Source organism: Mustela nivalis (genome assembly GCF_964662115.1).
Source record: "Mustela nivalis genome assembly, chromosome: 4".
In the NCBI taxonomy this organism is placed as follows: Eukaryota; Metazoa; Chordata; class Mammalia; order Carnivora; family Mustelidae; genus Mustela; species Mustela nivalis.
The window spans coordinates 54863723-54935811 of NC_139023.1; positions in this window are offsets into that span (position 1 = coordinate 54863723).

Here is a 72089-nt window from a genome sequence, read left to right on the forward strand (position 1 = left end):
GGTGCCTCTCTTCTCCCACTCTCTCCTCTTCGTCTTTCTTTCTTGCTCCAGTGTTTGAAATAATGGTGCCTGGAGCCTGTTATTGTATTGAAAACATGCCCTTCACATCTCACTGTTTTATTGCCACCTTAGAAAATCCAGTAGGTGCCAGAGGGAGGCCCCAGAGACAGAAACTCATGAAAGCCTGTTTAAGGAATGTTCATTCACCAGGAAGAGAGGCTCCACATGGGATTTGCATACTGTGGCAGAGACTCTTGGTGGTCTCCTGGCATCTGTTCTCTCCTCCTCCTTTTTTTTTTTTTTCTTTTTCTTCCTTTCTTTTTTTTTATAATAAGAGATTGCCAACTGTGAGCTGGGCTCATTGCTACGCTAAGGATTTTATTTACAACCTTCCATGTAGCAGGAAGGAGGGACGGGGTGTAATATGAATGAGTTCTGGCAATGTAAGTAGAAGTAATATATACCAATTCTTGGGAGGTGCCTGCTGATCCTCCTCCCTACAGCTGCCTGGACTTGGAACATGTTGACTGAGCTTGAGCAACCATTTTTAGTTCATGAGGAAGGAACCAGTGCCCAAGGTCACTGTGGAGCTGCCATACCAGACTTGGATTCCTTAATTATGAAATTCATTGATGGGAGAGGGAAAGTAAGATCTGTCTTACTGAAGCACATTTTGGGAGGCAGTTTCTAGTGCTCACAGCTGAGCTGGGATCACCAAACTCTCAGCTGGTAATGGGCCTCCTTCTCTCTAAGACTGCCTTTCTCTTGGAGGTTTATGGTAGGTGATAGTGGCAGGATAGCATGGGGAGATTGGGGCTCCCACATTCCTACTGCAAAAGGAAAGCTTTTCACTCCCTTTGAATGACCCCATGGTGGGCTTTGACCAGCTCTGACTCCATATTGCTCAACCTATTTTTCACTATTGAATCTTAAGGATCTTTTTGAGGTATTTGGACACAGATACACTGTACATTTTTATATGTATTGCATATATATTTGTGCTTCCTAAATAGAAAATGTCAGGTTTTTTGTACTCCCACCAGGAACCAATTTATTCTTCCAAGGGGGCATTATTAGCCTGTTAAGACTACATTGGCTGAAGACATTTCGCTGACCAAAGAACATTGAGACTTGTTTTAAACCAACCTGTGCAGACCTATGGACTTGTAATGTCTCAGTCTCTCATTCATAACAAAACACTGGGATGGATGGCCTAAATAATGGAATTTGTATTTTCCCTCATTCTGGAGGCTTGGAAGTCTAAGATCAAGGTACCAGCATGGTTGGGCACTGGTGAGGAAGATCTTGTCTTGTAGATGACAGCCGTTCTCACTGAGTCCCCACATGGCAGAGAGAGGAAGCTCTGGTGTCTCTTCTCTTTGGATAATTTCAAACATCTACCAAAGTAGAGAGAATGGTGTAGGTAAACTGCCATATTACCCCTTAACCTCCATGAATTATCAATGCACAGTGATTCTTTTCTTAGTTTTAGGCATACAACGCAGTGATTCAATATATGTGTGTGTTGCAAAATGATCATCACAGTAAGTCTACTTAATGACATCTCTTCTTATAAAAGCACAAATACCATTCAGGAGTCTCCATCTTCCCAAAGGCCCTCCCTCCTAATGCCATCACCTTGGGGGTTAGGTTTTCAACATAACAGTGGGAGGTGAGGCACAAATAGTCAGTTTATAGCACCTTCCAAGTTTGTTCCTTCATCCTGCCCTTGCTGTTCCTTCTGCCTGGGGTACTTTGTCCTCTGTGTTCAGGTGGCTTGCTCCTTTGAAACTTTCAGACCTCACAAAAGTTACCTTCTGGAGACTCTGTGTTCACATTACAGGAAAAAATCAATATCCCTTACTCCTGTACTCTCTGTCCTAGCATCCCACTTTATTTTTTTCTTGTTACCCACTTTATTTTCTCTTTTGTTTACTTATTTGTTTACTGTGCTGTGTGTGTCCACCAACTAGGATGTAAAGTTCCATGAAAGGTCTTCTCTCTCCGGTTCACTGCTGTATCCCAAGAACTTAAAACAGGACCTTGCACATAGCAGGTGCTCAGAAAATGTGGAATCAGTGAAGAAACACCCATCAGACATTACGTGTGGTGAGCAAGCTTGCTGTCATTTTCTTAGTCTTTTCAAGCATAGACAGTCTTAATGCTTCACAGAGACACAGCACTCTGGAGTTTACAAAGGATTTTCATATCCTTTTCTCATTGAAGGCTCTTAGCCTTCCAGGCAGACAAATATTATTAGCCCCATTTTGTTGGGAAGATCTTCTCACAGTCACATATCTGGCTGGTGGAACTGAGACCTTCTGACACAAGGCCGGCCTCCCTGCATTACAGGCCCTACTTCTCCAGGGAAGGACCCTCCCTGTCCATTGCAGTTTCCACTTTTTGGACGTGGACATGAGGGAATGACTCAACTCCTCAGTCACTCAGGTTCTAGGTCAGATATTGATTCAACTGATGACTGCTAAGCCTTAAGTTGCACTTAGAAGTAACTGGAAAGATTTTTATCCTGCTCTTATTTCTTAGCTTTTCTCTAGCTGGCCTGGTCCCAGCTCCTCCTGGGTTTTGGAAGCTCTCTGTTTCCATTGCACTTTAAAGATGGGAGCTTGGGCAGAAAGTGCTACTCCCAAGGATCTCATAGTAAGGGGTAATTCTGGTGAGAGGCAATCAGGAGCCCAGGTGATGGCTTTCTTGTGATTAGCTGTCCCTTACACATGCTTTTGGAAGAGTCCTTCCTTAGATGATGACATGGGTTCTCTTCTGGGAATTTCTCCTAAGGAAACCATCCCAAATACATAGCAATGCAGAATCTGTTTTTGGAAAATTAGCCTAAATGTCCAACAATATGGGAATGGTTAAATAAAGTACAGTAAATCAATAGGATGGTACAAAACCATTATGAGCTTTGGGGGAAATATCTAGTAATAATCTGGTAAAACACAAAACACCCACAAAATATTAAGTGATTAAAAACAGGATGCAAAGTGGTACATATACTTTAATAGCTATAATACAAAGGAAAAACTATGGCTAGAAAAATCCTGCAAAGAAAAATACCCAGTTCCTTGAGAATGAGAATGATTGTATTGCAGTGTTGGGTTTATTAATGGGGTCAGTCTTTTTGTTTTTCTAATTTTTCTGTAATGTAATTTCTAAGTTACCTTTCATTAAAGAGCTTTGTTTAAATGTTATTTTTGTAGCTCATAATAATTAAACATGTTTTTTAAAGGGAAATATCAGAAAAGAAGAATGTTAAAAATTTACTGATATTCTCATCACTGGTAATGTATTAGAGTATAGCCTCCCTGTTCTTCCATATGCATATAAACCCACAATTTTATAAGCAAAAATAAAATTATATTGTACTTATAATTTATAGTGTGTATTTTACTCACTGATATGAACATTTTAACATGTTAATATTCTACAATATTATTTTAAACTCTGCTTAGTTTGTGTTGTATAGTTATATCATTATTTGTCATAACATCTTCAATTTGTCTCTTTCCAACTAACTTGTCTCACATATTCTTGATAATTTATGTAAGATAACATTTTTTAAAGGTTTTATTTATATATGAGAGAGAGAGAGCATGCATGTGAGTGGGGTAAGGAGCAAAGAGAAAGGGAAAAACGGACTCCATACCAAGCGTGGACCCTGATGCAGGACTTCCATCTCATGGGAGATCACAACCTGAGCCAAAATTAAGAGTCAGACACTTGGGGCGCGTGGGTGGCTCAGTCAGTTAAGTCTCTGCCTTTGGCTCAGGTCATGATTCTGAAGTCCTGGGATTGAGTCCCACATCAGGCTCCCTGCTCAGTGGGGAGTCTGCTTCTCCCTCTGCCCTTTACCCCACCCTTGGGCTGTCTCTTTCTTACAAATAAATAAATAAAATCTTAAAAAAAAAAAAAAGAGTCAGACTCTTAAGCAACTGCACCACACAGGTGTCCCAGATGACATTTTTAAAGTGAAATTGTTGAGTGCTAGGTATGGTTCATATGTATGTGTGTCAATTTATATTTATGTAAATTGTGTAAGAAAGAGCCTATTTCTCACACTCTTACCAATTTTTTGTCATTATTATTATTTTTTTAAAGATGTATTTATTTATTTATTGGACAGAGAGATCACAAGTAGGCAGAGAGGCAGGCAGAGAGAGAGGAGGAAGCAGGCTCCCCCCTGAGCAGAGAGCTGGATGCAGGGCTTGATCCAAGACCCTGGGACCATGACCTGAGCTGAAGGCAGAGGCTTTAACCCACTGAGCCACCCAGGTGCCCCTAGGTTTGACTTTAAGGCTTGATTTTAGCTCAAAAACATTGCTGAGGGCACCTGGGTGGCTCAGTGGGTTAAGCCGCTGCCTTCGGCTCAGGTCATGATCTCGGGGTCCTGGGATCGAGTCCCGCATCGGGCTCTCTGCTCAGCAGGGAGCCTGCTTCCCTCTCTCTCTCTCTCTGCCTGCCTCTCTGTCTACTTGTGATCTCTCTCTGTCAAATAAATAAATAAAATCTTAAAAACAAACAAACAAACAAACATTGCTGAGACTCATTTCTGGACTTGACTCCTTCTAAAGATGGGTAATTTTCTGCTCTGTGTGTTGTCAAATCAACATCTATACCAGAGAAAGGGAGAGTCCGAAAAAATGGCAGTCAAGTAAAACCTTGAGAATGGGGTCTTGTTGGCCTTGGCCCTGACTGGGTCGACTTAGGACATGTGGCCCGCAGTGAGCCGACCAAGGGCCAGGACATGGATCCTGGCACATCTTCCTCCCTAGAATCTTCCAGGCTACAAATAGGGAAGAGGTCGCTTCCTCAAAGCCAAAGAAGAAGGAGTGGATGTTAAGTGGCTAAATGTGAAAGAATACTATTAAGGTAACCTGAAACTACATCAGATTGTATCTGCACATTCTTAAAATACATCTACAGTTTCAAACTGCTCCTTGATCTTCAAGAACCATCTCTCCTCTCCTCCCCCAGCTCTTTCTTTCCAGCTTCACCTTAACAGTGCTGCCCTTTGATCTAAAGCAAGCCTTAATTTCTCTGAGCCTCAATTCTCTCATCTCTAAAATGGGGTCATTAACCTCTACTTTATTCTAGCAGGATAGCAGTATGCCATACAAAATGAACCCATGTGTGATAAGACCTTTAACATCTCATATTTGAGTAGATGTTTCCTACCAACTTAGAAAGTAGACTCCTACAAAAAGCTCTTGACCATGATTTTTGGACTACTTCTGAAGAAACATGCTGTGTGCCCTTGGGAAAGAGACCTAATTATTTGATTTCTGTTTTCCCTATCTATTAAAAAAAAAATAAGCTAGGTATTCCTGTCTTCAAATACGTAATAGTAATGTAAAGAATAAAACCCTGTATGAATGCAAGATAGATCAGACTACCCAATAAATGACACTATTATTTGTGCGAACACTCTTGTTGGTATGTTATGTCCATTCTCCAGGGGCTGCTGTTCCCCCAGTCCCAGGCCCAAGTCATGATTTTCACCAAGTGCCATTCATGGAGAAAAAGCCTACAAATGTGCATATACTGTCTTGTATCTGTGGCCCTAAGGGCTCTGTGCTCTCTCAGCAGCCTCCATTCAGGAGCTGTTCCAGCTGAATGCTTCCTCCTGGTGTCCTGCTGCATCTGTCCCAGGTGAGCATCTGCTCTGGACAAGCAAGTGCTCAGGTCTTGTCCCCCTTTGCTGGTGACTGTGTCTTCTGAATGTGGGCTAGTCCATTGCCCTGGGACCTCAGGTCTTAGACTACAGAAGATTCATGAGGCTGCACTTTGTTCTGCTTCTGTTGTAAGATCAGGAGCAATGCTTGTTCTAACACTACATGCCTGAGAAGAAACTGGAAGTTCTGCTCTAAGAGTTAAACTGAATCCTTGCACTGATTATAGGAGATAGGCAGTGTTAGTATCTTTTGAAAAATGAGAGCCTCGCTCAGAGTTAACCTCAAGGTCCCATGCAGTTGGAGAAAGTGGAGCTGAGGCTTGAACTCCAAGCCTTATAAGCACTATGCAAACTCAACTTCCTAAATATATCTTTCAGGAGGTGTGTTCTTTGTGTGGCTAGACTGTAGCTTAGATTGGGATGAGGCTGAGTGGGAAAATTGGAGGCAGTTTATAGAAGGCTTTGAATGACAGGTGAAGAAGTGTGAATTTTGAGCTACAGTCAGTCACAGATTTCAGGCCCAAGTGGGACTTCACACATAGGAAGAAGAATAATTGCCCTTTGAAATTAATAGTCTGGCATCAGTGCGGAGGTTGCATCGAAAGGCTGAGTGCAAGGACTTGAATGGAGACAGTTGGAATTAAATTCTTGAATAATTAGGAACGGGGAAATCAATGGGACATGATGGACATGATGTAAGGTTAGAGATCAGGTGTTGGAGAATCTGATTTGTGGTTTTGAGGAGGGGAGGGTAAAATGAAATGAATGTATTCAGGATCAGGTGGAGCACCTGGTTTGACAAGGAAGTTGGATAATGAGCAGCAGGTATCCAACCCATGGAGAGAAGTTGGACAGGTCCCTGGGAAAAGGAATCCAGAACACTGGAAGGTCATAGTCGTTGGCTAACCAGGATGGATCTCTGAAACAGGGTCTTTCTCATCTGTGTACCTGAGTATCATCAAGCAGGGGCTCCAGTTTTTGGAAAGCTTAAGTAAAATCAACAACTTGAATGGGAATTTTTCAGGAGTTTTAGTGAAGCTTGCATAAAAAACAAGCGGCCCTTCTTCCTCTCATGCAGGAGCTCATCATGCAGTGACAATTTGAAATTTACAACTCAGACATTTAACATGTTTCAAGAAGAACATTATCATTTGAAAACCTTGTAAAGAGAAATGTGTCTGTACTAAGAAGCGACACTATCTTCCTTTTGTAAAGAGACCCCAATCATTTACATTTTCACTTTTGCTTCTCATCTTGTGTTAAATAATTCTGACATTTTCTTCAAATGCAAATTATATTTTTGAAAATTTCTCAAATGTGAGGTTTTACTTTTCCAAAAGAGTAGAGGGAGAGAGGGAGAAGGAAAGAGAAAGAGGAGGGAGAGAAGAGTTTTCTTTCATGTGACAACTCTGGCCGTCTTTTGAGTCTCTAACTCCCAACCAGTCTGGTTAAAAAAAAAAAAAAAAAAAAAAAAGAGAGAGAGAAAAGAGAGAAAGTCCTTAATTTCTTCTGTTTTTTTTTTTTTTTTTTTTTTTTTTTTTTTTTCCCTGCCTGGCAATGCAACTTCTATCAGAAAATGACTTCTTGAATTTTAAATGCCTGGGGAGCTAGCTTTTCAGATAAATATTCAAAGTACTTAATATTTTTTTTTTTTTTTTAAAGATTTTATTTATTTATTTGACAGAGAGAGAGATCACAAATAGGCAGAGAGACTGACAGAGAGAGAGATGAGGAGAAGCAGGCTCCCTGCTGAGCAGAGAGCCCAATGTGGGACTCGATCCCAGGCCCCTGGGATCATGACCTGAGCCGAAGGCAGTGGCTTAACCCACTGAGCCACCCAGGTGCCCCCAAAGTACTTAATATTAACATATATAATAAAACTTCAACTTTGGGGTTGGGAGGACCTTCAAGGTCACTGGATGATAGATGGTTCCCTCCACCATTGAATTTCCATTAAACCTCTCTACCAATTGGGTATTTAGCCAGAGTGTACATTTCTTCAATGGCTGGTAGAAAGGATATCCTTAAACTAACATAATTAAATTAAGCTTCAATTACATTTGAAATCTTCTACACATCGGTCCTAGTTAGCCACCATAGTCTGTCCAAGGTAAGCGAGGCAGCATAGGGTAGTTTTTCACACTTGGGCTTGGCAGACAGATACATTTGGTTTCACATTCTTCACCTGATGTGTGAATCTTATTTTGTGCATCATTTATGTCACCTGGGAGCTTGTCAGAAATGCAGAATATTGGGTTCCATCCCAGACTTACTGAATCATGATCTGTATTTTAATAAGATCCCCAGGTGATCCCCATACATGTTAAAGTTTGAGAAGCATAGCTCAGAGGAAAACAAAACAAAACAACAACAAAAAACCTCAGTTAATTGCCCATAGCTCAGTGTCTTGTCTTTGAGACAAGATGGTTGGACTTGATAATCTCTAAAAATTCCTTCACTTAATAAGACAAAATAATAAATACAGAGTTTATAAAAATATATTGGCAGAATATTTTTGCAAAGGGAAAACTGGAAATGATCTAGATATAAAACAATGGGGAAATTTTAAACTGTTGTTTAGCCACTAGATTAGACCATGTTTAAAATTACCTTGAGGAGAGCCTGGGTGGCTCAGTGGGTTAAAGCCTCTGCCTTTGGCTCAGGTCATGATCTCAGGGTCCTGGGATGGAGCCCTGCATCAAGGGGGCCTATGCTCAGCAGGGAGCCTGCTTCCCCCTCTCTCTCTGCCTGCTGTTCTGCCTGCTTGCTATCTTTCTCCCTCTGTCAAATAAATGAATAAAATCTTTAAAAAAATATCTTGACTAAAATTACAGTAAAATAGAAGATCCTAGAGAGAATGTAAAAAAAAAAGATCGGGATATAAAATATAATGATTATTTTTAGTACACAGAAACAACTTAGAAACATGCCAAAATATCTAAAATGGTTAGAAATAGGTAACAATTAGGAATGGTTATTTCTCTGTCATTTAGTCTTTTCTTCCCACCCCATATTTATTAAGTATATGTGATTTTAATAGTAGGGTAGACAAAACAAACAAGCATATTTATTTTTTGATCAACAGGGTCCCCTAGAAGACATGAAAATTTCAAGTTTTACAGAGAAGCACAGAATTCATTTTTATAATGGATGTGTCAACTCCATTCTTCATTCTACAGAATATGTCCTTCAGCTATTGTCTTTCAAGGCTCAACTCAAGTCCCACTTCTTCCAAGTCAGCTTCTCTTTATATACACTCTGAGGTCAGGGATCTTGCCTAAATCCAGTCTTGACAAAGGAATGGACTCTGATTAGGTACAAAGTAAATGTGAATGAAGGGTAGAAGGAGGAAGGGGGAGAGAGAAAAGAGGGGAGAGAGGAAGAACAAAAGGATGAAAGCACACAAATAAGCCCCAGTGCTAGTTAAACTCCAGGCCGTTGGGAATCTTGCAGAATATTTCTGAGCCCGATCAGCTATTAATAATAAATGGCCTTGCGTTGTTTGCTGTAGTGTCATGGTCTTGCTTCTCCAATGGGATTTCAAGGACCACAAGGAGAGAAAAACACACTGCTTTAAAATACTGTGTTAGGGTAATTCTTTTCTGAAACAATTTAGTTTGGAAGATGCATTATTAATTCCAGTCATGGAGGAACAGGGCAAGTCCTCAAGACTGTCAACAACTTGTGAGGGTGCAAGTTGGGGCTACAAGATGTGTTACTTGACTTCTTAAAGTTATGAATATAATGAAGTATCTTGTGCATAACAACAGTGCTTTCAATACATGAGGTGGGAACTGTTAGAACCGAAAGATGAATGAAAGAAATCTGCAAATAAAGAAGATTTCAGCCCTTCACTCTCGCTAATTGATAGGACAACCAGACAGAAAGTAAGCCAGACACAGATGACTTGCATGACTCACAGCCAACTTTACCTAATTGGCCTTTATAAAATACTCTACCCAATAATCGTGAAATTAACATTCTTTTTAAGTGTACATGCACTATTTACCAAAATGGATGATTTTCTGGGCCATAAAAAAAGTCTCAATAATTTGGATTAAATTCACATAAAATATTATATCTACTGTAGATTGGAAATCAGTGATAAAAAGAGATCTGAAAATCCCTAAGTAACTGGATGCTAAGTAGAACACTCAAGGGTCAGAGAAGAAATCAAAAGGCAAATAAGATAGCATTTTGAACTGAATGAAAAGAAAAACACATGCTAAAGTCTGTGGGATGCAGCTAAAGCAGTACTGAAATGAAAATGTGCAGCACTGAATACCTAGATTAGAAGAGAAGACAGTCTGAAACCTAACACCTTAACTAAACTAACAGGAGCAAATGAACTCAAAGTAAAAAGAAAGAAAATAATAGCGTGGGGGTTGGGGGTTGGATGAACCTGGTGGTGGGTATTATGGAGGGCATGTATTGCATGGAGTACTGACTGGGTGTGGTGCATAAACAATGAATCTTGGAACAATGAAAAAAATTACTAAAAAAGAAAAAGAAAATAGTAAAGATTGGAGTGAAAATCAATGAAATAGAAAACAGAAAAACAATTTGTTTTCAAAATGTTTTTGATTGGGGTGCCTGGATGGCTCAGTGGGTTCAACGACTGACTCTTGATTTCAGCTCAGGTTGTGATATTAGGTTTGTGGGACTGAGACCCATGTCAGGTTCCACACTCAGTGCAGAGTCTGCTTATCCCTCTCCTCCATTCCTCCCCCTGCTTATGTGTTCTTTCTCAAGTAAATAAATAAACCTTTAAAAAAAAGTTTTTCTTTCTTTCTTTTCTTTCTTTCTTTCTTTCTTTCTTTCTTTCTTTCTTTCTTTCTTTCTTTCTTTCTTTCTTTTCCCTAGAGGAGGAGTGACTGATCAGAAAAAAAAAAAAAGAGAAAAACAAATGACCAACTACCACTATTAGGAATACAAACTTAACATAGCAATAGATTCTCCAGATATTAAAGTGGTAATAAGGGAAAATGATGATAGCATTATGCCAACTCATCCAATAGCTTAGATGAAGTGGACAAATTCCTTGAAAGATATAAACTACCAAAGCTCACTGGAGGAAAAGTAGACAACTAGAATAGCTTTGGATTTGTTAATGAAATTGAATTTGTAGTTAAAAAAACCTTCCCACAAAGAAAACACCAAGCCCAGATGGCTTCATTAGTGAATTCTACAAAGATTTTAGGGGGAAATAATCCCAATTTTACCCAGTGTCTTCCAGATAATGACCAACTCCAACATGTAGAAAATACAAAGAAATCTACAGAAAATATACCTGATCCAAAAAGATAGTTTAACAAGTTACTGGACATAAGATCAATATACAAAAACTAATTGTGTTTCTATATTATAAGCAATGAACAACTGGAAATTGAAATTGGGAGAAAAATTTAGCAAGTCACCTGACTGACTTCTTCAGTAGAGCATATGACTCTCCTTCTCAGGAGGGTGAGTTTGAGCCCCATGTTTGGGTGTAGAGATTATTTAAAAATAAAACTTAAAAAAAAAAAGCCTTAATAAATATGAAACACTCAGACACAGCTGGGATTAAGGTGAGCTACAAGAAGCACTCACCTCAATCCCAAAATCTAAGGGGGCACCCAAAACTCAGAAATCAAGATAAGCAGTATTATAATGTGATCTTTTAAAGTACAAAATTTAATGCAAAATGATGAGGAAAATATCCATATTTTACATAATGAGAGGATGTTATTTATTTTGTTTTCTTGCATTATTATGTAAGAGGAGCATTTGTTCCCCACCAGCCACTGAAGGCAAGTCAAGACCTGTATACTGAAAATTACAAACCTGAGAGAAAGGAAAGAACACCTAACCCAAAACTTGAAAGCTATATCGTGTCATGGGTCAGAGGACTCTGTGTTATAAAGATGTCATTTTTTTCCCAAATTCATCTATAGAGTCAATAATTCCAATCAAAATCCCAGCTGAAAAAAACCCACCATGATTTTTTTGGTAGAAATTGATAAATTGACTCTAAAATTCAAATGGAGATGGAAAAGACATGGAATAGGTGAAAAGAATTCTGACAAAAAAATTGGAGGACTTTAAGTACTCAAGTTCAAGACTTATAAATCCCTGGTAATAAAGGCAGCATGGTACTGGCTTCAAGATAGACAAATAGATTAATGAGGCAGAGTAGGAATCCAGAAACTGACCTGCACATATGGGGCAATTAATTTTCAACAAAGTTGCAAAGACAGTTCAGTGGAGAAAGGATAGTTGTTTTGTTTTGTTTTATATAAAGATTTTTATTTATTTATTTCACAGAGAGCATAAAGCAAGGGGAGCAGTAGGGAGAAGGAGAGAGAGAACCAGGCTCCCCATCAAGCAAGGAGTCCAATATGAGGCTCAATCCCAGGACCCTGGGATCATAACCTGAACTGAAGGCAGATGCTTAACCAATGAGGCACCCAGGCTCCCCAGGATAGTTTTTAAATAAATGATTCTGGGATAATTGGATAGCCTATATAAAAAAATTTTTTTTAATTAATTTTGAACATTTCTTAATAGTTCTCAAATAGTTTTGAGTAAAACTCCAAACTATAAAATTCACAGAAGAAATTCTTATGATCTTGGAGAAGGCAAAGATTTCTTAAACATAATACCTAAAGAATGATACATAAAGTGAAAATTATAAATGTGCTTCATCAATATTAAAAACTTGAGCTCTGTGAAAGATACTGTTAAGATAATGAAAAGACAAGACACAGACTGGAAAGAAATAATAGCAAGTCACATATCTGATACATAACTGTATCCCAGAAAATATAATGAACTCTTGAAATTCGATAATAAGAAAACAGTTCCTCCCTCTCTGAAATAGCAAAAATATTTGAAACACAGACTTCACAAAAAAAAAAAAAGATACAGAAACAAAAAATATGCCCATTAAAAAAGAGGTTCAATACCATTGTCATCAGAGAAATGCAAACTAAAAATCACAATGAGAAATGGCTGCACATCTATTAGAATGGCCAACATTAAAGACAATGAGCATATTAAGTTTTGGCAAGGATACAGAGCAACTAGAACGCTCACACCCTGCTGGTGGAAATGTGAAATGGTACAACCACTTTGGAAAACAGCTTTGCCATTTCCATGAAAAGCTGAAAACGTACTTTTTGTTCAGTCACTCTGTAAATGTATGCAAGAACAGGTGTTTGGAAAATGTACAGTAAATATTTTAGGCTCTGCTAGCCAAGATGCTACATACTCTGCTATTGTAATGCAAAAATAACTTATAGACAATAAACAAATAAATAAATGCATGAATGCACCTGTGTTTGTGGGAAGTACAAAATAAGCCAGAGTCTGCTGACCCCTGCAGATGTCCACATAATAATGTGTACATGAATCCTCAGAGCAGCCACAGACTGGAAACCACCTGATTTCCATCAGCAGATAAATAAAAAAAAAAAAAAAAAACGACTGTAGCATATTCATATAATGGAATAATACTCAGGAATAAAAAATTAGTGAATTATCGTTATATAAAACTGTTGCAAGATTTCTGTTGCTGACGGTTTTTGTCATGCTGCTTCAAAGAATGAAGAGGTAGATTGGATGAAGAATGGTGGGCAGCAAGCAAAGGTTATTGAATGATAGTAAAATGAAGTTTATTGAGCGATAATACAAAGCTCTCAAAGAGGGAGGGGACCCAAGAGGGTTGTCATGGGGTTTCTAAGTCTAGGGGTTTTTATGGACTTGTCGGTGGGCTTTTTTAATCTGATTAACCCTCCATGTGCCTGTCACCCCATCAGGTTTTTGTCCTCCTCCTATCATGTGGGAAAGGGTGGAGGCCTCCTTCCAGGGTGGTGTAAAATCCTTTTTGGTATGGTTTCCTCTTGGGGTGTGGGGGTACATTTGTTCCTGCTGGCCTTTCTTATGAATATCCTTCATTAGAACAACATGATAAATCTCATAATTAGCTGTATGAAAAGAGCCAGACCCTCCTTCCCCCCTAAAGAGTATGTACTGTATGATTCCATTTATGTATAAGATTCCAGAAAATGCAAATTAATTGATAGTAACTGAAAGCAGATCAGTGGTGGCTGGCACAAGGGAGTAGACATGGGAAAGGTGAAAAGTGTTATAGAAGTACATGGGGAAGCTTTTGAGAATGAGGATATATTTATTATCTTGATTGTGATATTGATGTGATATTGATGTGTATATATTAAAACTTATCAAACTGCACACTTTAAATATGTTCATTTCATTTTGCGTCAACCATATTCAATAAAAAGGGTAAAAAACCAAAATAAAACATGCACCTGGCAGTGGAGGACAGGGTCATATTGGTCTCAGAAAGGACCAAAGTTGGACACCTGGATGGCTCAGTTGGTTAAGTGTCTGCCCTCAGCTCAGCTCATGGTCCTGGGGTCCTGGGATGGAGCCTGTGTGGGTTCCCGGCTCGGCTCCCTGCTCCTCTCCCTCTGCCCCTTACGCTGGCTCTCTCTCTCAAATAAATAAAATTTAAAAAGAAGAAAAAAGTAAAGGACCAAAGCCAAGGGCTCAGATGCCATTAGAACTTTCTCTCTCTGACCTTGATTTCTCTCTACAGACGGTACTCTGTCTGAGACAAGCTTGTCTGTGTGGAGGGCCTTGCTCTGCTTTCTGGACTAACACAGAATAAACCTTGTAGGGAGGCAGGACATGTCCTGGAAGGAACATGGCATAAGAGACAGGCAGACATGAGTGAATGTGACATCGACCACTTACATCCTTTGTGATTCTGGGAAAGATCAAAACCTCAGTTTTCTCAACAGGAAAATGGAACAATTGCTTTATTTTACATGATTGTCTCTAGGATTACAGAGACAGGTAGAAAATCAAAAGAAAGGCTCAGTGCACCATTAAACATGAGTTCTCTTTGTTGGTTCATTTGTTTTTCACATACTGACTATATTAGCCCAGGTTCTCCAGAGAAACGGAACCAACAGGATGCATTATACATCAGGGTATATTTCTAGAGAGAGAGGTTCACTTTATGGAACTGGCCTGTGTGATTGTGGAGGCCGGAAAGTCTGAATTCTGCGGGGCAGGCCATAGACCGGAGACCCGGGGAAGAGTTGATGTTGTGTGACCTGGAGTTTGGAGGCCTTCTGCAGGCAGAATTCCTTTTTCCTCAGAGGATCTTGCTCTTTCCTCTAAGGCCTTCAACTGATTGGGCGAGGCCCATCCCATTATAAAGCATAATGCGATTTACTCAAAGTCGACTGTCTTAAATGTTAATCACATCTAGGGGCACCTGGGTAGTACAGTTGGGTAAGCATCCAACTCTTGGCTTCAGCTCAGGTTGTGATCTCTGGGTTCTCCATGCTCAGTGCAGATTCTGTTTGAGATTCTTCCTCCTCTCCCTCTGCCCCTCCCCACCCTGTCTCTCTCTGTGTCTCTCAAATAAATAAATCTTAAAAAATAAAATGTTAATCATTTTAAGGTTACCTCACAGCAACATGTAGGCTGGTGTTTTTTTAATAATGGGATACCATCACCTAACCAAGTTGACACATAAAATTAGCTCACATGAACCCTTCAACTATTTGAAGAGGAATATTTTGATGAATGGCACTCTTGTCTCTCAAAGCTAGTAGCTTTGACTAGTCCTCAGCTCTCTCAGATCTTTTTGTCCAGGACCAGAGAAACTCTCCCCTCCCCCGCCCTGTGATATTAGATCCATTCTTTCACATTTATGGACTTCATTTCCTTTGCATCTCGAAATGGCCTTGGTCTTGGACAACTGGCTGCCCTGTTTAAAGAGCCTGAGTTGGTAATGAAGTCCCCACACGTTTTTAAGATGCAAAACTCTTTCCCTCCATTAGCGTTCAGCAATTTTATGAGATCTCCGAAAACGCAAGATGAGCCCTAGGGCTTCAGCTACAGGCCATATGCTCAAAGCCGGACTGCATCAGAGCAAAAGAATTTTAATTCCTTCACAATAAGGTTTAGTCTTAGCTGGTGAGGCTGTGCCTGGGCTGGGAATTTAAATGTCGAAGAAGTAAACAGGTTGCAATTTCATTGCTTCTGAACATGCGACTGCCTCGGGGGTTTCTGATTTATTTATTTTTTTAATGGAGTGCGAGGCCATAAACCCTTCCTGCTGGCAGGCTGGCGGGCCGTGCACATTTTTAGAGGTACACGAGGCTGCAGCAGAGTGGTATCTGGAAACTGCCTGAGCCCCCGTAATTAAAACCATGCTCAGCAAATGCTCCTGATTCCAGGGGTCACATCTGATTTCATCTAAAACATTCTTTTTGGTTCCCTCTTAACCCAGTCTTGACTTTTTGCGCATTCACATCATTGCCGCAGTGGAGAGCGGGAGGATGTGGGGGGCTGGGTGGCGGAGGGCAGAATGTAAATTATAGGGGGACGGTTCAGAATAGGGTTTTGTTTGTCCTGTGATACCAGCAGGACACTGGCAGGACAGTACTGGTGAGCAGCTAGCATTGTATTATTTCTCTGTATCACTAACAGGTTTTTTTTTTTTTTCAGGGTATTTTGAGAAAGGTAAGGCTAAAAATGAGCTATTTAATGGGGGGGGGTACCTCTTATCATTTGAGCCTCATATCCAATTTCTATCTTTTTCTAATGGAAAACATACTTCGTTATTACTCACTGTGGCTAACACACATTTCCAAATGTCAGCAGGTTGTTTTTTTAACTTGCAGGTATCATCTGTTGAAATTGGGCTTGGCCTTTACCTAAATATTTGGCTGTACAGAACATCAGTTTCACTTTGGATTAATGTTTCGTTCAGGGCCTGAAAACTCTGTGCAGTGAATGAAATCTTTTACTATTCAAAATGGGGAAACTTAGTCCAAAATCGCTTTGCAGCTTTGAGCCACAACTTTGGAGATCTAAAAAGGATCCTGTTCAAATATCTAACTTGAATAAGGAAAAGGGTGCTCAGGGGGCTTGGGTGGCACAGTCAGTGGAACATCCCACTCTTGGTTTTGGCTTAGGTCATGATCTCAGGGTCCTGAGATGGAGCCCCAGGTAGGCTCTGCACTCAGCGGGGAGTCTGCTTGAGATTTTCTCTCTCTCTTTCTTCCCCTCCCTGCCCCCTCTCCTGTGCTCTTTCTGTCTCTTTAAAACAATAAATAAGTAAATCTTAAAAAAAAAAAAAAAAAGGGTGCTCACCACTTGCTATAGTGAAATATGTTAGCAAGTTCTTTTCTCTGTGATACTAAATGTTTTCTCAGATTTGGTACCTGCGACTCTATTTTCATTTAGTATAATTGCATTGTGTTTTACACTTTCAGACAGTTTACTTACAACCTGGGGAGGCAGAGAAACATTTTAGTGCATTAATAAACATTTGTGGAGTACCTTTGGTGTGCCAAACACTTTGCTGGCCCTGAAGAAAACCAAGGAAAAGGTACCCTTCCTCTCTCTGCCTGAGTTTCTCATCTGAAAAATGAAATCTGACTGGTGTGGTTTAGGTCCACTGGCTCTCCAAAAGGGTGGGATCAAGGTGTTTGCCCCATCATTGGTGTCAGGAGTCCACAACGGCCGATTTCAAACTACAAACAAAAGGACATCGAAAGCAGACCTGGAAAGAGATGTGCCTGCTCGCACTGCACCGGGAGAGCCGTGTCCAGTGCCCCAAACCATGGAGTTCAGTTTCTGTGCTGCCTTCCTCCCAGAGCCACCTCTGAGCTTTGCCTACTCCCTACCATCTCCCCTCTGCATACACATCAGAGTATCTGGCACCCGCAGGGCAACTCTTGTCTTTTTGTGAATAAATGAATATTAAGTAGGAAATGAACACCCTGAGTTTTGAGCATTAGCTAAAGGCTATATGCAAGCACACCCCTATCTATCAACTCACGGGATCTCCTGTAAAGGGAGTAGCTGTCCCCCTCCCTTTGTGGTTCCTGTACTTCGGAAAAAATGGCAGCTCCATAATCATGTTCTCTTCCTGGAGTGCCCCTAAGCAGCGGACATATTGCCATTGGTGGAAGCATGGCCTTTGGCTTTAAGTCTTGCCTTGCGGTTTCCCTAACTTAAAACCTTAAACCAACCTCCTGAAAGAAGCTACACGAAAAGTAATGATCCTCAAAAATAAATGCGTTGTAACGGCAAAGAGGAAATTTAATTAGCCACCATAATAGCGTTAGGCTTCTTTTTTCTTTTCTTCCTTTTAAAAATAAGTGCAGTGACTAGAAATCATGGGCACCACAGCCTTAGTCCCCTCAACTCAATGACTACGAGAGCATTAGGGTGGGGGAGTGTCTATTCTGCATGTTCTAGCTTTACAAATAGACTCATCTAATTAAAAAAAAAATAGTAATAACAGTTGTAATTTTTTTAATGGCCCCTTAAGCAGAGCAGGGAGGGTTGTCAAGACACAGTGAAATAGTGTAAACCTGCAGGAGCTGGCCTAAGACCCGGGCTATTTACAGCCAGCGTTTTGGTACCTTTGGGTTGAGTTTTCCCTCTATGTAACGGGACTTTCAGTGCCATGAAGGGGGCAGGGGTGAGTCAGGACAATGGTGACCAGAAATTCTGTATTTGAAAGATTTAGGAGGAAGTTATGACCAAGGGTTGTGTCTTTCCATTGGAACCTGTGTGATTTAGGGTGGTCTGCGGAGGGGCTAATGGGCCTACATAGACGCAACCTGGGTCCCCACAGGGCCAGAGCTGCCATTTTGATCTGTTCCTCTCTCCTTCCGCTGCCCCTCCTCACACTGTCCTGTTGAGACTTTTTTCCCCTTTGAGCTTGGCCTTCCACTGGCCATAGATAGTGTTGCTGGTATCTGGGAACATGTTGTTATTAGCAGTGTAACCCTGGCTAAGTTATTTAACCTAATCCACACTGAGATTCCTCACCTGTTAAATGGGGGCAGGATAGTTCTGACCTCAGAGGTTGTCTGGACTATCACATGAGATAATGAATGTGAAGTGCTTAGAGCAGAGGTGAACTCACATGGTTTTTTACTGAGCAATAGTGACAAAAACTGTAGGTAAGAGTTCAGGGCAGGATACTGAAATCAGTAGGACACTGACGACCCTATTTGGAAGGTGTTTAAGGGAGCGGGTGTGGAGGAGAGCAGGGAGATCTGGGAAACTTGAGGGTGTTGTGGGAGCTGTGGTGACAAGTCTCCAGGATTTGTTTATGCCTCAAATTTATGCCCTCAGCTTCCAGAACGTTGCCATAGCTCTCAACTATCCCCAGGGAGATCCCCTTCCTTGGGGTGCAGTTTCACTAACTAAAGTGGAGACAAAGGCCTGGCCCCTTATTCCAATTTGGAACAACTCTGTGAAGGGCTATCACAGCTTCAGAGTTCCTGTTGGGTTGAATCTCTGTCCCCTCCCCCCACCCCGTCTATCCTAGCACACAGCACCTAAAACCCTTGGAATCTCTGTAGAGATCATGTCCTTTGGTATGCTAATTAGATGCCTGGTGGCTGGGGTCTCCTGGATAGCCCTGGGGAAGGTGCTGGTTGCCAGGGGAACAAGACTGGCGAGTAAAGAGCTGGAAATTTCAGTCCCATCCCCCAACCTCCAGGGAGGGAAGAGGGACCAGAGGTTGAATTAATCACCAATGGTCCATGACTTAACCAATTGTGCCTATGTCATGAAGCCTCCATAAAAGCCATAAATGACAGGGTTTAGAGAACTTGCAGATTGGTGAACTCTCAGAGGTGCTGGGAGGGTGGTGCCCCAAGAGAGGGCGTGGAAGCTCTGAGCCCCTTCCCACATACCTAGCCCCAATACATCAATTCCATCTGTCTGTTCCTGAGTTCATTCTTATAATGTTCATTCTTATAATGAACCAGAATCTAGTAAGTAAACTGTTTTCCTGAGTTTGTCAACAGCTCTAGCAAATTATCAAAACTGAGGAGGGGTTTGGAGGAACCTCTGACTTATAGCTGGTAGGCCAGAAGCCCAGGTGTCCACCTGGACTTGAAGTTGGCTTCGGAAGGGGGCCGAAGGGGCAGTCTTATAGGACTGAGCCCTTAACCTTAACAGGTAGATAGTATCAGAAATTGAGTCACATTGTAGAACCCCTAGATGATGTCAAAGATTGGCTTGGTGTAGAAACCACACACATTCGGTGACCAGAGTGAGGTGGTATGAGTAGGAGAATAGAAGAAAAGCATTTTCCTTAGAATGTGGAGAAACAGACTCACAGCCCAAGCTTCTCTCTGCCTTCTGCAAAGGTTCTCCTTCCTGAACGTTATGAACTTCTTGGAAACCCAGCCTGCAGTGGCCCTCAAGGCCCAGGGAGCAACAAACTCTGGGACAGGGAAGGATAACGAAGTCAGGCAAGTTTTCTTGTGATGACTAATGGCGTTTGATGTGAGGAAGAACATTATAAGAGCTTTTGCTATTGTTGTCTGCTCAGAAGTTGTTGCCACTGAAGAGGCTGATGTAAGTAACAAATGGTTCCTGATTTTCCGGTGGCTTCTCCACAGACACAGAATGCCAAGGTTCTTCCACTGTATAAAGCCAGGGCAACTCAAGAACATGTCTCTTCCTTTAACAGCACCCAGATTTTTTAGAGACAGCTTAACTGCAGGAGATTAACCAAACCTCAGACAGTCTTCAGCATCCACTACATCATAAGCCTAAAGCCAGCTGCCTTTTCTTCAATGACACTTGAAGAAGAGGGAGGGACGATCTGAAAGCACTTTCTGCCCCCAGTCCCGTTGGTGACTATGTGACCCAGAGAAGGGCTTCTTCCCTTCCCTCCTCTTCCCTTTCTTTTGCCTGTGCAGTCATTAAACAGATCATAATTCCTTTGTGGAGATACTTCTTTGTGAGTAGAATTAATGATTATATTTCAAAAGAATTATTAAACCAATATATGCAATTGATTAAACAAATTCAAATGCAAAATAATAATAATAATAATAACAATAATAATAATAATGAAAAGTCTCCCTCTTGCTGCAGAGCTCCCAAACTTACTCCTCAGAAATAATCAGTGAACAGTTGTGTATCTCCTTCCAAAAATTTTCTATGCATAGTCAAGCACATTTGTATATATGAATTTTTAAAATTTTTGTTTTTTAACACAAATGAGTAATACATTCTACACTTTTTTTTGCTTTGCTCCTTGCTTCCCCCCCCCAACTTAATTTATAGAACATGTTTCACTGCAAGTAACTAAAAATCAAACTCATACTGTTTGAGTAATAAATAGGACTTCTTGACTGGTATAACTGGAAGTTCAGAAAAAGCTTGGTTCAAGGTTGATTTGACTCAGTGGTTTAATTATGTTATCAGAGGTCTGGTTTTTCTCTTTCTGTTCTGCCACTCATAGTGTGATTGCTAAGGCTGGCTTCCCATCTTGGCTGAAATATGACTTGCTAACATCCCCAGGGCTACATACTGATATGTCCATATCTAGGCAAAGAGAGAAGTTATTTCCTGAAGTTCTCTCAGAAGAGCCAGAAAGCTTTAATTTTATTATTGTTTTTCCCTGGAGGCTCAAGTGAACTATTTTCAGACCTCATTGACAAGAGTTGGGTCACATGCTCCTATCAGAACCAATCCCCCTAGAAAAGGACACAGCTACATGAATTAGTTAGACCTGAGCCAAGAACCCACCTAAGAGCCAGAGGTGGAGTTATCGTTTCCCAAGAGTATGGGCTGTGAATGGTAGGTGTGGATATCCAAACAAAAATTAAAATATTTAACAACATTACTTAATATTTTGTTACACACTTCTTTTTGTAATCACATAGCTAGCTCTATTTCCTTACAAAATAAATTGGTGGGGCACCTGGATGGTTAAGAATCCTACTATTGATTTTGGCTCAGGTCATGCTCTAGGTTGGGCTCTGCACTCAGTGAAAAGTCAGCTTAAGATCATCTTCTTCTGGTCTGTCCCCCTACTGGTCTCTCTTGCTTTCTCTCTAAAAGGAATAAAAGTATAAAATTGAATTGTGTGGGTACAACAAAACTTATTGAGTCAATCCTTGTCAATGGGCATGTAAGTTATTTCCTTGATTTGAAGCAATTCTTTGGTGAATGCTCTGTGTGCATTTTTGTACACACATGGTTTATAGGTACATCTATGACTAAATTCCCAGAAGATGAGATCAAGAATATAACCTGCCTATATTTAGTTTCAGAACAACAAATCTACCCCAGGAGATAAGAACTACAGTTGGAACTTTCAGGAATGATTCTTGAAATTATACTGTTGGGCTGATCTGCCAAAGGAGCAGCAGCCTGATTGAGAAGTTATTGCACAGATGTCAGCTACAAGGACCATGCCACTGTGGAGACACAGCAAGAGGTGTCAAGATCAGCACTCAGTAGGGATCAGGAAACCACTGCTGCCACGATTTCAGAACTGACCTGCACCAGTAAATGATGCCCTGACTTTTGACACCCACAATAGTGATGACCATAGATACATACAGTAGTAGCCAAGTGTCTGCCTCGTTTTTGCCATCCACGTCTCATAGGATACTTCTGATTGACAGAATCTAGTTTACATTTGAAACCTTATCTGCAAGGGAGTCTGGGAAATGCCTAACTTTCTAGCCCTTGCTGTCAGGAAGGGGCACAGAAGGACAAAGACACGCATATCAGTCTCTCACATAGAAGGGAGTATGCATTTTTAATTGGACTAAAATCCTGCCAAAATGCTCAGAAGCAATTCTGTTTACTGCTTCTGTAAAACTAAGATCTCTGTGGCCAGTATGGCTCCTGCCCCAATTTCACTGTGACTGTGTGGACCAAAAATAATCCTTCAGGGCCTGCTCTGCAACTTCAACAAAGATGAAAGGGTGGGGGGAAATCTTCTCTACCTGATTGGAAAGCAAAGATAGCATCTTTTCCAAAGGTATGAGGAGACAAAATATGAGCTGTTGACCTGTTTCGCCAATGTGGACCATTGCCATGGGCCGATTCTGTACCTATTAACTCTCACATGTCTCCCATGAAGTGGGTGCTGTAGTCTCCAAGGTGGATATGCAAGTGGCACATACTGGCACATCCCTAGAAGACTGACTTCTCTTTTAATGGGTGGATATGTGTACTCATCAGTTGTTAAATATTTTGAATATTACCCTTGATCATCCCTATTTTATAGATATGAAAACAGAGGTTCTAAAACAGTAGGACATTTCCCTAAGGCCAGGGGGGTGACAAGTACCCAGGACCTGAGCCTCATGGTGCATGGCCCCAAGGGCTGTGTTTTCTACAACGTTCACCACCTTTCTGCTCAATCAAATACTAACATGCTTATATGGTATGGTATAGTTTTAGAAGTTTCTGCCTTTAAGATATATTAGACACATTTTTTAGCATTATTGACCATGCTTTCTGGGAATAAAATTGGGACATTGTGATGATTAATTTTGTGTTGATTAGACCACAGGACGCCCCCTGATATTTAGTTAAACATTATTCTAGGTGTGTCTGTGAGGGTATTTAATGTAGATTAGCATTTGAATCTGTAGACTGAGGAAAGGAGTTCAGACGTACATACTATGGATGGGTCTCATTTAATCCTTTTAAGGCTTGACTAGAGCAAAAAAGCTGAAAAAGTAGAACTCACTTTCTCTATAGGTTTTTGAGCCGGGATATCTGCAGTCTTGTCTTGTGTTCAGACTTAGACTTGATATGCAATATACACTATTGGCTTTCCTGGTTCTCCGGCCTTTACTCTAGGACTGGAACTATACCATTGGCTCTCCTGGGTCTCCACCTTGCTGACTGCAAATGTTGAGACTTACTGGGTTCCACCGGGGGAATTGTTGGAGGTATACACAGAGCCTTTTATTGGCCAGCCTGTAGTAACATCTAAACCCCAGTCCTTAGAATGCTTCCACAGACTCCCCAATGGGAACTGCTAGTGGCAGCTGCAGTTCTTTGTTTAGAATCAGTTTGTAAATCCCTGTTCTTTGGGGTCTGCTGGTTTAGTCCTTTACCCTGTTTTTAGGTCATTGGTTGCTGCTGATATATTAAGGTGCACATGTTTGTTTATCTCACTACGTGTAGAAATTCCCATTACTAATGGGAATCTCAAAAGCAGCTGCCAAACTGGTGGGCACAGATTGAGCATTTAAAAGGTGTTAGAGCACTCACCACCTAACTCAAAGACACCTGTGTTAGGATAATTTGGTCACAAAGCAGGTTGACTGACACCAGGTTATTCATCAACCTCAAGAACATTTCTGTACAGTGAAGTACACTATAAAACACCACACTATCCCTAACCCTGTGGCGCATCTCTGAGGTATTAATCTGGATCAAGAAACCCAAAAGGCTAGCTAAAAATATGGGATCTCTAATTTCTAAAAAGTGAAGCACAATTGTCTATTTTATATCTAAGAACTATGGTCCCAGAAGCTATAGATATCTACAAAGCTGGTGAAATCTCACCAAAAGCAACCTAGAATTACAATGGCCATTATGAGAAACATTTCAATTGCACAAGATAATTTAAGAAGTGTACTTGAAAGCAAAGAGTCTTTGGTCAAACAAATAGAATGGGATACCTATTTTGGGGGAAGATGCCCCCACAAGGTTTCAAAATTCCAAAACAGCTTCATTGAAAATCTTGTTGTAAAAGGTTAGTGAAAAATTAACACTGTTAAAGGTACCCAAAACAAAAGACTGTAAAAATGACATCACTCCTACTGCTCCCTCCATCCTCCTTTATGGCAATATGTATTCTACTAATCCTATGTCTGAATTGTTTTCCACTTTGAAAAGACTACATGACCGTAAACAAAAGTCTGCCAAGTTAATGGCCTTCTAAATACCCCCTTATGTACCTTTAGAAAAGGGCCTCTGCCTGGGCACCTCTCAAAGTTGATGAGGCTCTGAGGAATTTTCTGGAAATTTGCTACAGTATTCCCTTAAATAACCAAGGGAAACTGATGCAGGCTGGGTCCAAGGACCCAGAGAGAGACCCGCAGGACCAGCCAAGAAGGTCCTTGGCTTCTCGCAGGAGAAATCAAATGTGAGCTGAGAGAAGTGAAAGTAGAATTTTTTATCGAATAGTGTGACAGAGTATGGCAGATGGGGTGTCTGGGAGACTCAGAAAGGAAAGGAAATAGTCTCATCTTTGCTTGGACTATGGGGTTTTTACTGAGGCTGGTGGTTTGGTGTATGTGTCTTCTCAGGTATCCAGGACCTGGTCAAAACAAAGACAGTGCTCAGGTGTCCTCCATAAGTCACTTATGTCCTAGAGCCAGGGGTCTTGGGGTCTTGGGGTCAAGACCAGGGTAACTGGTCTTAGGAAATGTGCATGAGGACCCCACCTAGTCACTCTATAGACATTATCTATTGTGCTGAGAGAGTACAAGAAATGATTAACTCCTTCAACTTTACGAGGAGGATATACATCATTGTTACTGAGGCATATAAAAGGGGTGCAGATCCTAGCAAGAAAAGAGGCAGAAAAAAAGAGAAATAAGCAGTTGTGTCCCTCCACCACAGCCATGGGGTCCCTTCAGGTTTTCTCACTCAAAACTTAAAGTTAGTGAAAACATCTTGCCACCTTCTGGCAGACACCAGAGCCTACAGAGGGGGTCCTGGGAAAACTGGCAGAAGCCAGCAAAATGTAAGAATTCTTACCAGAATGAGCTCTCCTGAATCTCAGCCTATAATGCCCAATCAAGAGAAAAAAATAAAATTTCGTGTGTCCCTTCCTGTCCAAATCCAGACAGTTATTGAACCTTTCTTTTCCAGGGATAGCTATTGTTTTCTTCCTTATCTCATTTTGTCCAAAGAACTTGCCTTGGCTTTCTACCTACTTGAGACATGCAGGTTGTTGGTTCTTTTCCTCATCTTTGGGAGTGCTTAGATCTCGTGAAAGCAATATCTTTTGCATCCTCCTTGAAGAACACCCTTTGGGTCTATGGGATTGTTTAATATTGTCAGAAATATTACTGTTGTCCTGGATGAAACCTTATAAGATACTTGAAAGGACTTAACAACTCTATGAACAGAAATTCGGTCAAATTAGAAGTTGATATTCAGACCCTGATAGGAATATTTTTAGCTCCTCTTCCCTCGGCTAAATGTACCAAGAGGGGGAAAAAAAACCCCAAACATTCCAACATAGATGGATGGATATGTCCTAAACTTGCCCATTTTTCTCACAGGCTTGTAAGTATTGAAAAATTCTGACCTTAAGGGAACAAAAGTACTTGAGGAAGAGCCTACATTCTTTTCCTGTGCCTTTGAGTTGTAAATGTTTTATCCAGTCTTCTCTGGGAATTCTTATCTAGGCCAGCTCTTTAAAATACCAGTTTTAGGGAGGTAATTCTTATCAGAAGAAAAACAAAAAAGGGAACATTTGAAACTTAAGTGAATAATAATAATGATGATAATAATAAACCCTTATGTGTCTTCTCCACAATACCCATCTCATGATTAAAATTTCTGCCTGCTGCTTTCCTTGCTTGTGCTCACTCTCTTTATTTATTTTTAAATAAATAAAATCTTTAAAAAGATAAATAAATAATTAAAAAAAACCTTTTTCCTTACCTTTTTAGTAATCTTCCTAGAAAACGAAGATTTTGTGTCTTGCCAAAACAATTTCCTGCGTTATCTTTATTAAGTCATTTGATTATTTAAGAAAGCAGAGTCTTCTCTGTTAAAAAAGTGAAGTTTTTCTTTTCTTATTTTTACAACTATTAACTTTTTATATTTGCCTGCAAAGTCTTTAATTGTCACTATAGTTAAGTAGATAAGAAAGCATTGCTTCACTGTGACCTGTGACCCTGCTTGAACAGTGTTTCTAAAACCTCTTGATATATTTTGTTTAAGTATTACTTTCCATATTTATTTGAGAAAGAGAGCACTCACAAGCGGGGGGGGGGGGCAACAGGTAGAGGGAGAAGTGGGCTCCCCGCTGAGCAAGGAGCCTAATGCAGAACTTGATCCTAGAACCTGAGATCATGACCTGAGCTGAAGGCAAACTCTTAATCAACTACACAGGCACCCCTAAAACCTCTTGATATTTTTAATAAAACTTCCCCAAATAAAATTCCAAATAAAGTCTTTTTCACTTGAACAAACTTTAAGAATTTTTAGAAGGTCCTTGGAAACCTTAAAAGTTTTTTTTCCTCTCTTTTTGTAAAGAGAGATATTAAACTAAGACTTATTTGATATCTTAAATTACATGAGGGGCACTTGTCAAATAAGAAGTACTAACCTTCTTTGTGTTGTATTTGTATAGGTATATGGTATAAGTATTCTAGAAATTGTATTAAATTCCTAAAGTCTGATATGTCCTGGTATAATGTTACCATCATAATTCTAGTTATATCTTAAAATGTTGCCTGTTTCAGAAATAATGAAATTTCCTTGTCAGTTTCGGTGTAATGAATTCTCATCAGACATGTAACAATGGGCATTTAAGTCTTGTTATTTACCAGGAGTTATTGTTTTACTCAGATGTTTTTGCAAAAGTGTTTCTGCAAAAGTGCTTCATCTTCAAGGAAATTCATGGAAGGGACTCTGGTAAACACAGATTTTTGATTACTTTGAGATCATAAAATGGAACTGGATTAGAATTTCCAGAACTAATAGTAAAAATAAATGGATTCAAGCAGAACAAGAATTAATAATATAGGAATGAATAAATTTAGGAGGATGATTGTAATTTTTATGACTTTTATCTAAAACATTTCTGATTTTTTTAATGTTTTGTTTTTCTAGATTTAAGGAAACCTTTTCTCTTAAGCCATCTATGGCTTACAGCAATATATAAAGTATACATTGTAAACAAAGATGAAATATTGGTTTACTCTTCCTATCTGATTCGTTCAGAATTTGGAAACTCTTGAGTATTCTTTCCATGGCAATATAGTTAGTCATATATATATATATATATATATAAGTAAAATAAGAATCTATTCTAAACATTGGCTATATTACCAAAGCTTTGAATAGAATGCTATACTTGGGAGAGAAGTACATATATTTATATATGACCAGACAGCTTTTGAGAACTAAGGTTGACTTTATGAAGCCAATAAAGCCCCTCAGAAAAATTGGCCTGTTATCTTGCTTACAGGGTTCCTGACAGTTTTATCAGGTAGGATCTGATGGCAAGTTTTTGCCTTGGCTTCCTGGTCCCAGAGACTCTTACAAGTTCAATCTGAGATTCCTTGTAAAAGATTTCAGCATAGCAGTCTTAAAAATAGCTTACATGGTCAATCACTATTCTTTCTTTACTTACATGAGTGAAGATAAGTTTAATGCAAACAAATTAGTTTTACTGTAATTATCTTTGGTAAAAAAATGGAAGTGACCAAGGAGAGAAAAATTATGTTTGCACTTTTGTCTACATTAGATTTTAATATTGTTATCTTTGAAGTTGTGTATATATTGCTATAAATCAGACTATATCCTGAGTCTTTCTAGTCTCCTTAGGTATCTGTCTACGACTCTCCAAATTCATGGTTCCAGTTTTCTCCCAACCTCTGATTTGGAATCACTAAGAACAAAGACTGCCCCTTGATATCCTTGAAGACACTATACCGACTACTCCTCACTAAACATCAGGAATTTGAGTCTTGAGTAACACATCTTAGAGCTGAAGAAAGCTCCACCTGACATCTGGTTTTGTACAGACACTGGAGACCTCCAAATCAAGTTGACCAAGAGGTTGGATCAAGACTTCATATTTTAACCAAGCATGAAAACTTTTTTTTCTCTTTCTTTCCTGTACTCTGGCTTTGGTCTGGAAAGATAGCATCATCATCTGTATCTCTCAGGCAATTGATGGCAGCAGAGGGGTAATCTCTAGAATTTAGAACAATTTTTTATTTCAACCTTGGCGAAAACCTAATTGATCCTTGGTTGCAACAGGTAAATGCAATAATCCCTACCATTAACAGCACCACCTTAGTGGAAATGATTTGCTCCCAAATATGACTTATCTTTGACTGTGGTGGTTGCATTCTCCTGGTGCCCATGTATGCCTAGATGGCTGGCACATAACTGGGCAATGCCTCTTAGGTTATCTGATTGTACCTCTAACTGTTCACAGACAGATTGAGACACCTCATTGGTCAACCCCCCTGTATTTACATTGTTGAGTTAGAAAGGACCTATTGGGAGACATTCATGATTCAAAATTAACTTCCTTTGGTAGATCCCCACTTCCCTGGTTAGAAGCAAATGCAAATGAGAATATGATCAGGAACCTCTCCTAACTCTTGAAAATTATTGCAGATTGTGCTGCTAGGTCACTAGCAGTCCAAGAAAAACATCTAGACTCTCTGGCCAAAGTTGTTCTTGATAACAGGATAGCCCTTGATTACCTTTTAGCTGAGCAAAAAAACGTGTCTGTGTTATGGCCAAATACCACCTGCTACACCTGGATTAATGCTCCTGGGGAAGTTAAAACTCAATTATGTAAGATTACTGAGCAAACCACTTGGCTTAAAAAGGTGATTCTCTCAACAGAGTGTTTCTCTGACTTAGTTGATTTTGATTGGTTTGGATCTTGGGGACCATGGGTCTGAGGTGCACTCCAGGCATGGGGAATTATCCTGCTTATAGTAGTCATAGCAATTTCCCTGGTGTGCTTTATTTTCTCAAAAGCTCTGAATGCCTGTTTGCAGCTACTAACCACCAAGCAGATGATCTCCCTAAAACTGGAATGCCAGAAAAGGAGTGAAGAAAATGAGCAATGAAAAAAATTGTGAGCCTGAAGTCATGACCTGTGAATATCACATATAGGATCAGTAAAAGCCATAGGAACTATAGAATGGTGGCTGAGTGGTGCAAATGCCTTAAATTTTTTTTATCACATCTCTCAGGCTGAGAGTCTGATCAAAAGGAGGGGGGGATGATTAAAAAAAAGAAGGAAAAAAGGCCCACAATGGAGGTACTTGTCCCCAGGACCACAAACCGAGACTTAATTGCAGTTTCAACCTCTCTCAGGAACATGACCTTTTAACCAGTCAATCTGAAATGTCCTAATCAACACTGGTGAGGTGATCTGCAGGATAGAGGCCCTTCTTCCCCCAAGAAAGGTGCCTTGCCTGAAACAATCTACTCTTTGTTAGAAATGTCCTTTTCTGCCTCTTTCCTTTACAACAACCTTCCATGTTGTGCACCTCCTCAGAGCTCCTTTTTAGAGGTTAGAGGGGATACTGCTAAATTTATGAACCACTGAATAAAGTCAATTAGATCTTCAGATTTATTCAGTTGAATTTTGGTTTTGTACACTCTTAAATAAAGTTATAATTTTCTTGTTCCCCATTAAGAATTCTAAAAACTAGATCTTAATCATTTTTAACATCCTTAATATCTGACATGTAATACATACATTTGGTGGGGTATGTGTATTTGGTTGGTTGTTTTTCCAAATAATGGGCTAAAGTGGTAAGGTTCTCTGTGTTATTCATTTCCTCCACTATAACCAGAATCCTGTATTATGAAAGGCAATATATTGTTAACAATTCTAGAATCACAGGTAGTATCTTTTCATGGAGCAGAGATAGCAGTAAGGAGCAGTGGGATAGAGTGCAGGCTTTGGACTGAGAATTAGCTAGATTTGAATCCTACCTTTATCATTTGCTATGCCCACAACTTGGAGTGACTTCACCTCCTTCAACCCTCATTTCTTCACTGGAAAGTGGGAACGATAAGCATTGTTATCTCATAGGCTATTGTGCAGCTTAATGAGATAATGCAAGTAAGCACCTAGTACAGGGCCTGGCGATCAGCGTCATCTAGCCATGATAGCAAAAATAGAAGAAGAGGAAAATGAATAGTATCTTTGATTTGATCATGGCATTTTCAAACTTCTTCCCCCAAAAAAGAAAGCATTAGGGTTGCTTTCAGATTTTCATTTATGTTATAATAGCAGAATTTGAGAATTTTGTTTAATGCATGCAATACATATGTTTGGAGAAATCATTAGAAATAGCCTTCCCAAGGGGCACCAACCACCATCCATCTGTGTAGAGGAGAGCTATCCTGCCAGATGGTAGGTGAGAATGTTTCCCCTCAACTCCACAGCAGGTTGTTGCTGGGTAGAATCACCCGAGGAGGTTAATATCTTGATTCTTGGGTAAAGTAAAAATATGATTTATAAGAAACAGGACCACAAATGGAACCACAGCTGAGTGAGGAGTAGGGAAGAAAACTTTGCAATGTACAGAGAATTTGTAAAATAGAGATTCAAAAGTTTCATAGAACTGTGTAGGCTCTGAGCCAAGGACCTGGGACAGAGTGCTGGTAACTTCACTAACTAGCTGTTGGCTTTGGGGAAAGCCTTTTTTTTTTTTTTCTTCCAAGCATATTTTCCTCATGCATAGGAGGGACATAAAAATTCTAGTTTTGAAAACAGGGGTTTACAAAGCACCACTCAAATGCAAGAAATCTGATATTAATGAGGTTAAGGTTGACATCAACCAGCCCCTCCCTGCCCCTCTCTGGCACCTTGACCTGAGCATCACCTTCCTGTGGTAGAACCAGAGAGATTATATCTCAACTTGCATGTTCTAGGACAGGAAGTAATTGAAATTGAAAAATAAATGGGAAAACTCATATCTTTTGCTTTCTTCAACCTCTGCACATTTGCTCTGAAGTATTAAAAAAAAAAAAAAGAATGACTTCTAAAATATAAATATATTCCAAAACCTCAAGTTTAAAAATCATTGTATATAATTTTTGATGAAAAGAATCTTTTACTAAATCTCTAGTATTCTTCATTTTAATTCTTTCTCTTCTTCTTCTTCTTTGTAGTTTAATGTGTGTGTGTGTGTGTGTGTGTGTGTGTGGTAATGGGGTAGGAGTGTTGTACCACTGCAAATCATTTATGGAATAAGGCAGCATATTTTTACATATACTTAAATATCTCATTTAATTCTCATCATAGATTTACAAAATGAGCATTGTAGCCCATTTTATAAATGAAATAACTCGGTATCAAAGAGTTTAAGGAAGGTGCCTACATCTCAAAATCAAGGAGATTTCACAGCCAGGATTCAATTGCAAATCCCACCCCACAACTCTCAAGTTCAGGATGGGGCAAAAACTTAACTGAGCGGCACCCTTTCCTTATAGCCTCACTGTGCTTCAGAGAAGGACGGTCCCCAAGGCTGAGCGGGGCAGACATGTGAGCAGGACATTCTTGCTGCTTGATCCTTTCAGTTATACAAAGAGCAGGTATAGCTGGATAGAGCATTTGAATTCAGGTATCTTTCAGCCAGGCAAGAAAGTGATGGGTTAGGGGAAAGGATCCAGGATGCTTGACAAGAGATTCTGGAAGGAGACATGCCCTCCGGGCTGGATATTTCTTATCTGAGTAATTTAGCTACGGACCATGGACGCAAACTCATAAGTTTCTGTTATATCTGAAACAGCTGGGCCTCTCAGCCACTTTTGGACACCTGGTCCCGTAGAGGTGCACATTTGCTCATCAATTGGTGAGAAGTGTGGGGAACCTCTTTTATCCTCGGTTTTAATTCTTAGAATCCTCTCTCAGTCCCCAACTTGCCAATTCCTTCCTCTCCCTCATAACATCACCAGGAAGTGAGGACTCATACCCTTGCAGGTGTCAGTGATGCTGTGCTCCCAGTTCCTATAAACAAACCCTGCCCAGAAGCGTCTTTGAGATTTGGGCTGTTGTCAATACCCCAGGTTTTTGTGTTTAGTTTTTTGGGTTTTTTTTTTTTCCCCAGAAGGAATCCTAGATTTCTGCATTTCAAGGCTAATCATTGAAATGCAAGTGATTGTTTCTGGAGGGCCACTCCCAAGCGGCTTCAAACTCGCCTTTGATCTTTTCCCTCCTCTCCCGGCCTCCTGGAAATGCTCACTTTTTCCTGGAAAGGGAAGCTCTTTTCTGTCCAGATGCCTCGGAACTCTATTCCTTCCAGACTTTCAATAAGGCTGGGAATTAGGTGTTAGGGATGACAGGGTGCCCCATCGTGATTTGTTTAGCTCTGCTGGGGGTACTTGTGGAGGATTTACTTCATGTTGCTGTCGGAGCTGCTGTGAAGTTTTCAGAAAAGTCTTGCCTCCTCACTACACATCCACTCACTAAGAAGACAGGGAGTATATTTCCTGTTTTCCCAAAGATAAGAATATGCCATTAAATGAGCCTAAGAAGAAGAAAAACAAGTCCCTAAGGTCACTGCAACCACAATGCACACTATTTCATGAATGATTTTAAAAAGAAACATATTCATATAACATTTTAGAATATTCTTGATGTCTAATCTGAAAAGGGCAACTGAGCTTCTAAATTTTGCTTTCAAACCAGCTAAACCAAAGTATTCTTGGCAGAATAAATTGTGCCTCCCAAACCTACACATAGCTGATCCTTTCTAAGCTGGCTGCCTCCAGACAAAACCCAAAGCAGAGTTTGAACCTGGGTTTCAGAGGGGGCTCTGGAAAGTCATGCAAACTTTTGCAGTGGTCTGTGTGCACTTAGCATTTTCCTAGGGACAAGGCACAGAACCTCCATTGATTTTTTATAAGGGACTCATGGCCCTAAATGTTTTATCTAAAATGACCTAATGCAACACTGGAAAGAATTTTCTAGCTTGAACTCAGCCTGTGCCCTACTGATTAGACTTGAGACAGTGGGAAGGCAGAGGAAGTGCCTCATTTAATGATCTGCCATCAGCTTGATTCAGTCAGTCAGTCAACAAACATCCAGCCAACACTAGCTTAGTGGAAGGCGTGAGATTTGACTGTCTCTCTTTTAGAAAGTGCAATCATAAATGCAATTGTTAACTGCAAATTGCCCAGCCCCTTTCAAGTCTCTGGCTGTAGGATTGAAGTCTCAAGCCTTCCAGTTCCCAGGGGAGACTGCGTGCTGTGTGATGAAGTGTTCATTAGTTGATTTGTGTAAAGTGCTTTGAAGATCTGAAGAACCAAAGTGGTAGGAAGTATTATCAACCTCCTTAAACTTTCTTTGTCTCTTTTTTTCCTAAAGGCAACTTACAGTATCCAAAATACAGATGTTGCAGCAAAGTCCTCATTCTCCATAAGTAGGCTGCCTGAATAGGGGAATTTCTTTTTTCCTCCTGAAGAAGGGAGAACTTGTCTCTCATGAGACTAGTTTTGAACAGGTGCCTGCCCCCTGTTGAGCACAAAGGCAACTTTATACAGAGATGCTTATAACAAGTTAAAGCCTGGCGTGTTGGTGATAAATTAAATCAGAGGGCCTGCTGGCTGGGTGCCCCTGTACGTTTGGGAGGCCAGCTCCTGGCAGTATGATCTGCATGAAGCCCAGGAAGCCTCCACAAGGGGTAAAAGGATCAGAATTTACAATCTAGTAGGGGCAGTAAGATAAAGAAACACATAGATCACTACAATATGAATTACGATGTATTCAAAGCCATCTGAGAGATTCAAAGAACAGAAATGGGGTTCGAAATTGGAACTATCATACTTCATGGCTGGAAAGAATTTTTGAGTGGCTTTGGAAAGAGTAACACACATTACGAACAATATTCATTGAGCCCCCTCCGTGTGTTCATTGAGCGAGATTCTTTCCATGCATCATCTCATTTAATGGACCTTGACTGATAGGCAGGGTCGTGCCTGATAGTTACGGCTCAGGATGACATCGCTCAAGGGAAAAGCAAGGGCAAGAGTCAGAGTGTCTCAAGCTACAAATCTTCTCTCTGCTTTTCATCACTCCTGATTTCTTATGTACAAATGTGAATTTTTTTTGTTTTGACTGAGTTTCTACTTATCCTACTAACATATGCCAAGAGCATCAAAATCGCTATCTCAATGTTTACTTCTATGTCTTGATTATAAGGATCACGTGGGGTATAACAGCATCTCTAGAGCGTCGATGTGAAATGAGGATGAGGCATCTGTTTAGAAGGACTGTCGGACACTTGTCGGGATGAGGCATTTTCCTGGCAAGCACACCATATTTAATTTATTTGAATTTACCTGGGTTAGATCGCAGATAGGAAAAAGAATATTAGAGGGGCGATTGGTAAAATTTAAATAAGGTCTGTCAAGGGGCATCTGGGTAGCTCAGTGGGTTAAGCCTCTGCCTTTGGCTCAGGTCATGATCCCAGGGTCCTAGGATTGAGCCCCACATCAGGCTCTCCGCTCATCAGGGAGCCTGCTTCCCCCACTCCACACCCCGCCTGCCTCTCTGCCTACTTGTGATCTCTGTCTGTCAAATAAATAAATAAAACCTTAAAAAAAAAATAGGGTGCCTGTGTGGCTCAGTGGGTTAAAGCCTCTGCCTTCAGCTCAGGTCATGGTCCCAGGGTCCTGGGATCGAGCCCCACATCAGGCTCTCTGCTTGCCAGGGAGCCAGCTTTCTCCTCTCTCTCTGCCTGGCTCTCTGCCTACTTGTGATCTTTGTCTGTCAAATAAATAAATAAAATCTTTAAAAAAATAAAAAGTAAAAAAAATAAGGTTTGTCAATTTGTGAATTATATCAGATGGATGTTGATTCCTGATTCTGGTCACTGTGTTATAGTTATGTAAAATGTTAATATTTGGGGTAGCTGAGGCAGCCTATAAGTCAACTCACTGTACTTTCTTTTTCCAACTTCTTTATAAGTCAAAGTGAAGAGTTAAAAATAAGTAAGAATATTTCTGGATATACAGGGACCATGGTGGATGTTTGTTGGTGTGTGTGTTTGGCAGGGTAGGGGTGGGAGGGGTTGAGCCCTGTCCTTGGTTTCCTTGCCACGGGAAAGCCTGTTGTAGGCAGTCTTGGTGTAAGAAGTTCCAGGAAGGGGCTGTCTTTGGACAAGCTTCTCCAGAGAATCTTTCTGAAGAGTTTGGGAAATAGCCTCTCACTTGTGGTTCTGATTCCCCTGGCAGGTGAAAACCCGTTTTCTGCATTGCAGGAGAGAGAAGCTGAGACCCTGGGAAGTTAAACTGCCTTAAGTCATAGGTCTGGTAAATGGCAAAGCTGCAATTCTCCTAACTCTCTAGTAAAGCTTTTCCTAGGATTCTCATCTAACCTTACCCTCTTTGTATCCTTGCCTTTCCCAGAAACTCCTGGCAGCACTCCATCCTGTGCCTCCTATCTTCCCAGCATCCACCTCGATCCCAACACATAATGGGGCTGCTTTATATCCTTATTGGCCTCTAGTCACCATCAAACTGTTGTTATGCTATTGGTTGTCCTGTAAGTGTGTCCCACCTGGGGGCTACAAATTGAAAAAGTATTTTTGGCTGGGAAAGCTCCTGGATTTATAGCCTTTTCACTTCGAGAAATGTTTCTGTTGATTTTCATGTCATTTCAGGTATGCAAAACACACACACACATAAGTGGAATTAAACCATTTCGTCTAGTGTCAAATATTAATTAAAAGGTTAGGAATACAACTTTGATTAAGTGATTTAAAAGCTGGGAGCAGGCTTCCCTTTAAAATTATATCCAACCCCAGAGCCACTTCTGGGCATTCCCTCTCCTGTTGTAGGTTACTGGGAAGCAGGAAGGCGCCACGCTCACTGTATTAGCCACTGAGATGTTGATAATGGAGACCCATGAGCAAAGATCTAACATTCTGGGCCCTTCCCTGCCCAGCACTCCTGCTTTAGTCTTGTTCATTCTTGATACCAGGAGTAGGAGGGAAAAGAGAAGCTGTGTGAGACTCAGTGGAAGGGGGCAAGAAGAAAAAGAAACCATTTCATCCCTGAAAATTATGTTTTATAATTAACTACCTTTTTTTTTTTTCCTTTCTGCCAGAGAGTGCCATGTTATCCTTTCCACAATATTTCAGGATATATTTATAGGCACTACTTTTAAGTCGTATTCTAAGAAGGCTAGGATAATAAAAACATGGGGTTCAGAGACAGGCCTACATTTAGATCTAAGCTCCAGTACTCACTATGGGATCAGAATCACCGTGGCTATGGGATTATAAGGAGCCACATACCATATCATGGCTCAGTGTCCTCACAAGTGAAGCAAGGCCTAGAGCACTGAATGGCAATCTAATGCATGACATGGCACAGCCTGCAGAGAGGTCCCCTCCACGCCCAGAGCCCTTCTCCTTCCCTTCAGCATTCCGATGCCAAGCACCAACATGCTGCCTCTGTCCTCTGGCTGACTATGGATGTCCTGGTTGCTTCTGTTCCCAGTGGCCCAGGAGACCCTCCCATATCACTTACTCCATCATGTCAAAACTTACTAGTCTTGCCCCCTTCCCTCTGGGCACTGCTCTCTGCTCACCCCTAGCTCTGAACAAGTTCTCTGCTAACCTGCTCATATTTAATGACGACTTAATGGGTTATTATGGGACTTGTCCAAAGTCATTCAGTATCATAGTAAGAAAACAGGGGCTATGGCTCAGGACTCCTCACTTCTAAAGCCAGGCTGGGCGGTGTATACTTTCCTTCCCATCCTATCTGTGGCCCTAAAATGCTGTCCTTCAGCCCCTGAATTTTGTTGGGGTTCCGATGGTTCCTTCTCTTGACACTATTTACAGTTTTGAGTGTGCTCTGGATTTGGGATTCAGCTCAGAGACTTCTGGGACTAATAGTGCAGTCTTGGGTTGTGGGGTTTAGTTTGTTTGTTTGTTTGTTTGTTTTGTTTTTTTGCACTTTTGGGTTTCTTTTCCTTAAGTCAGTAGAATGCTTTGAAAGGGAAAGCATGTCAGCAGTAGCCTGAACCTCATACTTTTACATTTATTTTGCTCTTAGCTGTGCTTTGAGGAATTGGAGAAAATGCCAATTCCTGCACTGCATTGCAACATATTGTGATAGATGCTTCTTCTGAGATCCCATATGCTTCATATTGTCATGGAAAAAGCACTGGCATAGCAAGATTTTTTGCTATAAATTTCCCTAGAGATTGAATTGGATTTCTGTTGGTTGCTTTTACAGCAACATTGTCTCAGCAACGAGAGAGAGAGAAAGAATGAGAGGTTGCACATTAACAATTGGAGTAGATTTTAATGCCATTTGCTTTAAGATAGCAGCCTGGAGGACATGGCTCCGGAATGTTTCTGGTTATGATTCTGTGAGCTAATATTAGAAGGGATGTGTCTTGGAATAATGGAGAAATAGTGAATTTAGGAGAAGAAAGCCACAAATCCTGATTTGGCCATTCACCATCTCTGGATCTGAGGCAAATCTATCAATTAGGTTTTGCTGAAGTGATTTAGTGATCCAAACATAATTTTTTGAATTTCTCACCTTCTGGTCTGAGCTGACTCTGATATGGTCTATGAATGGTCTAAGGTAACTGCTCACATGTCTGGTGTTTGGAGTGAGGTCAGCTGGGGAGATGGGGCAATTTGGCCATGTGTCTCTCATCTTCTGGTGGACTAGCCATAGCTTGACCCCATGGAGATGAACATGGTATTGGCAAACCTACCATCCACACCTCTGCTTGCATCAACTTTTCTAATACCCAGCTTGGTCAAAGCAAGTCACATATCTAAGGTTACCTTCAAGGTGGTGGAGAAATAGCCCTCCCCCACCTTAAAGGTCAGTGTCACAACGTCACACTGTGGGGTGGCATAACCAATCTATTGCAGCAAGTAAATTATGCTCTCTGAATGTCCTCAGAGTTATGATGGTCACCACTACATACCTAGCAGTGCATATGCATATTTATCAGATCCAATGTGAACTCTTGACTCTGTGTGCCACTCCACCCCCCTCTTCCCTGTTCTTCCAAGCAACTCCAGCTATTCCTTGAGGAGCTGAAAGCACAAACCTGAGCTTCACTTTTTACTCCTCTTCTTCCTCCTGCTCTCCCTCACACACAATCCATCTGCTGAAAGATCTATGAACTCGAACTCTGAACATAATCTTGAACCTGTCCCCTTTTCTCTCCGCTTCTCCCCAATCTCCCCAGATTAGACTTAATCAAAAACACTGGCCCTTTCTCATTCATCAAGGGTGATCTCTCTTCTTGGAACAATCTTCTTGCAGATATTCACATGGCTACTTCTGGTCTTGGCTCCAGCTCATATTCTGAGCGAGGCCTTCCTTGACCACCAGGTGTTATCGTCAACAGCCCCCCTACCTTATATTTCTTATCCTGTCTTGCTCTATTTTTTCCTGTATACTTATCACCATGTCATTTGTCTTTTAATTGTCTGCCTGCCCCACCAGAAATTCAGTGCCATGGGAGCATGAGGTTATTTGGTTGTTTGGCTTACTATTGAATCTCCTATGCTTATACTAAAACATATTTAGTGATATCAACTTTTTAAAAATAAACAATAAAGGAAGATTTTAAGGAGTGTGTTTAACCCTATTGTCTAAATTAGTATGTTGATACCTAGCCTCATCCCCAATTATAATAACCTTTTTCCTTGTGCAAAGGCCCTGAAGCACCTAACTCAGACCTGAAGAGTCAGAGAAACCTGCCAGAGAAGTGAGATCTGAGACCTAAATTGTGGTCCGCCAACGCTCGCCCGCGAGGAAGGAAGACCACCGACACAGGATTCTTCTCTATCACGCTTTATTGAAGTGCACTTGGTTGAGGTTTGTAGGGTGATGGAAGCAGGAAGCGCCTGGGTAGAGCCAGGGCTGCACATATATACAAGCTAGCTGGGGCGTGTCTCATTCTGGGGTACGTGGCTCACTATGGTAGGTCAGCCTTGTTGCTGGGCAGAATAAGCTTAAGGCCACGCGTCCAACCACTTGTTTACGAGGCTCTCCGGCGCCATCTTGTAATGGCGGCAACGGGTTGCCACATCTCCCCCTTTTTCTTTTATTTTGCAGTCATGGCTAAAATCAGAGGAGTGTCCCCTAGTAAACATGTCCTCCTTTGCCTAGGGACGGGAGAGAAACGGAGGTACCCGTATGCAGACACTCATGACTTTCAGGGTGGCTCACCCTGTGCACTCCTAGGTGCAAACCACCCGCGGAAAATGCAAGGTTGTCTCTATTCGGGTGCAATGGACTACTCAAAGCCCTCCGAGTGCAAGAGCACAACCTATGTTTCATTTAACATGCTGAGCCAAGCTTGGGGAGATGTTCCAGCCTCTATAGCGGCAAAGGCATGCGCTATGGCCACCTTCTCTCTTCTGCGAGCCCTCATTACCCTCAGAATTAAGAACAAAGCCACCAGTAGTCCTGCAAACATTAGCATGCCCATGACTCCTACTCCGAGAGTGGTAAAGCACAAGGTGCCTTGAAGGTTGAAATTTGTAGTGTTATAACGCTGTACCTTATTATTGATTTGTTTACAGGGTAAATCAAAAACACATTCTGGAACATACAGATGGGGTAATGTTTTTGTCGCGTTTGTGACTGGCATGGGGATGGGCCATGTTCTTGAAACGGCCCAAAAGGTAGCTCCCTCAACTCTGGTCAGGCAGATCATCAGCACTATCAGCATCTCCAGGGTTGGAATCCATGTCTGCTTCTTTGGTGTTGTCATCGGTTCTTTTATCCAACTTTCGCGTCAGTCGTGATGGCACCCACACCGGATCCGAGCGGTCCTGTGGAAAAACACAAACAGCTCCCCTGGATCTCCTAATCACGGGATCCGGTCCATACCATTTGTTATCCAGTATATCTTTCCACATTACACGTTCCTTTATGGCCTCAGCCTCTTCTGCATGTCTATCTGCCGCACTTTTGCCATTGGCATCCAGAATTAAAAAATTGATAGTAAAGATTGCTAGGGATAGGCGATCTCGAGGGGTCATAACCGCCTCTATTCCCCCTTTTTGTTTTTGTATTAGTTCTTTAAGCGTGCGGTTAGCGCGCTCAACAATACCTTGTCCTTGAGGATTATATGGCAAGCCTGTAGTATGCTGGACCTGCATCTGGGCACAGAAGGATTTAAAGCCTTTTGCCGTGTAGGCAGGGCCATTATCAGTTTTTAAGTTCATGGGTTTGCCCCAGGCCGCCCAGGCTTGCAAGCAGTGCGTTTTCACATGAGTAACCTTCTCTCCTGTCAGGGCTGATGCAAACACAACACCTGAGTAAGTATCTACAGACACATGGACCCATTTTTGAGTGCCAAACTCAGAGAAATGGGTTACATCCATCTGCCATAATGTAAGAGGTTTTAAACCTCGAGGGTTGACTCCTATATGTGGTGGGTGGAGATAAGTAACACAGGATTTGCAAGACTTAACGATTGTTCGAGCCTGTTCTCGGGTGATTTTGAATTGGAGTTGTAGTGTGTCTGCTGGCACATGAAACTTTGTATGAAAATCTGTGGCTTGAGCCACGGGGTCTAGTGTCACCATTACCATGGATACCCTGGTGAGTTTGTCAACCACTTCATTGGCTGTAGACAACGGGCCCGGTAAGCCTGAGTGGGCTCGTATATGTCCAATGTAAAAGGGCTTATCACGGCCGAATATTAAATTTTGTATTTGAGTAAAGATAGAGGCTACAGTGCTCTGTTCCTTGATGTAAGTGGTCACTTCCAGCTGACGGACAGCATTAACTACATAGGAAGAGTCAGACAGAAGGTTGAAAGGCACTGATGAGAAGGCCTTAAACACCTCGAGAACCACTAGGCACTCGGTTACCTGAGGTGTACCAGGGCGAAATTGAAATCGGACAGGATCATGTCCCATAACTTGGTAAACTCCTATACCTGTTTTTGATCCATCTGTGAAAATCTGAATGGCGCCCTTGATAGGGTTTGAGGAGGTCACCTTAGGAAAATAGGCCACATTTTGACAAAGGAATTGTAATAGCTTGTCTTGAGGATAGTGATTGTCAATTTCCCCAGAGTATGCTGCCATCAAGATAGCCCAATTATTCATCGTGCCCGCTAGGACTTCTACTTGTTCTTTGGTATAAGGTATGATTAACTTATCCGGTGGGTACCCAAAAGTGGTGATGGAGAATTTTAGGCCTACTAGAGCAGTATGGGCAACGGCCTCAGGATAATAGTGCAGGGTACGTTGACCTTGTGAGTGTCCATGTATCCACCATACTGGGGCTGATTGCCAAAACACCCCCGTAGGGCTCCCTACAGTAGGGAGAATGCAATAAGTTAGGGGTACCTGAGGGTCGACACGTTGTACCTGTGCACCCTCCAGCGCCTTTTCTACCAGTTCCAGGGCGCGTAAGCCTTCCTGTGTCAGAGTTCTAGGGGAACTCAGATCAGGATCACCTTCTAGGATCTGGAATAATGGTCTCAACTCATCCCTGGTCACCGGGAGATAGCTTCTTACCCAATTGATATCCCCTAGCAGCTTTTGGAAGTCATTTAATGTCTTAAGGGAAGTCTTGGCAATTTTTATCTTCTGAGGCCTCACATGCTGTGCTGTGATACGTGTCCCTAAGAACTCAGCTATCTCAGTCCTTTGTATCTTTTCTGGGGCAATGAGAAGTCCTGCTTTTCTCAAGGCTAGATCTACCGCTATCAACACTTTATCAAGGGTCTCCTTCCGTGGGTGAGCTAAGAGAATATCATCCATGTAATGTATCACACGGACATCAGGGAAATCACACCTAACTGGATCTAATGCATGGCTAACATATAACTGGCACATAGTAGGGCTGTTGGCCATTCCCTGAGGTAAGACTCGCCATTGGAAACGGCAGTCAGGTTTTTCATGATTTATGGAAGGGACCGTGAAGGCGAAACGCTTCTTATCTTCCGGGTGTAATGGAATAGAGAAGAAGCAATCTTTAATGTCCACAGTGTATACCGGCCAATCTTTAGGCAGGGCAGAAAGAGTTGGGAGACCTCTTTGCACTGGCCCCATTACAGCCATTTGTGCATTGATGGCTCGCAAATCATGTAACAGTCTCCACTTACCTGACTTCTTTTTTATTACAAATATTGGTGCATTCCAAGGGGAAGTGGATGTTTCAATATGCCCTAGTTGCAGTTGCTCTTCAATAATTTGATGTGCCGCATGGAGCTTTTCTATTGAAAGGGGCCACTGATTGACCCACACGGGCTTATCTGTTTTCCATGGAATTTTTAGAAAGTCATCAGTGGCCCCTAGGAAAAACCCAATCCCTTTCTATCATTTTTCAAACTAGGACTGACTAGCTCTGATTCTCCCTGCAAGTATCTACCTAGGCCTTTGCCTGGCATATAGCCTTGTTTCATCATCAAATCTTTGCTCTGTTTGGAAAACGTTCCCTCATTAGTCAGAATTAGATTTAATTGACTCTGGACATCTCTTCCCCAGAGATTGATGGGAAGGTCCAGTACGAACGGCTGAAAAGTCCCTTTGTTCCCTTCCATCCTCCAATGTAGAGTTTTTGCACTAATCTCAGGTGTGTTTTGATAGCCTAGCCCCTGTAATGTTTGAGAGGCCTTTTGCAGCGGCCAATTCCTTGGCCAGAATCGTTGGCTCATGACGCTTCGGTCGGCCCCCGTATCTATTAGACCGGTGAAGGCCTTTTCTTCTATCTCCAAACTACACATGGGGCGACCTGTTAGCTCCAAAGATAAGTAGGCCATATCGACTCCAGAGGATCCAAAGCCCTTATCTCCTCTGACCTTATTTTGGGCGGGGAAACGGTCATGCAAGGATGAGAGAATTACCAGCTGGGCTATTCTGTCCCCAGGGGCAATGGAGACAATGCCAAAAGGTGAGTGACACATAACCCTAATTGTACCCTGATAGTCTGGGTCAATGATCCCGGGGAGGACCAATAAGCCCCTCATGGTGCTGGATGATCGGCCTAAAACCAGCCCAGCCGAGCCTACAGGAAGAGGTCCTGACATGTCAGTAGGAACCGCTTGTATACCCATACGAGGGGTTAAAACCAGTCCGGCGGTGGCGCAGAGGTCCAGCCCCGCGGAGCCTGTCGTGGCTCGTCGGGTGCTCTCGGCGGCTGAAGGATCCCCTCCTGAAACGCCCCATATATTTTCGGGCCCTGAGGGCGTGGGCCCCTCTGCATGTTTTTTGACTCCGGGACATATGGGTTATTTATAGGTTGTCCATTAATGTCTTTTGTGGATCTACACTCATTGGCCCAATGTTTCCCCTTCTTGCATCTTGGGCATGTCCCTGGCTGCTTGGTATTTGGTCCCTTTGCCCTGAAGCCTTCCTTGTTAGGACAGTTTCTCTTTACGTGTCCCGGCTGTCCGCAAATGAAGCAGCCATCACGTCTCCCGTGCTTAGTAGCCGCTATCATAGCTCTGGCCAGTCCTTCATTGGTGAGTGGTCCTCCTATCTCTCTGCAGGCCTTTAGCCACGCATCTAAACCTTTTCCTTTCCATGGTGTGATCGCTCGCTGGCAATCCTTAGTGCATTGCTCATAAACAAGCTGTTGCACTAGAGGCATGGCCTCCTGAGCGTCTCCAAAAATTTTTCCAGCTGCCTCTATCATTCTAGCCACAAAATCTGAAAAAGGCTCATTCGGTCCTTGGATTATCTTAGTCAGGTTTCCTGATACCTCTCCCCGTTTAGGTATCATCCTCCATGCTCTTTTAAATATTTCTACGATCTGCTGATAAACAGGCACCGGGAAGGCCGTCTGGTTATCAGCCCACTGTCCCTGCCCCAGTAGCATATCAGCAGTCCAGGGTGCTGTGTTTGGTGTACGAGCATTCACTCGCGCCTGATTATGCGCGGCTTCTGTAACCACTGCTCTATAGTCTAGATACTGTCCTGTGTTTAGGCACGCTCGAGCTATCTCCCACCAATCATTTGGTGTCAGGGCTGCGGTGGTGATCCTATCCAGTAAAATTAACGTATACTGTGCATTGGGCCCCCAAGTACGGGCGGCCTCTACTAAGTCCTTCAACTGTTTGTAGGGTATGGGCTCATGATATCTTTGCTGGTTTTGGTTTTCAAAGACAGGGAACGCAACAGCGTCCAGCGGGGTGAACTCGGCAAGGCATCTGAGCGTTTTTCGAGAGAGCCTATGGGCCCCTCCGTTCTGCTTGCCTGGATAAGGCGGAGGCGGAGCTCTTGCCGGAGGCGGCAGTCCATATCGCTCCTCCTCATATCTAGCCGCCTCTTCCTCTAACTCCTCCTCCTCGTCCTCCGTTAGTGAGTCATCTCCCGAGTCCCTCTCTTGCTTTACACTGAGAGCGGCAAATTCCTCATAGAACTCATCTAAACTCGGGTAGATGGGTGCACTGGGAGCGGTTACCTTATGTCCTTTGTGCTTACTTTTATCATCTGTTTCCTTTTGTTTTTCACTTCCTCTTTTATATCCCTTTTCTGACTTCTTCATTTGTTTTTTGTTTCCCCCTTCCTTTATACTACTTGATTCCGAAAGGCTGTCCTGATGTTCCGCTAAAGCACGCCTGCCCTTTTTCAGATGCTCTACGTGTTTTCCGTCCCGTAAGCACGCATGTACAACTCTCCATAAGGGTAGGGTGCCTGATTTAAGCTGCTGATTGGCCTTGGCTGCATCCAGATCTCTTCCTAACTTTTCCCAGCAGGGAAGGTTTAAGTCCCCCGACACGGCAAACCACGGGGCACACTCATCTATGTCTTTAAGAACGGATTTGACTGTCCTCTCTGAGATCCTTAACCCCCTCTCTTTTAATAGTGCCTGTATGGGGCTCACGAAGTCTGGATATTTGCACTCACGTATCCAAAAGCAAAAAAGCAAGGCTACAACTGCAAGGACAATTATAGCTATAGCAGCTACCCAAGGCTCAAGTGTCCAAAATAACATACTGGGGAATACTTACCGGCGCCGACCACTTCGCATGTAGAGTTCTGAATCCTTTCTAGGCTCCCCGCGGTGTCCGCCGAACTATCCCGGGTTTCGGCACCAGCTGTGGTCCGCCAACGCTCGCCCGCGAGGAAGGAAGACCACCGACACAGGATTCTTCTCTATCACGCTTTATTGAAGTGCACTTGGTTGAGGTTTGTAGGGTGATGGAAGCAGGAAGCGCCTGGGTAGAGCCAGGGCTGCACATATATACAAGCTAGCTGGGGCGTGTCTCATTCTGGGGTACGTGGCTCACTATGGTAGGTCAGCCTTGTTGCTGGGCAGAATAAGCTTAAGGCCACGCGTCCAACCACTTGTTTACGAGGCTCTCCGGCGCCATCTTGTAATGGCGGCAACGGGTTGCCACACTAAATGATAAGTAGTAATTAAAAAAAAAAAAAACAGGGGAATGAGAAGATAGAACAGGATAACGTAGTGGGCACATCGATGGCCCATTGGGTATAGATAGATCGCCCATTTATGTTTAGTCCTTATAAGAATAAAATAAGCTTTACTCATCTTTTTTTAAAAGATTTTATTTATTTATCGGGGGGGAGAGAGCGAGCACAGGCAGACAGAATGGCAGGCAGAGACAGAGGGAGAAGCAGGCTCCCTGCTGAGCAAGGAGCCCGAAGTGAGATTCAATCCCAGGACGCTGGATCATGACCTGAGCCGAAGGCCACTGCTTAACCAACTGAGCCACCCAGGCATCCCAGCTTTACTCATTTTTAATGCACTGATTAGTACTAAGGTCCTTAGTAAATTCCCATGTGAAATAAGCAGAAGTCTCTAATTGTCTGATGCTAATGAGACTTAATCAAAAATACTGGCCAGACTACTTATAACTAAACTAACCTTCACAAAACAAACAAGCCACTTGGACACATTCCCAGTAAAGAAAACAACTTGTATTGCAGACAGTGCTGTTCAAGCAATCATAATAGAAGACCAAGATGGTAGAGCTCATATTTCATCTGTTTCTAAAAACAATGACAATATGATCAGATTAGACAAGAAGGTCTGGGTGGGGGAAGGTAAAGTTGCCTTGTCAAGGCAATTTGAGAAATGAATTTTTATTAATTATTGTTAATAATTCTGAGCAGATTAAGCTCTTAGCAAACCAGTGGTATGAAATATCATGTTGAAGAAGATATAAAATATTGCTCACTGAAATTTTAATCTTTTCTTAGCTTCTTTTTTATTGAGATATTATTTATGAACAATAAACTGTACAGATGTTAAGTATTTGGTTCAGTTAGTTTTGAATAATTTTGTACAACTATACAATAACCACCTCAAACAAACTTGGGATATTTTGATTAACCTGGACATTTATGTCCCCTCTTTGAATAAATTCCACCCCCTGGACAATTCAACCATTTCCTAAGCTCTGCCACCATGGGTTAATTTTGCATTCTTGTACTTTGGTCATTTGGTATATCTGTGTGTGTGTTTGTAGTTTTTTTGCTCAGTTTAATGTCTACAAAGTTCACCTGTGTTATTTCTATCACTAGTTTGTTCCTTTTTATTATTAAATTATTTCACTGTATAAATTAATCATAAATTTAAAATTCATTCTCCTATTGATGGACATTTGGGTTGTTTCAAATTTCTAGCAATTGTTTGAACATTTATGAACATCTGTAAACTAATTTTAGTGAACATTTGATTTTATTTCTCTTATATAAGCACCCAGGAGAGAAATGGCTGAATCAATGGATAGGTGAATTTTTAACTTTGTAAGTAGTGGTAGCATTCTGCATTGACACCAAGAACGTACAAGTGTTTTCAGTGGCTCTTCATCCTTGCCAATGTTTCATGTTCCTTTTATCTAATTTTAGTCATATTTTTGTGGTGATATCTCATTATAATTTTCATTTTCATTTATGTGCTTCCCAATATCAGTGGAGCAATTTTTCACATGCTTATTTGTTATTCCTATATCTCTTTTTTAGTGAAGTGTTCATGCTTTCAACCCATTTTTTTTAATCTGTTTTTTCATTATTGAGTTTGAATTTTCTGAAAGAACTTACCAGATATATGTATACCAGTAATATTTTTTCCCTATCTGTGTCTTGACTGTTTTCTTATGGATATCTTCTGATTAATCAATGATTTTAATTTTGCTGAAGTATGATCTATTTTTTTTTCTTTTTGATAGTTCATAATTTCTGTATCCTCTCCAGGAATCCTTGCTTATCAAAAGGTTGCAAAGATTCTCTCTCTCTCTTTTACTTTAGAAGACTTACATTTCTGGCTTTTATGATTAGGTCTATGATTCACCTCGAATTAATTTTGTGGGTAGTATGAGGTAAGAATACAATCATTTTTCCCCCCATATGGATATTTTTAGTTTCAGTGCATTTTTTGAGTGGACTTTACTTTCTCCACTGAATTGCTTTGTGCCTTTGACAAAAATCAATTAACCATATGAAAAGATCTATTTTTGAACTACAATTTTTTCCATTAATTGATTTGTTTCTCCTTATGCAAATGTCACTCTTTTGAAGACTTTAGCATTACAGTACATCTTAAATTACTTAGTATAAGTGTTCTTGAAGATTGACTTGCTTATTCTAGATTATTGTATTTCCATATACACTTTAGATACATCTTGCAAATTTATATTTTAAAAAACCTGCTAGCATTATAATTTGGATTGTGTTTAATTATTGGGGAGAATTGACAGCTTAACAATAGTAAGTGTTTTCAGCTGTAAACAGGTCATATCTTCCTATTTATTCAGGTTTTCTGAATTTTCTTTCTGTAGACTTAAAAGTTTTGAGAAGAGAGTTCTTATCTATTTTTGATTAATTTTTTTCCTAAGTGTCTTATGTATTTTGACACTATTATGACTGGAATTTAAAAAAAAAAAAAGTTTTTTCCAATTGTTTGCTGATTATACATAGGAAAAATTAGTGATTCAATGTTGGCCTTGCTTGTTGAATTGTAAGACCTAAATTTACAGGTTTTTTGAGACAGAGAATTGTTCCTTATAAACAATTATAAGTTGCAAACAGAGAAGTTTTACTTTTAAATTTCTAATTTTTTGGCATTTTATTTCTTTTTCTTGCCTTATTGAATTGGCTAGGGCCTCTAGTACAATGCTGAACAGAACAGCAGGTAACCTTACTTTGCCCTTGAAATGATGAGAAGATGGTTTAATATTTCACTTTCAAGTATGACTTTAGCTTTAAATTTTACATAGTTGTCTTTTTTCAGATTGAATAATTTTCCTTCTGACTGTAAATTTCTAAGAGTTATTATTATGAATGAAAGTAGAATTTTATGCATTTATTGAGTTGACCATATAACTGCTCTTTATTCTGTAAATATGGTGAATTACTTTGATTGATTTTTAAATGTTAAACCAAACTTGCTTATATCCCATTTAGTCATAATGTATTATCCTTTTAATGTACTGCTGTATTATATTTTCTAAGCATGTTTGCATCTAAACTCATGAGGGATGTAGATATATATATATTGTTTTCTTGTAGTCTTTGTTGGGTTTTGGTATCAAAATAATTTATTATCATAAGATAAGTAGGTAAGTGCCCCATCCTCTTTTTTTTGGGTGGAATTGCTATTCAGTCTTTAAAGAATAGTACTTTATTTTGTTTGATAGAATTCACCCACTCCTAGATATTTCTTTCCTTCTTTTTTTAAAAATATATATTTTTTAAGATTTATTTATTTATTTGCCAGAGAGAGAGAGAGAGAGAGCCTGAATAGGGGGAGCAGCCGGCAGAGGGAGAAGCAGGTTCTGTTATGAGCAAAGAGCCCCATGCAGGACTCAATCCTGGGATCCTGGTATCATGACCTGAGCTGAAGGCAGATCCTTAAATGACTGAACCATCCAGGTATCCCTACCCCTAGACATTTCTGTGTGAAATGGTTTTTCATAACAAATTCAATTTAAGAAATATGAATCTCTTCAGATTTTATAGTTCATCTTTTATAAGTTTTGGTAAGTTACATTTTAATATATTCATCTATTTCATCCATGTTGCTGCATTTAGTGGCATGATTCTATTCAAGTGTTCTTTTATGATCTTTTTCATGTATATAGAGTTTTTAGTGACAGCTTCTCTTTCATAACAGATTGGTTATTTATATTTTTTCCTTGTCATGGATCAGTGTCCCTAGGAGTTTATCAGTTTTATAAATCCTTTTTAAGAAATAAATTTTTTATTTTTGTTAAATTTTTTTGTGTTCTCTATTCCTTGTTTGTTTTCTGTTTTATTGATTTCTACTATGATCTTTCCATTCTACTTTATTAGGATTTAATTTTATCCTCTTTTCTAGCTTTTTGAGATTGGAAACTAGATAATTAATTTTTCTCTTCCTTATATAAGATTTCCAATATGATTTCATTTTAAATTGTCTCCCATAACTTTGTATAGGTTATATTCTTAACCTCATTCATATAAAAATATTTTCTAATTTCTCTTTTTATTTATTCTCTGACTCGTGGATCATTTAGAAATAACTTGTCTGGCTTCCAAATATAAGGGAGATTTTCTCAATGTTTTACTGGTATTAATTTCTAATTAAATATTATTGTGGTCAGAGAACATACCTTGTAGATCTCAGTGTTTTGAAAATATTTAAGTTGCTTTATGTTGATTTTTAAGACTATTTTGCCTAGGTTTTATCACTGTTATCTGAAATTCTTATATGAGAGAGAAGACTTAAATCATTATTTAGTTTCCATCAAGTTTTTTCACTAGCATTACCTATCCATTGCTGTGTAACAAATTACCACAATTTAGCAGGTTAAACAACACAGATTTATTATCTTACAGTTTCTGTGTGTCATGAGCCTGAGTATGGCTTAAATGTGCCCTTTGCTCAGGGTCTCACAAAGTCACAATTGTGATTTTGGTTCGTCTACAGTCCTTTTGGAACTCAGGGTCCTCTTCTAAGCTCATACAGTTGCTGGTAGACTTGCATTTCTTGAGGTCTCCATTTTCTAGAGGCCAGTGGCAGTTTCCTGCCATATGGAACTCTCCATAAGCAGGTCACAACATGGTGTTTTGTGTTTTTGAGGCCAGCAAGAGGAGTTTCTCTCATCTTTCTCATGCATACTAAGAAAATGTCTGTGTGTGTGTGTGTGTGTGTGTGTGTGTGTGTGAATCTGATGTGTATGCATATATATATGTATGTATACCTAGTTCCAGGGATGACAGCCCATCACTTTTGCCATGCTTATTGATTAAAAGCAAGTTACAGGTCTCCCTCAGCCAACACTCAAAGGTAGGGGATTCTGCAGGGTGTAACATAAGGGGCCAGAGGTCATGGTTGCATCTTAGAATTCTACTTACCACACCACTCTTACTAGAAAGCAGAATTTGCTTTGCTTTTTAAAAGACATTTGCAGGGCATCTGTGTAGCTCAGTTGGTCGGGCAACTGCCTTCGGCTCAGGTTTTGATCCTGGAGTCCCAGGACTGAGTCCTGCACTGGGCTCCCTGCTCAGCAGGGAATCTGATTCTCCTTCTGACCTTCCCCCCCTCTCATGTTCTCTCTCTCAAATAAATAAATAAAATCTTTTTTAAAAGATGTATTTGCTAGATACAGAATTCTGTATTGACAGAATTTTTTCTTTTTCTTTTTTTTTTAAAGATTTTATTTATTTATTTGTCAGACAGAGATCACAAGTAGGCAGAGAGACAGGAAGAGAGAGAGAGGAGGAAGCAGGCTCCCCGCCCAATGTGGGGGTTGATCCCAGGACCCTGGGATCATGGCCTGAGCCAAAGACAGAGGCTTTAACCCACTGAGCTACCCAAGCACCCTAGAATTTTTTTCTTTCAACACATAAGCGATATCATTCTATTGTCTTCAAACATTTTTTATTCTGGTGAGAAGTTAGTTGTAATTCATATTGTGGTAATAAGTTTTTAATGTTTTCCCCAACAACCCCAGGTTTGTTTTAAGATTCAATTCTTAATCTCTTGTTTTCAAACAGCTGACTGTGATGTGCCTGCATGGTGTTCTTATATTTATCTTGTTTGGGGTTCATTTGGTTTTCAGACTTATAAATTGAAGTCTGGCAATTTTGATATTAAATTTTATTTTGAGATAACTGTAGACTGGAATGCAATTGTAAAAAATAATACAGAAAGATCCTGTGTACACTCTGACTAGTTTCTCACAATGATAGAGTCTGGTAAAACTAGTACAATATCACGATTAGGATTTTGACATTGATACAGTCAATATACAAATTACTTCCATCACCACAAAGATTCCTCATGTTTTACTTTTATAGCCATATGCACTTACCTCCCAACCTACTCTCTCCTTAACCTCTGATGACCATTTATCTTTTATTATTTTATAATTTAGTCATTTCAAGAATTTTATATAAATGAAAATGTAAGTTATATAAACTTTTGGAATTGACTTTCTTCGTTGATCATAATTCTATGTATCAATAGATTGTGCTCTTTTTTTTTTGCTGAGTAGTAGTATTTTATCATAAGAGTGTATCATGCTATGTTTAAACACTCACCAATTGAAGGTATTTGGGTTATTCTCAATTTGGGGGTATTACAAATAAAGCTGCTATAAACATTTTTGTACAGGTTTTTGGATAAACATAAATCTTTTTTTTCTGAGACAAAGGTTGAGGAATGCTTAATATTAACTTTTTAAGAAACTGGTCATTCTCATGAGTAACTATATAGATTTACATTCCCACCAGGAATATATCAGTAATCCTCTTTCTCTGCATCCTCCCCACACATGGTGTTGTCACTATTTTTAAATTTTAACTTGCAATATCTCATTACACTTGTAACTTACATTGTCCTATTTATGTGCTTATTTGTCATCTGTATATTTTCCTTAGTGAATGTTTCTTCATGTATTTTGCCCATTTTACAATTAGATTGTATGCTCCTTTACTGTTGAGGTTTGGGAGTTCTTTTTCTTTTTTATTATGTTATGGTAGTCACCATACAGCACATCATTAGTTTTTAATGTAGGGTTCTATGATTCATTGTTTGCGGATAACACCAAGTGCTCCATATAATACATGCCCTCCTTAATACCCATCACTGGGCTAACCCAACCCCCTATCCTTCCATCCTCCTCCCTTCTAAAACCCTCAGTTTGTTTCTCGGAGTCCATAGTCTCTTATGGTTCGTCTCCACCTCCGATTTCCCCTCTTTCATTTTCCCCTTCCCTTTCCTAATGTCCTCCATGCTATTCCTTATGTTCCACAAATAAGTGAAATCATGTGATAATTGTCTTCAGTTGATGTATTTAGCTTAGCATAATCTCCTCCAGTTCCACCCATGCTGATGCAAATGTTGGGTATTCATCCTTTCTGATGGCTGAGTAATATTCTATTGTATAATTGGACCACATCTTCTTTATCCATTTGTCTGTTGAAGGACATCTTGACTTCTTCCACAGTTTAACAACTGTGGCCATTGCTGCTATGAACTTTGGGGTACATGTGGCCCTTCTTTTCACTACTTCTGTATCTAAGGAAAATACCCAGTAGTGCAATTGTTGGGTCATAGGGTAGCTCTATTTTTAACGTTTTGAGGAATCTCCACACTTTTTTCCAAGATGGCTCTACCAACTTGCATTCCCATCAACAGGTGTAAAAGGGTTCCCCTTTCTCCACAACCTCTCCAACATTTGTTGTTTCTTGACTTGTCAATTCTTGACATTCTAACTGGTGTAAGGTAGTATCTCAGTGTGGTTTTGATTTGAATTTCCCTGATAGCTAATGATGTTGAACAATTTTTGAGAGTTCTTTACATGTTCTAAATGCTAGTCCCTGTTTAAACATATGGTTTGCAGATGTTTTCTCCCATGTATTGTTGGTCTTTTCATTCTCTATACAGGGTCTTTCACAGAAGAAAAATTTTTAATTTTGATGAAGTCCAGTTAATCAATTTTTTCCTCTTATGAATTGTGCTTTTAGTGTTAAACCTAATAACTCTTTTCTAGGGGTGTCTTGGTGGCTCAGTTGGTTAAATGTCTGCCATCAGCTCAGGTCACAATCTCAGTGTCCTAGGATTGAACCCTGCATTGGGCTTCTTGCTCAGTGTGGAGTCTGATTCTCCCTTTCTCTCTTTTCCTCCCACTCAATGCTCATTGGCTCTCTCTCTCTCTCTCAAATCAATAAATAACTTTCTTTTTTTTTTTTTTAAAGAGCACTTTTCTAGCATCAGATTCCAAAGATTTTCTCCATTTTTTCTAACATTTTATTCCATAATCAATTTTGAATTAATTTTTGTATAAGGTCTAAGAAAGTTCAAAGGTAAATTTCACATCCAACTGCTCTAGCACCATTTATTGAAAAGGCTGCTTCACTTCTAATGATTTAGTTTTTTTGTGGGGGACCAAAATCAGTTGAACTTATTTATATGGGTTTATATTTAGGTTTCCTAATTCTGTTATGTCTATCCTCACATTCATTCTTGTCACACAGTCTTGATTACTCTATCTATATAGTACGTCTTGCAATCAGGTAAACTGATTCCTCCTACTTTATTCCTATTTTCCAAAATTGTTTTACTTACTCCAGTTTCTTCAGTTTTCTATGCATATTTCAGAATATGTATCTACATTAACAAAATATCTTGCTGAGATTTTGTAAGAATCGTGTCAAAACTATACATGGGTTTGGGAGGAATTGATATCCTATGTTGAATCTTCCAATCCATAAACATGGTATGTCTCTTCAATTATGTAATTCTTCTTTGATTTTTTTAATCAGCTGTGTAGCTTCCATTATACAAATCCTACCCATACTTCATTAGATTTACATTTAAGCATGTCTGCATTATTTTACCTGATATAAATGCATTTTATTTTTTATTTTTTGTGTCCACACGTTCATTGCTGGCATATAGATATACAATTGGTTTTTATATATTTATTTTTTATCTTATGACCTGGCTGATTCTAGGAATTTTTTTAATATAGATTCCTTGGGTTTTTTTATATATAAAATCATGTCATTTTCAAATATCAACAGTATCGTCTTTTCTTTATAACCTATAAGACTTTTATTTCATTATTTTTTCTTGTGGGACTGGCTAACTTCTGACATGTTGAATAACAGTAGTGAGAACGGACATCCTTGCTCTAACCCTAATCCTAAGGGAAAAGTATTTAGTCTTTCACCTTTAAGTGTAATGTTAATAGTTTTTTTTTTTTTTTAAAGATGTTCTTTATCAAGTTGAGGAAATTCTCCTATATCTTAGTTTTCTGAGTATATTATATTAAATAGGTGTTGAACCTTGTCTTATTTTTTTCTTTATCAATTGGTAAGACCTTGTGATTTTTCTTCTTTAGCAGTTAATATGGTCAAGTATATTGATTGATTTAAAAATACTGAGTCAGATTTATATCACTGGAAAATAAAACAGTTTGATCTTGGTGTATAATTCTTTTTATATGTTGTTGAATTCTATTTGTTAAAATTTCGTTAAGAATTTTTGTGCCTAGGGCCTCTGGGTGGCTCACTCGGTTAGGGCCTCTGCCTTTGGCTCAGGTCATGATCCCAGGGTCCTGGGATTGAGCCCCGCATCAGGCTCTCTGCTATACAGAGAGCCTGCTTCCTCTTCTCTCTCTGCCTGACTCCCTGCCCACTTGTTATCTCTCTCTCTGTCAAATAAATAAATGAAATCTTTAAAAAAAGAAAAAAAGAAAGAATTTTTGTGCCTGTATACGTGAGGAATATTGAGCTGAGGTTTTCTTGTCTTCTCTTTTCTTTCTTTTGTTGTACTGTTTTTGTCTGGTTTTGGTAATACTAGCATTATAAAATAATTGGGAATAATTTCTTCCTCTTCTATACCTGAAAAGAAATTGTGTAGGATTGGTTTTCATTCTTCTTTAAACATTTGGAAGAATTCTATGTTAAAACCACCAGAGTTTGGAGATTTTTTTTCTTGGTGGTCTTTAAATTAAAAATTCAATTCTGTTAATAGTTACAGGAATATTCACATTAACTATTTCATACTGGGTGAGTTATGGTAATTCAGATCTTTCATGGGATTGGTCCATTTTATCTGCCACAAATGTATATGTGTAGAGTGGTTGCAATGTTCCTCTTGATGCACAAAGAGTGTAATATCTCCTGTTTTATTTCTGATACCGGTAATTTGTGTCTTCTTTCTTTCTCTTTGTCAGTTTTGCTGGAGTTTTGTTGATTTTATTGATCTTTACAGAGAACTATTTATTTTATTGATTTTTTTATTGTTTTTCTGTTTTTAATTTCAATGATTTCTGCTTTATCTTTATTATTTCTTTCTTTCTGTTTGCTTTGGATTTATTTTGCTCTTCTCTTTCTAATTTCTTGAAGTGTGAGCTGAGATTATTGATTTTAAAAATTTTACCTTTTCTAATCCCTAAATTCAGTGCTAAAAATTTCCTTTTCAACACTGCTTCATCTGTGTCTCACAAATTTTGTTAAGTTGTATTTTTATTTTTGTTTCATTTAATATATTTTTATAATTTCCATTCAGACTTAGATTGACCCATAGGTTATTTACAAGTGTGTTATTTAGTTTCCAAATGTTTGGAGATTTTCTTCTTTTCTTCCTGTTACTGATTTCTAGTTTGATTACACTGTGGTTGGAGGATGTACTTTGATTTCAGTTTTGTTTTTTTTTAACTTTATTGAGATTTCTTTTATTCCTTGAATAGGCTCTATCTTGGTATATGTTCTTTGGGCACTTGAATGAAATGAGTATTCTCATTTACTTGAATGAAATGAGTATTCTTTGTTATTGTCCTATAAATGTTGCTTAGATCTTATTGTTTGCTAGTTTTACTTAGTTCTTCTATATCTTTGCTGATTTTTTTTTTTTTTTTTTGGTCTAGTTGCTCTATCAGTTATTGAGAGATGGGTGCTGGGGTCTCTAACTGTAACTGTGGATTTCTAAAACTGTCTCTTTTACCTTTCTATACTGTAGCTGCTCAAATAACCTCTCTTATTTCATTTTATTTTTATTTTAGTATATCTTTTATAACAAAATACTATGTTAATACAGTAGTATATAAACAGATATACATTAGGAATGCATGTTAAAAAATATTTTTCGGGGGTGCCTGGGCGGCTCAGTGGGTTAAAGCCTATGCCTTTGGCTCAGGTCATGATCTCAGGGTCCTGGGATTGAGCCCCGCATCTGGGTCCTTGCTCAGCAGGGAGCCTGCTTCCCCCTTTCTCTCTGCCTGCTTGTGATCTCTCTGTCAAATGAATAAGTAAAAATCTTTAAAAAAAATAATTTTCTGATTAGAATGTATGATTAAGAGTTTGGAAAAATCACCGGAATTAATGGCAGGGACCATAAATTAAGGAGCCTTGTAAGTCATGTTAAAGAGTTTGTATTTTATCCTGAGGGCATTGGGAAGAGTTAGAAGACCTTAAATAAAATACTAAGGTGAAGAAACATACTATTTACATAGATTATTCTTGCTACAGAGTAGAAGACTGGCATCAAGGGAATCATCTGGAGGCTGGTGAAGTTCTGACTCCATCAATATTTTCTTATAAGTTTGTACTGGTGTAGGCCATATAAGTGTTCACATATGACATATGAAAGTTATTAATCTCATAGAAAAGCATTTAATTGCTTTTTCACCATTTTTTTCTACCATTATTTCTGTCCCATTTTGAGTCAGAAATGGGACAGAAAAACATGGTCAGAAAAACATGGATCATGTTTTTCTTGGTCTTTTGGTTTTTCTAACTTCTGACTCCATGATCTTTGATGTTCTACCATCTTACCCTTCCACTGTCATAGTCACACACTATACCTTGTCACAGCCTTGATCTCAAGCATTTGTTTCTAACTATCCTGTCTTTCCAACATACTTTCATACTCTCAATTTAGCAATTATTTTATTTATCAAGACCCCAAGTTTATTGACCTATCACTTACTTACCATCAATACATCTCTTCCTGCCTCTAAACATGTCCCATATGATTCAGAACATCCTAAGTCAATTATAACAATCCATTCATTCCCTCTACTAGTAATTGACTAAGGTGTAGGCATGTGAACCAGAGCTGATCATTGAGAAATCATGGAAAGTCTCTGTGACATTTTGTCACACATAAGAGATCTTGGGAAGAATAAATGTGGTCTCTATATATGCATATGTATACCTATCATGCATTATATGTAAACCTGGATCAGTGACAGCCACCTTGAGGCCATAAAGGGAGCCATCTTGTAGGAAATCTGACATGTTGAAGCTCTTCCACCTTCAAATTCTTTTCTTTACAGAAAGAATTTGGGTTCTAGATGGTATTGTTAAGCCACTGTTGAATCAACCACCCTTGATCCCTAATCTGCCTTTGAACTTGATGTGATATAAGAAAATAATCCCCACTGCTCAATTTAATGGAATCAGAGTTTTTCTGTCTCATCCTTTTTTTTTTTTTGCATGACTAAACATATCCAAAATTATATTCTCTTTCTCTTTTTGAATCTTCTGAATGTGTCCACATTTTACCTGACCTCATGAGCTATCCTCCATCCCCACACTCCTTGAAATTACTCCTCTCCTCTCTTCTCTATCTTTCCTGCTCTGCCCCATGGTTGGTTATATTTTCCAAAAATAATTGCAATAATATTCTTATCCCATATGCTCTGCTAGAAACTTATTACTCTCCCATCAAGCTTATATATCTAATTAAAATATTTTGATGGGTTGATGAAAAAACATGGTGAAAATAACACTCTGACTTCTAAGACTACATCATAAAAAACAATTTGGCTTCTGTCCTTCTCATTGGAATATTCATTCCTGAATCTTTCAATTACTATGGAAGCAGTCCAACTGCCCTGACGCTGCCATGCTGCAAGGAAGCTCAAAGTAGTTCTTCCAAAGATACTATGTGGAATATCCCTGAGGCCAAATTAAGAAAGAGAATCCTTACCCATTTCCTGCTTTTCCAGATCCACCCAAGCCTAACTACAACTCCCAAGAGAAACCCTGGGCCAGATCCACTCAGCCAAATCCTTCCTAAATTTCTGACTACAAAAATAATGATAGATAACAAAATCATTATTATTGTTTAAACTACTAGATTTGGGAGTGACAACCAATAGAAAATCAGTAAAATTACTCTAGTAAGAATTAAAAGTAGCATCATGTGAAAATGTGAATCTTCCTTTAATATTTGTGAATGGGTAGAATTACCATTCTGTATTTAAGGACAGAATTTAAGTGGGTAGAGGGTAAGGGAAGGACAGTTGAGACAGGGCAGGAGCAAATGGTTGTCTCTGCTGAAAAGATCTTCTCTACTTTTTGGCATGGCTAGCTTTTTTCATGCCCAGGTCTCCACTAAATGGTCAACTCCTCAGAGAGGCCTTCCCTGAATCTATAAAATAGCTTCTTTGTGCTGTTCTTTGTCACTACACCCAGACTAATAGTTTACTTCATTGCATTTATTACAGTCTGAAATTCTGTCTTTGTTGGCTTGCTTTCTTGTTGATTGCCTTTCTCCTTGCTGTAAATCAAAGAGGGAAGAACAATGCCATTTTCCTTTACCACTGTCTGCTTAACACCTACCTCAAGCCCCCAGTCAGAACTCAGTAAAGATTTTAATAATTTTAATAATCTCAATAATCTGATTTTAATAATTTGAATAAATAAAAGAATTAATAAAATTTGCTTGGGGTCCTTCATCTAGCATCCACACACATGGCCAACTTGCCAGCTTTTATCTGGTACTAAAATAAAATCCAAGGAGCTCCAAGTATTAAGATGCATGGATTTGGAGCAGTGTGTGAGAAAGGACCCAAAAAGGAGCAGGAAAGAAAATTCTAAGGAAATGAAAATGCCCTATATCTGGATTAGGATGGTATTTGCATGGGTATATACATTTGTAAAACTCATCAAACTGCACTTAAAATCTGTGCATTTTATTAAATTAACATTTCACTTAATACTATTAATGGAAAAATCCACTGAACTTGCTTCATCATATTCTTTTTCAAGCTAAAACAAAGAAAAGGCTCTCAACAAACTACACATTAATTTTAAACCCTGAATCTGCTCTGGCCTTCAGTATGAAAAATTTAGAGCAAGCCAGTTTAAGCTCCAAATTCTTTTTAGGGACCCTTTTCACCCTTTTTTTTCACTTACTCTCTTTCCCCAGATCGCCTCACTTTTTTTTTTTCCTTATGTGCACACATAAGAGAAGCCAGCTTACAACTCTTAAAATCTTCACGAACACATGGAAAATGAAATAATTTCTCTTGTAAAATTATAATTGATGACATAAAGCAATAAAAGACCAAAACCATGGAGAAGAAATGGTTTTTTGACATCAATTAGGAGTTAGGGCTTCACTCTTCCTTTTAGTAAAAGAAAAACATGACAAAACTAATAGATATAGTAGTTCCTATATGCATAAGACTCTTGTTGGGTAATTTTACATCATCAAGAGCCCACAAAGACCCGCCTTGGTGAGGTTAATTGCAAATGTATTTTGGAAATTGAAATCCAAAATGCCATATATGCTGGTGCTTTGGAAAGTAAAAGGGTTTAACAGCGTGGGAGAAATTTTTCATAACAGAATTAATAATGACACCTTTATTTTCTGAATTTGTTAGGTCTGGAGATTTTGATGACATTCATTCATTCATTTGGTAAGTATTTGTAAAGACTTCCTTTGTGTAAGAGACCACCTCAGGTCTCGGGGTTCAGGAGTGAACATGGATTGGTGCCTGCTACTGAGGAATTTCTAAAATGGTAAGGGACAGGGACCTATGAAAGAATAGTAGGACATGGTAAGTGTTGTAATAGTGGTGCATGACTCATGGAATGGGAGTATGCAGGTGGAAAATCACCTGCGGCTGGAAAGTCAGGTAAGCTTTTACACTGGTGGTTAAATTTTAGCTGGGTTTTTTAAATCTGATATGACGTATTTTATTAGTTATTTCTCATTTTATGCTGTTGTATATATGTTCTCATGGTCAATATCTTGTTAATATACTAGAAAGTAGGTAGTATTCTCCTGAAAGAGAAACTTGAGGTTTGAAAAGGTAAGGAAAACATTTGTCTAAGTGACATAGGTGCTATGTGGCAGAGCCAGAATTTGAATCCAGGATTTGGATGACAGATGCAATCTTTCTTCCTTCTTTCTTTCCTTTCTACCATTGTTTCTCTTCCCATTACCCTTCCCACCATTTCATCTTGGATATTGAAATATTAAAAGAAGAATAAGAATTAGCTGAAAATTAAGAACACAAGAAACAGCAGGAGTTGGTGAGAATGTGGAGAAAGGGGAACACTCTTGCACAGTTGGTGGGAATGCAAACTGGTGCAGCCACTCTGGGAAACAGTATGGAGGTTCTTCAAGCTATTAAAAATAGAATTATCCTATGGTCCAGCAACTGCACTACTTGGTATTTACCCAAAGGATACAAAAATATAAATTCAAAAGGGTACATGTGCCCTGATGTTTATAGAAGCATTATTAACAGTAGTCAGTTATTGGAGAGAGTCCAAATGTCCATTGAATAATGAATGGATAAAGAAGATATAGCATATATATATAAATACACACACACATATATGTATATATGTATCTACACAATGAATATTACTCAGCCACCAAAAAATTGAAATCTTGCCATTTTCAATGAATGATATAGATGGAGCTAGAGCTATTATGCTAAGCAAAATAAGTCAGTCAGAAAGACAAATATCGTATGATTTCACTAATATAAGGAATTTAAGAAACAAAACAAATGAACATACGGGAAGGTGGAAAGAAAAAAGGAGAGAGGGGAAACAAGACATAAGAGAGTTTTAACAATAGAGAACAAACTGAGGGTTGATGGAATCAGGTGGGTGGGGGAGGATCTAGGTGGGTAATGGGCATTAAGGAGGGAACTTGTGATGAGCACTGGGTGTTGTTATGAAAGTGATGAATCACTGAATTCTACTCCAGAAACTAGTATTGCACTGTAGTTTGCACTAGTTAATTAACTAGCATTTAAATTAAAAAGAAAAATGAAAAGGAATTAAACAACTGGAAAAGGGCATTTCAGTCCCTAAACCCACCCTCCAAAAAGTCAATATGAACAATCCACCCAGAAGTATCCAAATTTGCTCAAGAAACAATCCAGAGATGGCAGAAATTTTTCAAGTTCATATCCTTTTTTTTTTTTTTTTACATTTCCCCATTCTAATAGAATGTGCTTCCATCCCAGCTCTACCCATTCTAATCACCATGTTGAAGTTCCAGATCCAATAACACCTTTTCATACTTAACAAGTATTTTTCTGATTCTTTATTTTTGTCAAATTTACAATCTATGATGTGATGCCTCATAAATTTGAAAAAAGAGGAAATAAAATTGCCCTCTGAGAGCTCAAATACAAAATTAATAGCTTAAAAAAATCATGACAGAGATATCCAAAGTCTTTTTAAGGAGAAAGAATGAGAGCCATAAGCCACGTCTGCAACTTGAATGAACAGGTAGGCAATTGAGAAGATCCACGATGAAGCACAAAAGGGTCCCACAGAACACCAGAGAAGATTCTTCTCAGAGCAGCCCACATTTTTGTCTTCAGAACTTGATGAGAAGATGATGGTACAGTGTCTTCTTTGGAACCAATCAGATAAACACTCTAATAGTTTGACAAACTCATTCTGTTCTAATCTGTGCTCACCTAGCATTTTGTAATTGGGGTATGGCTCCCTGAGCAGGTTGGCCTGCAGGAATTGGAAGGTATTGGCTATGCCAAAGAGGGCACTGTGGCCCAGTGGACATCATTCTCCGTGTGAATCAATACATTGCTGTCTGTATTAGAGAAGACTTGGAAGGGAATTCTCTGACTCTGAGTCCCTAAAACGCTACCATGGGATGACTTCCTGCTCAGAAGCAGCAAGTTAGACCAGCAGACGGTGACATTGTTTAAAAAAAAAAAAAATTATGTTCTCCTTTCCATAAGTAGACCACATCAAAGACAGAAAAACATATCACCCCAGAATAATTTTTTGTCCCAACCCTCTTTGTTTATGGTTTCTATTATCTTGTTTTCTATGCTTCAATTATAGAAATGCAAAACGTGCAAAACACTTGGTCTTCTGTCTGCACAGCAGCAAAGAGTTGTGACTATGGTCTGTTTCATCTCTAGAGGGGGCAACATGCGGGAACAGAAATGTGGAGAAGGATTATCCACCTGGCCTGAGAACATACGGATACCCCTTTTCTCCACTGCCTGCAGATTATTAAGTGATTCCATGTCAGCTCACAATGGAGTATCCTTTGCACAATGGAAGAACCGCACTTGGGCAGAGAAGTGGCGGCTGGGCCAGTGACATCTCAATTGGCCATGGCCTTGCATTTGTCAGGAAATAAACAGTGTATCTGGATAAAAAATAACCTTATCCATTTGTTTTGTGCCTTGTTTCTCCCAAATTTCAATCTCTTTGAGATTAAAAACAACTGTGACAGCAAACAAAACAAAATAAGAGAGGAATCCTTGGAAGAGAGTCAAGGAGCCTCCTCAGGGGTAACCTCTGATCACAGGTCTTTCTTAGAGGGAACTGCTCACACCCTTCTGTGCACGTCAAGGTAATGAGTGTTCTTGAGGGTAAACACATGAGTAAGACAAACCTTCTAACCCTTAAGAAGCATAGTGGTCAAAACAAGCTTGCAAACTTCTCGGTTCTACATAGGGCAGAATGATAATGCTAAATAGTTGTACGTAGTGGAAGCACTGAGTGAGGAGTGATTCCTTTTGTCTGGAGGGTTGGGAGTCCTTCATGGAAGAGGCAGCACTTGAACTGTAAAACTCTGTGATGACTACAGGACAAAAATATGAGATAATGTCTGGCCTGAAACAAGTGTCCATCAGGTGTTGGTGGACCATTCATGTATGTCAACACTTCCTTCCGTAGGTTCATGCTACATTTATGAGCCAGTATCACAGAAGTACTGTACCTCCCACCCTTTTTTTTTTTTTTTTTTGGCTTGCTTAATCTTACATACTAGACTATACATTCCTTAGGTCCACAAATTGTATGTCTTTGAACCCTTTCTGCTGGTATACCACTGCCGGGTACCCCTCAGGTATTCCAAAGATCTTGTTTCTGTAGCTGGGTTATTTAAAGGTTCATTAGCAACATCTATAATAAGTCTCTTGAGTATGTTTCCCTTTCAACATTTAATGCAAAGTTGCTTCATACAGTTGGCACCTAATAAATGTTGCTGACTATGCCACTGAAGGATTAAGAGAAAAAAAACAAAAAACAAAACACCTTTTTTGAGATTCTGCACCTGTCTCTTTGGGCTAAGGTAATTACACAGGTAATTAAGGCAAAAAGAAGCTTGCTGTTTTCATTTGCACTGGACTACCAGGAGTCTAGGTCTGCAGTGATCAAATTCTCTAGTTGATGATTTAACTCTCTGTCTCCCCAACTTTTACAGACAAAATTGGAGCCATGAGCCACTTTAAGGAGGCAAAAAGACTTAGAGGTACCATAATGGACAAGTATCAACTTTAGGAGGGAGAGAAGAATAGATATGTCATTTTTATCTTTAGAAACATGATCACCCTGCTCACTGCATTTTGGTAAGTGATGGGTAGACCCCTATGAAGATAATGATCAAAAAAGCTGAATGGAATTACAGAAAGAGGTTAAGAGCAGACTGTGGGAGACAGGTGTTTGATATTTGGTAAGATAAAATATGGTGCCCACTCCCTCCTGCCCCCCTTCCTCATTTATCTCTTAGGATGAGGTCTTATCTTGTGATCCTTGTTAGGGAAACCCTGTCTACTGGACACGGGGGAAAACTGAAACCCAAGAGAGCAGTGATGCTGTTGTGTTTTCCAGGGACTCCTAAGGAAAGGCCCCTTTAGGCCCATGGGAGTGCGAGGGACAGGAAATACAACATGAGCTGGTGATGAGGGTTCCTGGGATCCTGGTAAAGATGGGCCATTCTTGTGACAGAGGCTTCCTGTCCTCTTTTCCAGTGGCTCTGGGCACTTGTCCTATACAACCAGCAAACAAGACAGGCACTGACCTATGCATTTCTTTTCTTTTTGTCATTCACTAAGGAATTTATTAACTATTTTTATAGCATGCCTACGCATGCATAGTTTAAATGCATGTGTATATATAAACACTATCGTACTAAACTTAGCATTACAATGACTTTGTTAAGATTGCATTAAAAAGTGTCAAATAACTGGTATAAAAAATAGAATTATATAGTTCTTCCAAATGCGATAGGTCCTCATATTAATTCTTTTACATGTTTCAAATAAGAATCCCTGCAAAAAAAATACGTACAGGAATCTCAATTATTATTAAATGCTGCTGAGCATTATAAGGGTGATGGTTTTAATCATTCTTTTCTTTTCAATTTTTGATTGAGGAATAAGTTTTGCCCAACACTCGGCCCTGGGTTGCCTTCTCATGTCCCTGCCTGGAGTCAGCCAGTATCATTCGGTGGGGTCAGCAGGCAAAGTACAGATGCCATGCGTTATGAATAAACAAAACTCAGATTCAGGCTGAGAAATCATATGGAGGAAATGCAAGCTGTTCAGTGTTGCCTAAAAATCGGAGACAGGAAGTGGGGAGAATAGAGGGTGGGGATAGTTGGGGACTCTATCTGGAGGCACAAACTCAGACATCCTAAAGGTGGGACAGGGCTCCAAGGAGGCATGCAGAAGGGAGGGGTGAGGACTGTGGAGCACTCCTGCTCCTTCCAGGCACATCTCCGCTCCAGCTAAAGGCCACACCAGCATCTGTTGTCATTCTACTGACAATGACATGCACTGGTCAAGCACAGTTTCCTTTATTCTGTGTTATTACTGAGAAAACAAATTTTACTGAGAAAAAAAGACTGAGGCATGAAGAGCCTTCTCAAGATAAGCTAGAAACATTCACCTTTAAATGGAAATATTAAAATTATTAGGGTACTGTGGGCTGAAAAACACCTTCTCCATAGACTAGAGAATGGGTTTAAAGGCAACAAGCTGTGTCAACAAGGCAGGGCTGGGGCGTGGAGAGGGCTGCACCCAGAGCCTGAGGTATAAGGGGTACTCGCTCTCAGGGCCCTGCAACTTCCAGTAGACAAAGACCTGAACCAGCTAGAAGAAAGCATCCAAAAGGGGATAGCAGGACTATCAGATCTCAGGGCATGACTGGATGGGGGATAATGCAGAAATAGAGGTATTCCTGGGCTCAGATCACATAATGTGGTGGCCTGGGGTTTGGGATGAGTTTTTCTATATTTGACATCTGGAACCTTCACTCACCCTCCCTGAGATCTGGTAAGGCTCTCCTGAACTCTCTGAGCCTCAATCTCTCCTGTAACCAAAGATGAGAATTTGCTCTCAAGTTGGTGTGGGTATCAAAGGAAAGAGAATCTTATAATCTGGAGGGAAGGAACATTTATAAGGATCCCACTAGGAGAGGAAGCTACTCCTAGAAATCTGGGTCTGGTGATTTCCAGTCCCTGAGAAACTTCTACCAAGTCAGGGTGCACCATGATCCTGGCCCTGACCCTTCCTGGCTGTGTGGCCCCGGATAAGTCATTTTACCTCTCTGGACTGATCTCCTTTTCCAAAATACAAGGATTCATTTACGTTTGAAAGGTTCTTTCTGACTCTTTTTTTTTTTTTTTTAAAGATTTTATTTATTTATTTGACAGAGAGAGAGATCACAAATCGGCGGAGAGTCAGGCAGAGAGAGAGAGAGAGAGAGAGAGAAGCAGGCTCCCGCTGAGCAAAGAGCCCAATGCGGGGCTCGATCCCAGGACACTGAGATCATGACCCGAGCCGAAGGCAGCGGCTTAATCCACTGAGCCACCCAGGCACCCCGGTTCTTTCTGACTCTTAAAAAAAAAAAAAAAAAAGTGTGTCTATGATTCCATAAACATAGAAGAAAAATTAGACTAAAAGACTAAAAAATTAAGGAAAAAAAAACACAAAACCTTCCTTGTCTGAAATTCTCACGTTGTGTGGTACAAATGGACATTTCCTTGTCTGCCATAGATAGTCCCCTTGTCTTCTCAAATCTGGATAGTGCTCCATTGTAAGGAATGGGACTGAGTCTAAGGGGCTTGGTGGTGTTCTTCGGACTCCCAGCTGACCCTTTCTAGTAAAGACCTCCCCTGAAGATACCACAACCGTGGTCCTGTGTTTTGTGGGACGAAATGTTCTCTTGAAAGCCTCTTTTAAAATGCAAACATTTAGCTGAAATTTTCCCTGACAGCAGCTCTTATTCTTATATTCTGACCTTTGGCAAGGCCGCCTCTCCCCACTTCTTCTTTCCCAGGACACCACGCATGGCAGGCTGTAATTTGGCTTCTCCCGGAAGTGCTGGCTGGGCTTCCAGATTCGGCAAGAGCTCTGGCTTCTCTCTCTGCATTTCCAGAAAAGGAGGGAGTGATTCAAATCAGAGCCTCAAGATTAAGAGGTTTTATCTTTCTTCTGAGAGTTAAAGCTGAAGCCAAACGTTATGTAACAAAGCAGATATGTTCCTACAAAAACAATAGCAGTATTAAAAAAAAAAAAAAACCTCACCAACAATAGCAGTTGCGAGAATTTATGGAGTAGGGTGGACAAAGCATTATTAGTAGCTGGCATTAGCATTTGTTTTAGGGGAGCGGATACATTGAGGAAAATGCTTTGATTAACCTCTTGGGGAAGAAACCCTGGGGGCGTGGATGAGCAGAAGAAAACAAAAGAAAAAATGCCTTTGCATTCACAAATGGAGGGAGAACTTGGGAAGTGGTAGATAGATGGAAAATTAATGTAGTGGGAGTGCAGGGCCAACTTGAGGTACTTGAGGACGTTTTTAACAACTAAGAGTAGTGATGGCCACAGCTAACATTTTCCGGGGTGCTTGGTAGCAGCAGAATCTACTGTCCTGTGGGGGCAGAATTCCTTCTTCCTTCCCCTGGCTTTACTGGGAGACCATACCCTGTTGTCACCTCTCTGTGAAGGTCTCACACTCGCCCCAGCAAAAGTAGCTACTCTCCTCTGGATTTGGTGATACCCAGCCTGCTGCTCCCTCATCCATTTGTTTGTTTGCTCATTTGGAAAATCTTCTGCCCTCTGTCACACCTTTCAGCTGGCTCCTGTTCATCCACCTTGCAGGGAGAGGCGATCCCAGGGAGGGCTGGGGAGAGCAGTGTGCCACCAGATCTACACTGATGTTGTGCTTAAGAGCCCAAGGGCCTGGGTTCAAATCCCAGTTCCACCCTTATCCTGCCATGTGACCTTGGGCGAGCCATGTAACCTCCCCATCACTCAGTTCTCCTTTTTGTAAAGTGAAGGTAGTTCAAGTGCCTACCACATTGGGCTACTGGGAGAATTACAGCAGCGCTACACACAAGGTCAGTGTAATAGTGGAATTAGCTGGTATCCATTTGCTCCCCTCCGACCTCTGGGCAGGAAAGCCAGAGCGCAGAAAAACATTTCCAGGTTTCAGGTGGGGTGGCATATCGAAATGCACAGCTCAGGAGCTGCAGGGATGGAGCAAGGACCCACATCATGCTGACCACTTTCAAAAGGTTTGCTCTACACTTGTGACTTAAATACTGATTCAAGTTTATAGAGCTTTGATGTAAATGAAGATCCAAAATCAGACTTTGTATAGAACCAAAAGTTCCACCATGTTATTTTTTCTTGGCGTGGGAGGAATACTCCACTTTCAGGAAGATAGACTTTTCTAGTAGGCATTCACAGGGAAAGAGCCTAGGGTGGTGAGGAAAAGGAATCTGGGGGTAGATAGACACGTGGTAAGTGTTGTGTAGGAAATCACTGTGGTGGTCTCAAGTACAACACGAGGCAGGCTTTCCCGCCTGTCACAAAACAAGAAGGCTCATAGATCAAAGTAAGATACTTGAATTCATTTATTTGATCAATGTTAGAAAGTGCAAAATGCAATAGAAAATAGAAGGTACAGGTTAGCACGCTTAGGATAGGGTGCAAGTAGGCTAGATTCTGGGTTAGCCCGTTTTCCTATATATTTCTTTCCCCACCCATCCCCTCCCCTTCACAAGTCTTCCCCACTGTTAGTGCGATGTGGAGGGTTAGAACTGGGGTTGAGAGAGGGGCGTGGCAGAGGGGTGTCCCTTGCTCTATTGGAGAGACTCGGGGAAGGGAGCGAGCATGGCTGGCTGGCCCATCATCTGTTGAGCCCTACAGGTTTTATCAATATTTCTTGGGCAGAGCACACCCACAGCCAGAATGAAACCACAGTGGATATTACGAATTGGAACAGGTGTGTGCGTACCGGGGTGTGGCCGGGGTGGGGGGCGTGAATCACCAGCATACCGCTGGCACGGAGCACCTTATGAGTGGGTTCTTCCATCCAGAAACACTCTCGTTTGTTCCATTCATTTCATTTACATTTAACACACACGTACTCTAGCCGCTTTATCAACATGCCTCATGAGCTGCATGCTTCCGTACTTGGTTTCTATTTTTTAGCGCAAAAAAAATTTTTTTTAATAAATTAAGCAAGCATACTTTACACTGGATGAGTCACTTAGGTTTTCCAAATCACAGAATGGATGAGAAGAGCCAATGAGGTAGACATAAAAGCATCAGCGAGAGAAAAATGCTGTACACACACCAGTTTTTAGACATCGTAACCGTGGACGCGACCTAGGACATCCAACAGAGCACTTTCTGAGCTACAGTTTTGCCATCTGTAAATGTGAATATTCATACCTGCCTCCCAGATCCTGGTGAGAAGTAAACCACATGGTTGTGGGAAAGCTCCCAAACCAATGGGTGGCACGGGAGAGGGGTCAAGTGACCACTGGCATTCATCTTGTCCTACTCTCCTTTTTTGTCACCTGCAATTACATCACAAGGTCAAAATGAAACAAAACCTTTCCCAATGTGGTTTTTTTAAAAAAGAAGCAAAACAGGGATCCCTGGGCAGCTCAGTGGGTGGAGAATCAAACTCTTGGTTTCCGTTTGGGGTCATGATCTTAAGGGTCCTGAGCCTGAGCTGGCAAGGGTCCGCGCTCAGCAGGGAGCCTGCCGAAGATGTTCTCTCTCCCTCTCCGTTTGCCCCTCCCCCCTCCTCACGTTCTCTCTCTCAAATAAATAAATAAATAAATAAATAAAATCTTCAGGTAAAATAAAAATTGAAATGAATAAAAAGAAGCAAAACCTCCAGTCTGACCCTACAGATTTGTTGAGCACTTCCTGTGTCACTCAGGAAGATGGCAGCCGGTCAGCACTCCACCGTTGGACGGCAGCAGGAAGGTACATATCCATGTGCGTCCACTCCGCTCTGTCTTCCTATGCATCTGTGTATCTATGGATGTATCTCTCGCCTATCGTCTATTCATCCGTCAATCATCTATCTAGACATATCTTAGTTAAAATGCAAACATGTTTCGTTGATATATTCAGCAAATATATTTTGAGCGTTGTATTACTTTGCTAGAGCTGCCATTACAAAAATGCCCCAGACTACTTGGTTGAAACAAGAGACATGTATTTTCTCACTATTTCGGAGGCTAGAAGTTTAAGATCAAGGTGTCAGCAGGCATGCTTTCTTCTGAGGTCTCTCTCCATAGTTCATAGGAAGCTGGCTACCCCCTGTGTTTTCACGTGGCCTTCCGTGGGCACGTGTCTGTGTCCTAACCTCTTCCTATAAGGACCAGTCAGATTATTTTAGGGCTGAGCCTAATGAGCTTAGTTTTCCCTAATTAACTCTTTAGAGATTATCTCCAGAGTCACCTTCTGAGATATTGGAGGTTAGGATTTCAATAGACCAATTTTTCAGGGGATGCTGTTCAGACCAATAACAAGCATCTACTATGTACCAGACCACTGTTCCAAGGTGTTAGAGACACGGCAGTGAATGACGAAAGTGGGGAGAGGTGACTACTAATAATAATGAATGATCATAAGGGAGAGAGAAGGAGGGTTGCCTTCTTGGACGTCTCCTTGACTGAGAGGAGAGGCCTTCGACAAGACAAGTCTTATACCTCTGAGCCCTGTGATCAGTAAGGTCAGTCCTGTGGCTTGCTTTCTTTTCTTTTCTTTTTTTTTTTTTTAAGATTTTATTTATTTATTTGACAGAGATAGCAAGTAGGCAGAGAGGCTGGCAGAGAGGGAGAGAGGGAAATGGGCTCCCTGCCAAGCAGACAGCCCGATGCGGGGGCTCAATCCCAGGACCCTGAGATCATGACCTGAGCCGAAAGCAGAGGCTTAACCCACTGAGCCACCCAGGCACCTCCTGTGGCTTGCTTTCTTACTGCCCCTCTTGTACCCTCTGGAGGGACTATAAGACCTTGCCTCTGCTTCCTGATAAAACTTCTTAAATATTATATATATTATATATTATATAATATATATATTTAAATATATATGATGTGTGTGTATATATGTATGTATGTATATATTTGTGTGTATGTATATGTGTGTGTGTGTTTCTGTATGTCTGTGTGTGTGTGTATGTGTGTGTGTGTGTGTGTATATATGTATATATATATATCTGAGTCCCCTCCTGGCTGTGAGCTCTCTGAGAATAGATATGTTATCCTAGCCATGGATCATGGAGCTGGTCCAGAGCCTAGCACAGTGCCTGACATATAGAAGACGCTCAATAAATGTTTGATGAATAAATGAATAAAATGGGAGCAGGCTCTGCTCTGCAGTCTTTGCAGTCAGGGGCCTGTGGGATCAGGCTATGGGTGAGATAGAATTTTAATCAGTAGCGGAAAATTCAAGAATCTGAGACATCTAAAGGCTGCTTGTCTGACTTCCCTGCCATCAGCTGCAGGGGATCTGAAAGGCAAAGATGGATAAAAAAATTTTGTGGGCTGGTTAAAATAAAAATCTGAAGAGGGAAAGTTTTATTTTAGTTTTTAATTGTGAGGCTTTCTGCGAGAACTGTGCAAGGAGAGCTCTGCTTACCCACAAATGTAAGTCTGAAACTGTGGTTTGTCATTTCTTTAATCTTAAAAGTGCAAGGCAGGAGGTGTGCATGGTTGGGGAGAGGTAAGAATGGTATATTGGGAGATCATAAAAAGTACAATGTACTGAGTTCTCACATGCCTCGCACATTGCTCAACTTGTTACGTACATGATCCTATTTCATCCTCATGTCAACAGGCAAGTCTGAATGCTTTCGTTTCAAATATGGGAAAACTGCACAGAGGGTGGAAGAAACCCACTCCAGGACCCACAGCGTTCCCGTCTCAGTGCCAGGAGGAATCCCGGGCCCTCCTGACCTCCATGCCCCCGCTGTAGACCGCTCTGCTTAGATCATCTTTCTCCTAAGATATCTCAGTTGCCTTCTCTCAGCCCTTGATTACCCCAAATTCTGCTCCAGCACTATTGTACCCGAGCTGTGCACCGAGACTCTTCATTGCAGCCAAACTCTGGTGCTTGGGGATCCTGAGTCAAACCAACAAACCTTGAAGCGCAGCTGTGGAGCTAACAGGTAATTTTCTTGCTTTCTTTCTTTCTTCTTTCTTTCTTTCTTTCTTTTTTTTTCCTTCCTTCCTTCCTTGCTTTCTTTTTTTTTTCCCAGTTTTTATCTTTGCAGAACTTGGTTTTCAGTATTGAAGGAAAAAAAAACAATTAACTCTCAAGAAACCATTTCATCATATATTGCTCTGTGAAGGGTCAATGTGTGAATCCTTTTTGGAAGGTATGGTCCCCCTCTCTGTCAGTTTGGGCAGCTATAACAAAAGGCCACAGATTGGGTGGCTCAGACAACAGACATTTCTTTCTAACAGTTCTGAAGACTGAAAAGTCCAAGATCAAGGTCCTGCATGATTTGGTTCCTGGTGACAACTTTCTTGCAGAAGGCTGCCTTTTTTTTTTTTTTTTTAATTTTATTTATTATTTGGTAGAGAGACACACAGTGAG